Below are 72,089 nucleotides of genomic sequence, written 5' to 3' on the forward strand. Positions count from 1 at the left end.
ATTTATAGTTGTGTAGGAGTGGGATTATGCTACACTTAATTAGAGTAAGTGATTAGACCTAATTAAGTGTCCTTTGACCACTCATTGAATATTGGACATAAAAGGGACTATTTATTCACCAAAAATATCATTTTAGACCGTGAAGGCTCCAAAGGGGTGCATAATGTAGGTGGGCCCCACCATGAGGCCCTACGGGTGGCTCCTGCGGGGTATCTCAACTTGTCTGTCTTGGCATTTAGAAAGCATCTTTAGGTTGGTCCCATCACATGCAAGTGACCTTGAACACTCATTGCTCTTCTAGAAGATGAGTAGGGGAAAAATAAGATCTCACTCTCTTGATTTACTTGATTTACAGTTCCCTTTTGCTGCGAATCTGACAGATTTACACTATTTTGACCATAACTTTTTACCTGTAGCTCGGAATGACATGCTTCAAAAGGAAAAATTGACCTTCTCAACATGTTTGATATGAATTTGGACTATTCTTCACGCCCATGCACCAAGGAATTCGGTTTGGAAGGTCCACACTAGGCTAGGGAACCTTTTGCTTCAAAGTCTTCTTGTATGGGCCCTTTGCTTGTATGCATCCAAGGGGAATCATGCTTTTTCAAAAGGCTATGATGCTTAAACAAATAGAGGAGGGCCCAATATTATTTTCTTGTGAAAAGAATATACAATTGGAGTCTTTTTTAAAGGAGAGAAACTATATGTATATTCTTAAGAGATATTGGGCCACCTATGTAGGGGGCATAGAAGACTTGTAGAGAGAGACCATAATCTTTGGTAAAGACAAGTGGAGAGTTGATTTCCATGGGAATTTATCTATAAGGGGTGGAAGATGGATATATTATTTTTCTACTACTAATTCACAAGAGGTAAGAAAGTTTGGGGGTATATAGTTGGTTATTGTATGCTTATTCTATTTACAAAGAAAAAAAGAAAAGGGTGGTAATATAAATATATGACTGAGGTGACATTTTTGAGAAGAGTATAATGTATGTGTCGCCACAAAGGTTAAACGAAGAGGGGGAATTTACTCTAGATAAATTAATACCGTAGAAAAATATATACACATATGAGGAAGAGGACGTTGAGTAGGCTGACAAATGTTGCAAAAAGATGGTTACCATTTTATGCCACTCACCATTTCATAAAGAGACCCTTCACATGAGTTTTGAGACTTTGACCACACAATTATCAAGTATTCTATGTATCAATCGCTTGTTATATGTCAATGCAAACCGTTCTGAGTACCAACTATTATTACCAAGACCAGAAAGTAACACTGTCAGATTATTCACCCCAAAATATCACTCTCATTCATTAAGTTATGTCAAACAGTTTTCTCGATGTTTAAAAACCTATCAAATACACTGAAAAAACCATATGCCATAGGTTATCTGCAACGCATAGTATAATGTCCCGAACATTTGAGAAACAGTTTTACTAGGTCTCACAAACCACAATATTCCAGAAGTATTTTTTAGATCAGTAACAATCTCAATATTTTTTTGAAAAAAATACACTATATCTAAGTTCCCTTTATGAGACCTTAATCACTGATTAACAAGTGATCCCAATGAAAATTTAACATAACATTTTTAAGTAGGTGAAAAACTGTTTCCTGATATGTATTCTTCTGCATGGTGTGTCGAATACGCATGCCAGTGAGTTGCACAATGTACCTTGTCAGATAGTTGAGTATCTGAGTAGCGTTTGGACCTAGCCCCCATGACCAAGAAAGCAATGTTGTTCTGCTTCTAGTAAATTACGTGTTAAGAGAAAACCATCATTTTTTGTATTATTAACAATCTCCACCAAATCCCCATGTCACTAAACCAACAGGGTTCATTGTACTCTCGAACTTGCAGTGAGCATAATGTGCACAATCGATTTGACTTTTCTCCATTGCCCTAACACCCTATCTCGCATCGAAGGAAATGGGAGCTAAGCCGAATGCTACGATAGTGCATATCATCGACAAGAGGATAGGCTCAAGCATGTAAGTGTGAGTACGGTTTCCTCTTTCAGCGAAGAACATGGTTTTGTAGTGAGGCGGTCCGGGGCGGGCAACAAGAGAGGCGACCTCTAAACACCCCTCAAGGCTCCCGTGCTGCTCAATTGGGGCTGGGGCAACCACAAGCACAACACAACAACAAACCCACAGCCAAACCCAAACAAGATAGGGGCACCACCTAGTTATGGTATGCGAACTAGGACGCAAGAGAGATTTTGGCACAACCAAGAAGATGCACCACACAACACACACAAACAACCTCACACCAAGACACACACAAACTGGACCAGAGAGAGCTAGAGCAAAGGGAAGAGAGAGAGAAAAGGATCTTGGGTAATACCTTATTTGTGACTTGCAAATGAAGATGGTTCGTTATGATGCTATCGTAGAACTTGTATAAAACTCACTCAATGCTTAGTGATTGCTAAACATTGCCAAAACACACACACTGTTTTAGGGTGTGGGAGACCTCTCACCACAATACCCTCTTACAATGGACAAAAAATGGCAATGAAAAAACACACTAAAACACTTTCTAAATCAAGATCAACCGATAAAAACTCAAAATACACAAGTCACCTTGAATTCACCGAACCGTATTGCACAAATGGAAGGATGAAGATTTGAACGTCGAATCACGCCTTTGATGCACCAAACCTCAATTTATTGATGATGAAGGAGCATATACAATAGTGGTTTTGAGATTTGTGGAACTCACGCTCTCTCACTTACAATGTGTAGCTTGAAGGCTTCTCTCACACCAAGAGTGAAGCTCACAAGTGGTTGCTACACCTAAGTCTCTCCTCACGCATAGAGTGTTGGGGTGCTATGTGAGATATTGGAGGTTGTTTTACAAGAAGGAGAGGGGCCTATTTATAGGTTGGAGACCCCTCATAAAGATTATTGGAAATCCTAATTTACAAGCTAACAAATCAGGATTATTATTTTTTTTGAATATCAAAACATTGCGGGCCTTCTTTGTCTGCTTGAGTCATGGGTGTGGGCTCAAAAGAGAGCATTATTGATGGTAGATAAGGTGAAAGTAAGTAAGGAGAGGGAGAGAGAGAGAGTGAGAGAGAGAGAGAGAGAGTTACTATACACATGTCTTGAGGTGAGGTGTCTTTTATGGTTAGGTCAATGGCTATTTTGTGTTAGTATGTTAGTGGTTAGTGTTAGTAATCACTAGAAAGTTAATGTTACATTTACAATGGGTAGAATGAGGTGGATGGTTGAAGTAAGATGGTTGAATGAAGCGAGAAAATCCTTGTGATGGTGAAGCTTGAAGAAGTTTTGGACTTACTTGTGTAGGTTCTCAAAATGACTATCGACCTTCTTCTTCGTCTTCCCTTCTTTACGCCACCGCCGCCAAGGTTGATTATCGCGATGAAAATGGTAATTCCGTTGATGATATCTCTTGATTTGCAGAGGTTAATCATGGTACACATGCTGAATTTATGTATATATATAAGGGGTAAGATGGAATTGTACTTTGGAAGTAATAGAGAGAGGCATAGAGATGGTGTATGTACATGGAGAGCTCATATGAGAGCTATGGGAGTAAGTGGGGAGGTTAATGGTGAAGAAGGTGAGAGAAACCATTGAAGGTGCAGGTTTGAGTGAGGAATTGAGAGAAATGTGTGTGTGTGTGTGTGTAGAAGTGTGGAAAGAGGTGAGAGAAGACTATGGGCTACTTGTGAAAAAAGTGGGCAGACTGGTGTCCACTCAAAAAATCATAGCTCACCGTTGGTAGCTCCAAAAATCATGAAAAAATTTGAGGTGATTATTCAAAGCGTGGGCTACATTTTCTCTTTTGACCACTGCTCCAAATTCGGAGTGGAGATAGGTGCCAAAATTCTCACCAAAAAGCCTGTTTTTATGCTTGCAAAAGTCTTTTAGTGGACCCCTCCTTTGTTGAATTTGTACAATGCATCCAAGAGTGAGCCCCTCCTTTGTCATATCATAATACAAAGCATCCAAGTTGCCCTTGACACATGCATGGAGGAGGATTATTGGTGAATAAAGAAATATATACATGGTGGGACTAGTGTATGGACTATTCATGGACTTTAGCTCAATGAGCACATGGTGTTAGAAAAATGACTAAAAATAATAATAAAAATATGGAGGAGTTATGGATATGGAAAGATATTGGAATCATATGATATGGTCCCTCTTTGAATTATTTTGGGTGAAAGAGGAAAAGGTATGCAAGTAAATAATATAATAAACTTGACCAATGAGTAGAAATCAATTTTTTGTTTTCACGAGGTGAGGGTGAAAATGTGGGAGTGATTTGTATAAAGGAAAAATATAAGGTTAGAGTATGTACATATTGGCAAAAAATATACTTATGGTGTAAGAGGATGAAAGAAGGTGTACATATGTTTAATAAAACACACACCTAAGTAGAAATATTTAAATAAAATACCAAAATAATTATAAAAAATCCCTATATTTAGGCCATATTTACAATGAAATATTTACACACAAAGAGGCCATAATATACTTTTATTTTATTTTTATTTTTTTATTTTTTGGCTCACCTAGCCCAGTGACTAGCTAGCTGAGGGTTTTTAAGAAGATATGGGAAAAGTCCCGTGACTCACGCACGCCTATATACAGTGAAATGGTAGGGATAGCCACAGTGTTTGGGTGATTTTGGTAGGGTGAGGTAACTCACTGTGGCAATTACAAAGAGCCGAAAAACGGCTATCAGTAGCCCTCCCCCCTGGATGATGGTATATTCATGTACCATCATAGAGCATCTTTTCCAAAGAGAGTGCTTTAGAGTCCTTGACGAGATCTTCATTGTTTGGCCCCTCAGAATTTTGGCTGGAGTTACACTCATGCTTCATGTAACAATACTTACATGAGACAGCGGCCTTTGGACAGATCTTTGGTAGATCCTTTGGTAGAAGGCGACTCAAATAGGGCTTCAAGCGATACCCGTTTACCTTCCTGGAGTGCTCTTTAACATTCAAGTCCATAAGCTGATAGTAACTAGAATTGAAAGCCTTCTTGACTATGTATGGCCCTTGCCATCTAGTTTCTAACTTGGCATCAAAACGATTGTCAAGTCGATTGTCATACCTTAGCACAAGCTCTCCTTCCTTGATGCCTTTGTCCTTCAGTTTCTTGTCGTGCGTTTCTTTCGCTTGTGTGGCTTTCCTCTTGTAGCACTCGTATGCTGCTTCTCTTTTCCACTCAAGCTCCACTAACGTAAGAAGTCGATCCATTTATACCTCTTGATCATCTTGTGCTCCTTTGCCATGAAGTCGCATTGTTGGAATGTTGAGCTCGATAGGCTGCAAAGCCTCTTGACCATAGACCAAGTGAAATGGTGTGAACTCCGTGGCTTCCCTATATGTGGTTCGATATGCCCACAAGGCACCATCCAAGAAGTCATCCCATAATTTTGTCTTGTTTTGCACCATCTTTCTAATGATTCCTGCAATGACACCATTAGCATTCTCCACCAAACCATTTGACTGTGGGTAGTATGGTGTGCTATGACGATGTAGAATGTGAAGCTCTTCACAAACTTCTGTGAGCAAGCCCTTCCTAAACCCTGGACCATTATCAGAAACAATCTCCAAAGGTGTGCCAAATCTGCAACAAATGTGAGTGTACACAAACTTGCTAACTGTCCTCTCATTCACTCTTGCCACACTTTGAGCTTCCACCCACCTAGTCATATAGTCTACGGCCACTAGAATGTAGAGTTTACCATTTTTTGTCCTAGGCAGAGGACCCATAGCATCAATGCCCCACTTTTCAAAGGGTCCATTTGCAAGCACTATTTGCCTCGGGCCATGCACCAACCTTCTATTTCCATTTATCTGACAATTGTGACAGCTTTTACACCAATGTTGAACATCCACATGCAAGCTTGGCCAAACATACCCCGCAAGCAAAATCTTCTTCACAGTTGATTCTTGGGAAAAATGACCACCACATGCCTCTTCATGCAAACCTTTTAGAATGGCTGGAATTTCCTCAATAGTTGGTACTCTTCTGCATACTTGATCCTTCCCTTTTTGATAGAGGGAGCCTTCTAGGAAGAGATATACGCTTGCCTTCTTCATGAGTCTCCTCTTCTGAGCTTTTGTGAAGTCTGGTGGAAACTCACCCTCCAAAATGTAGCCAATGATGGGAGCCAATGACTCCAATCCTTGGTACCTCGGTTGCTTGACAGCTGCTGCCACCATGATGACCTGCACTTCTCTCTCAACACATGTAACTGCTTGTTGTGCAAGTAAATCGGCATCTTCATTTTGTTTCCTCGGAATATGATATAGTTGCACTTCTTCAAACTGATTAAACATCTTACGAATGGCATGAACTTTTGTCCTTAAGCTTTCATTCTTGCATGCCCAAATGCCTAAAATCTGTTTAACAATGAGAAGTGCATCTCCCTTTACCATGAGAGGTTTTATCCCTTGGCCAATGCACATCTTCAAACCATGAAGTAGTGTGTCGTATTCTGCTTCATTGTTGCTAGTTGAACCTGGTAGATTGACCTTCTCTTTCATGACCACCTCTCCACTTGGGTTGAGCAACACTAGCCCTCCCCCTGCTTTCCCTGTGGCTCGTCGAAAAGCTCCATCAAAGAACAAGGTAAAAGCATTGGGAATACTTTTTGGTGGTGGCAATGGTAGGGTCTTTACTTGAGGCACCTTAATTTCCTTCTCATGTACCCTATAAGTGAGAATCCATGCCAATTGTGCACGCACACTATCTTCTACCTTGAAAGAGTATTGGAACTCTTGCAACTCCATAATCCACTTTGAGATCCTAGTACTAAGATTCATTTGAGAAGACACCCAAGGGAACAAATTTTCTGCAGTGAGAATTACAAAAGGTTTTGGTAGTAAGTAGGATCTAAACTTTCTCACCGCAAACATGAGAGAAAGCATCATGAGTTCTGCTTCTGTGTAGTCTCTCTCCAAAGCATTCATGACCCTACTAGCAAAGTAGATGGGTCGCATCCTTGTACTGTGGGGATCTTGTTGTAGCAACACAGCACCAATTGTTTCCCTTCCAACACTAGAGCTAACAAAGAATGTGTACTCCCAACAAGGAGGCATGAGTGTTGGTAGCTCTGACAAAATGACTTTAATGTTACAAAAATACTCTTCAAGCTCATCAGACCATGCAAATTCTACTTGTTGTGTCAACTTTTGCAAAGGATGAAGCAACTCCGAGGCTAAGTGAATGAAGCGTGACATATACTTCACCTTTTGAATGAATGAGATGACCTCCTTAAGACTCTTGGGTGATGGTAGCTCAATAAGAGCCTTTGCCTTCGAAGGATCCACTTCAATGCCTTTGTAAGAAACTTTATGACCAATCAAGATTACTTCATCCTCACCTATATGGCACTTGTCGGGGTTGAGTTGACCTCCCATGTCGTAGAGCTTCTTTAAACCTTCTTCTACCCTTTGTAGATGCAATGATTTTGAGCTATAAATACAGAAATCATCAATGAACACCCTAATTGACTTTCCAAAGAATGCTTGAAACACCATGTTCATGAAACGTTGGAATGTTGCAGGAGCATTTGTCAAACCAAATGGCATGACTCTAAAAGCATAACAACCCCAAGGAGTGATAAAGGTTGTTTTCAATTGATCTTCCAATGCGATACCTATTTGAAAGTAGCCTGAGTAGCCATCACACACAGTGTACTTCTCATGACCAGCTACCTCATTTAGTATCTCATCTTGAAATGGGAGGGGAAAGTGATCTCTTTTTGTTGCCTCATTGAGTGGACGGTAATCCACACACACCCTCCACATTCCGTTTTTCTTAGGAGTGACAACAACGGGAGAGACCCACTCTGAATTCTCCACTGGATAAATGAAACCTGCTGCTAGAAGCTTTCTTACCTCCTTGAGTAGAGCCTTCTCCTTAATGACTCCTAGCCTTCGTAGCTTTTGAGCCTTAGGTGTGGCCTCTGGCTTCAACTCAATCTTGTGTTGAACAACATCTACTCCACGCACATCGGTGTAGTCTTTAGCAAAAAGCCTCGGAAATTTCCTTAGCACACATTTGAACTCCTCTCTTTCATCCTTTGTAAGTGTTGTAGACTACATACCTTCTAACATTCCTTCATCTTCCACCTTTTGGTTCTCTTGGGAACCTACCTCTTCCAAACCTCGAGAAGAGGTCTCCTGGTTGTTTGGCTTAAACCTTACCCCCATGACTTCAATGGAGGACTCCTCTTCAGTAATGCGGCCGCTACTTTCTTCTTCTGAAGTGCTATCGGTCCAACCTTCTTCCGTCTCACTTTGAGATGATTCTTCATGGAGCTCCTCTTGGCGTTGCTCCTTCATGTCAAAGACAACCTTCTTGTGATTGTCATTCCTGCAAATTAGCTTTCCACTCTCCCAATCCTGCAAAGCTCGCATTTTCATTAGCCATGGTCTTCCTAGGATAAATGGATAACCACTTCCCTTGGTCGACATAACATAAAAATCCACCGCTTTCTTAATGCCAAAGGCCTCTACAAAGACATTTTTACAAATGCCTACACACCTAGCCTTGCTATTGTTTGCCATTTTCACTTTGATTTCAGGTGTCTCATGGATGTGCATGCATAGTCTTTGCATGAGTCCCTCTGTCATGATGCAAATTTGTGCACCCCCATCCACTAGACCTTTCCTAACCAATCTCCCTTTGATGTAACAGTCTAGCACCGGTGTAATGTCCTCATTCATTTCAGCTTGTGCAATTTTTACAACAGGCACACTCTCTTTTACCTTTCTCCTAGTGCTAACTGCCCTTGTTAAATCCCTCCTAACTTGTGGACATAATGCAAGAAATTGAGGCCATGAAATATCAGGACCCTTACCTCGCATGTCTTCCAACAAGTTGTATGGAGCCATACCATGTCCAAGAGGGAAGTCTTGGAGATTGATACGACGTCGAGTCCTCTTAGCTTCCTTGGTCTCCTTTGCCTTCTTGCCTTGTCCATGGTCACTCTGTGATGGGACACCCTCTTTCTCTTTACCTTTTCCTCGGCCACGCTTAATGCCATTGGCTTCCATGTCAACCTCATTTGAATTTGTCACCTCTACCACATGCACATTTGGATCTGGCAAAGGTGGAACTCCTTCTACCCCTTGTGGAGGTGGTCTTGGTCCATTTGGCCTTTGTAGAAGCCTTGGTTGTTGACTAGCTCCTTCTCCTGCATTCATCACTGGGTAATTCAAGTTAGGCCTCCCTGGCTCCCCACGCGGCCAAGGACAATTATACATCCCATGTCCAGACTCTCCGCAATTCCAACATTGCAAGACTCTCCTAGGTCGTGGATCTCGCTCTTCAGACTTCTTTGCTTGTCCCTTTGGACCTACAGCTTGTGCAAGGTAAATTGACAGGCTGCTTAAAGATTCGTTTAACTTCTCAATTACTTCCGCCGTTACCTCAGGAATCTCCCTCGATGTTGATGCTTGTGACTTACCTTTGGGTCTAAGACCTTCTATTGGAACCTCTCCCCTTAAGCACTTGAGTTTCCTATACTTCTCAGCAGCCCTAGTTTCAGCTGCATCAAAAGTAGCAGGTGCACCCGCCTCAACTTTTACCTTAAGGTCAGGAAAGAGTCCGGCTATGAACCTCTCCTTCTTTAAAAATTCTGCACCATCACCAGGGTTAGTAACATTTCGTATCCATAGAGCCCAAAGACGTAGAAACTCTTGCTTGTACAAGTAGTAGTCATCTAAGTCTTTTTGCTTATGAGAAACAATGTCTTGCCATAGTTTTTGAGTGTTTTGGGGATCAAAGAAGTATCTCTTAAAACGATTCAAAACTTCTGTGTAATTCCCCTTAACTTCCTCAGGCAAAGAGTCAAACCAAGTACTAGCATCTTTCCTAAGGACCACCTCAAACATTTCTACACGTTCTTGATCAGTTACTATCCTCTTGATACGGCAAGACATCTTGAAATTCGCTAGAAATAATTCTGCATCCTCTCCAGGCTCTCCAAAGAAAAGAGGATATCCAGACATTTGGCGTTGGCTCTCCATTGAATTAATTTCAAAGTGACGCGTTTTTGTTTTTTCTTTCTTTAAAAGATTTACACAATAATATTTTCTAAATTGCAATCTATTCTACAACAAAATAAAAATATTCACATCAAATGACCTATGATAATCAATAAGAGGTAGAATGACAGGGTTTGGTGATGCGAGAATTTCTCCTACTCTTTGGGCACCAAACATGAATACCATACGTTGTTGAAAATGGATTTTTCTACTAATTGCAATGTTTATTCTAATGTGTGGAGTGAAATGAAAGGGGAAAACCTCTATTCTTGGGCCATTATCCATTGTCTATGCATGACCTTATGCTTATAACAAAACAAAAATATAGACGTCCAAACTAAGGTCGTACCTAATTAGAGGCAAAATAAAAGGATTTACTGATGCGTTTATCTCTGCCAACCTAAGAGGACCTAAAATTCTACGAATTACACATTGAAATTGCAACTTAGTACTAACAATTATGTGTACCTTTTGCCTTGCAATGGGAATGAAGGGATCATACAAATTCTCGTGATTCATGCAAGCTACTTGATTATGCTAAAGGTTGAGCCTACACAAAACATACACAAGCCGTTCCTCCGTGGGGGCACCAAAATTGAGGCGGTCCGGGGCGGGCAACAAGAGAGGCGACCTCTAAACACCCCTCAAGGCTCCCGTGCTGCTCAATTGGGGCTGGGGCAACCACAAGCACAACACAACAACAAACCCACAGCCAAACCCAAACAAGATAGGGGCACCACCTAGTTATGGTATGCGAACTAGGACGCAAGAGAGATTTTGGCACAACCAAGAAGATGCACCACACAACACACACAAACAACCTCACACCAAGACACACACAAACTGGACCAGAGAGAGCTAGAGCAAAGGGAAGAGAGAGAGAAAAGGATCTTGGGTAATACCTTATTTGTGACTTGCAAATGAAGATGGTTCGTTATGATGCTATCGTAGAACTTGTATAAAACTCACTCAATGCTTAGTGATTGCTAAACATTGCCAAAACACACACACTGTCTTAGGGTGTGGGAGACCTCTCACCACAATACCCTCTTACAATGGACAAAAAATGGCAATGAAAAAACACACTAAAACACTTTCTAAATCAAGATCAACCGATAAAAACTCAAAATACACAAGTCACCTTGAATTCACCGAACCGTATTGCACAAATGGAAGGATGAAGATTTGAACGTCGAATCACGCCTTTGATGCACCAAACCTCAATTTATTGATGATGAAGGAGCATATACAATAGTGGTTTTGAGATTTGTGGAACTCACGCTCTCTCACTTACAATGTGTAGCTTGAAGGCTTCTCTCACACCAAGAGTGAAGCTCACAAGTGGTTGCTACACCTAAGTCTCTCCTCACGCATAGAGTGTTGGGGTGCTATGTGAGATATTGGAGGTTGTTTTACAAGAAGGAGAGGGGCCTATTTATAGGTTGGAGACCCCTCATAAAGATTATTGGAAATCCTAATTTACAAGCTAACAAATCAGGATTATTATTTTTTTTGAATATCAAAACATTGCGGGCCTTCTTTGTCTGCTTGAGTCATGGGTGTGGGCTCAAAAGAGAGCATTATTGATGGTAGATAAGGTGAAAGTAAGTAAGGAGAGGGAGAGAGAGAGAGTGAGAGAGAGAGAGAGAGAGTTACTATACACATGTCTTGAGGTGAGGTGTCTTTTATGGTTAGGTCAATGGCTATTTTGTGTTAGTATGTTAGTGGTTAGTGTTAGTAATCACTAGAAAGTTAATGTTACATTTACAATGGGTAGAATGAGGTGGATGGTTGAAGTAAGATGGTTGAATGAAGCGAGAAAATCCTTGTGATGGTGAAGCTTGAAGAAGTTTTGGACTTACTTGTGTAGGTTCTCAAAATGACTATCGACCTTCTTCTTCGTCTTCCCTTCTTTACGCCACCGCCGCCAAGGTTGATTATCGCGATGAAAATGGTAATTCCGTTGATGATATCTCTTGATTTGCAGAGGTTAATCATGGTACACATGCTGAATTTATGTATATATATAAGGGGTAAGATGGAATTGTACTTTGGAAGTAATAGAGAGAGGCATAGAGATGGTGTATGTACATGGAGAGCTCATATGAGAGCTATGGGAGTAAGTGGGGAGGTTAATGGTGAAGAAGGTGAGAGAAACCATTGAAGGTGCAGGTTTGAGTGAGGAATTGAGAGAAATGTGTGTGTGTGTGTGTGTAGAAGTGTGGAAAGAGGTGAGAGAAGACTATGGGCTACTTGTGAAAAAAGTGGGCAGACTGGTGTCCACTCAAAAAATCATAGCTCACCGTTGGTAGCTCCAAAAATCATGAAAAAATTTGAGGTGATTATTCAAAGCGTGGGCTACATTTTCTCTTTTGACCACTGCTCCAAATTCGGAGTGGAGATAGGTGCCAAAATTCTCACCAAAAAGCCTGTTTTTATGCTTGCAAAAGTCTTTTAGTGGACCCCTCCTTTGTTGAATTTGTACAATGCATCCAAGAGTGAGCCCCTCCTTTGTCATATCATAATACAAAGCATCCAAGTTGCCCTTGACACATGCATGGAGGAGGATTATTGGTGAATAAAGAAATATATACATGGTGGGACTAGTGTATGGACTATTCATGGACTTTAGCTCAATGAGCACATGGTGTTAGAAAAATGACTAAAAATAATAATAAAAATATGGAGGAGTTATGGATATGGAAAGATATTGGAATCATATGATATGGTCCCTCTTTGAATTATTTTGGGTGAAAGAGGAAAAGGTATGCAAGTAAATAATATAATAAACTTGACCAATGAGTAGAAATCAATTTTTTGTTTTCACGAGGTGAGGGTGAAAATGTGGGAGTGATTTGTATAAAGGAAAAATATAAGGTTAGAGTATGTACATATTGGAAAAAAATATACTTATGGTGTAAGAGGATGAAAGAAGGTGTACATATGTTTAATAAAACACACACCTAAGTAGAAATATTTAAATAAAATACCAAAATAATTATAAAAAATCCCTATATTTAGGCCATATTTACAATGAAATATTTACACACAAAGAGGCCATAATATACTTTTATTTTATTTTTATTTTTTTATTTTTTGGCTCACCTAGCCCAGTGACTAGCTAGCTAAGGGTTTTTAAGAAGATATGGGAAAAGTCCCGTGACTCACGCACGCCTATATACAGTGAAATGGTAGGGATAGCCACAGTGTTTGGGTGATTTTGGTAGGGTGAGGTAACTCACTGTGGCAATTACAAAGAGCCGAAAAACGGCTATCAGTAGTTGGGGGCAATATGTGTGGTGTAATGTAGGAAGCGTGACCCACCGGATTTCTCCCAAGCCGTAATACATTGGCGTTGTAGAAAAGATTCATTCACTTGGGAGACAATTGAAGCATCATGTAGCAAGTGTAATGCATCCCATCTTCCAAACCACTTCTTTATGTTTTGCATCCATCCCGTGCTCAAGATCTTTTACATGCTCTCTGATCTCGGAAACCACAGCTAGTTCAAAACTTTGCATCATCTCTGCTTCAGGCACTCAATAAAGCTCCATCTCCTTTACATATCCACAAAGATAATTTGTTACATCTTTATCTTTAGATTGGTCCATTTTCTTCACCACAGATTGAAGTGCTTTGGTTGAGGAAAGCTTCCTCTTTTCCGCAGCTTGTTGCTGCTGCATAAATACTGCAAAAGCTTGAAACATTTGCATTGTCACTGGATCAAATCGAACCCCTTGTTTCTCTTCTTGCTCCATAGATTTAAATATTTGATTTGATACCTTCAATGAAGATTTTGAACCCTCACCCTAGCCTACTTCGTGTCAGGTTTACCAAAAATGTGTCAAGAAGTGCGTAGTGCAACTAGGAAAGCGTCGGGCCTCTGACTGTGAGGATTCATAGAAAAATCAAGGAAGGCGTAGATAATTCAAAGTTAAAAACACACTAAAAGAGAACAAAACTCCATCCATGAAAGCTCCACTTTTAAAATGAATTTGTGTGTGTGAAGATTAGGTGTAGCCTCGCTCCTAATTGCACAGATGCAGTGCTCATTCGACATGTTAAAAACCCTTAATATACGCTTCGATTCTTCGTCTTGTGACCATTTCATGGAAGCTTCATTAATTCATTTGAGAAGCCCAACTAGTTATTTGAGGAGGGGAAACCCTAATTGGTGGCCTCACAGCCTCAACCATATATGTAGTGGAAGCAGCACGGGACTGCACTAGCACCCTGTAGAGGAATGGTTGTATCTCCTTGCTCATGTGCCCGAATGGGCTCATTCTTGGCTCTAAAATTTTTTATACAACTTGAGAAAAGATGGCACCATCGTTGATATGGCATTTTGAGCTATTTTGACATATTTTTTACCATTTTATGACCATTTTTAGCCATTTTCAGCCCAAAAATTCCCTTTTTGTCTGTAAAAAGCCCAAACAAACTAGAAAAAATCCCTAAATTTGTGGGAAAAAAATACATTGGGATCAAATTTCATGTTGAGCCGCATTTTTTCACTTGGTAAGTACTTTGGACATGTCTCTTATGCCCGCATACGAAAACTGCTATTTTTTGCCGAGATTGCCCACATTGAACTTTTTAGGCAGAACGAGCATTCCACTTTGATATAATTGACATTTGTAAATTTCTATATTTATGTGAAAAATCATTCCATAGTGCCACGTCTAGTGTCTCGCCCGCCCGGCAAGGTATGTAGACGACTGTAACCGTGGCATTTATTTTTGCATATATCACACTATGTACATTATAGCATTCGGTCCCACATAACAAAATCATTGAGAGTGAGGGAAAAGCCCCCTAACTCACACACGTCTATGTACAGTGAAATGGTAGGGATAGCCATAGCGTTTGGGTGAATTTGGTAGGGTGGAGTAACTTAGTATGGCAATTATGGAGAGCCGAAAAACGGCTATCAATACTAGGACATGGCCTCTACTTTCATCAGTAAAGGAAAAACTCTAAGTCGTGAAGCGTCGTCATCTTTGTTGGAGACGACACAAGCAATGTCGAAATCATCCAAAAAGTCGGTGGTGAGATCTTCTCCATTCTTTCCACTGAACGTGGGGAAAGAAACACTTGCCATGGTAGTGACTCAGGAAATTACAAACATTTTTTTATCTTCTTTATATAGATTAATACATTAACAACAGTGGCGGCTCATAGCGGCTTTTTACAAGGTTGGGTGGATAGGTTAAAACAGGATAAAGATAGAAACATTAAAGGAATGATGGTAATCCAATATGGGGATAATGATAGGGTCTGGGGAATTGAGGATTTCTCCTAGTACCGCCACACCGAATAGGTATACGATCTTCTATTGATAAAAGACTTTCCTATCTACATAGATATTCACATGCATATGCTGCAGGAATCTAAATGGGAATGCCGTCGGCCCATTTTCCATCATGCATAGAGGGTAGAATACTTATTTATACTCTTATCGTGCTAGTGTTGATGAGTCGGTACATCCACAAGAGGTCATCGCCTTTCAGGGGCTCTACCTTTCCTTTGTTGCTCAGCACGTACGGGGTGATGGCGACACGTTTGACCACTCCCAGCCTCTTGGCTAGTAGCAATTGTAGGTAATTTCCGTAGTCGGCATGTTGCATGAATTCTACTCCATTCAGTTGCAACTTGTCCCTAGCCCACTGGGTTTCACCTGTGGTACAGAGCTTCTTCAAGATAAGTTGTACAGGGAGAGGAGAAAGATCCTCTACCCATCTTCCAAAACAGTGGGAGCACTAGCCGAACCACTCTTCCCTAGGGCATGGGAATCTTCTTACCACTTCTTCTTCACGATTGTCGAAGTGGATTGGTAGCACTCGCATGCGTCGTGCAAATCGGTAGGCGACCTTCCACCGCTTAGCTTCGGATGACTTCCTCTTTGGCAAGCTAGGTACAACCCGGCTTTCTGAGCTTGAAGCACTTGCTTGGCCAGATGCTTCCCCCTTCGGGGTCATGTGTTTCTAGACTGGCTTAACTTCTCCTTACCTTTGGCTCGAGCAGCCCCTTTAGGCCACTTTGGAGTAAAGGTTATAACTTTAATTGCAGTTTCTTTAGGGAAAAGAGGCCTCACCGTTTTCTTTCCTTCTTTGATGTGAATGACTTCTTCACGATGAATGTCAATGTAGACGATTTCAGCCCTTTTGCTGCCTTTGTTGCTGGCACTCATTGACATTGTGTCTTGGTTGACAACAATGATGGCACTTCACTGACCTCCCACCTGATGCTCTCAATTTGTGGTTAGAACGAGCAACACGAGATGGAGAATTTACCTCTTGAATGCTAATGACACTGCAGCCTAACAGTAGTACTTCAATGAAGGAGGCTAGCGCCTTCTTCGTCTCCTCTTCTTCCGTAGATATTTTTTACCTACAGTAAATATTTTTTACCTACAGTAAATATTTTTCACCTACATGGTAAATACAAATCACTTTTTACCTACAGTAACTTTTTTTACCCATGGTAAATATTTTTTACTGCACCATAAGTATTTGGTAGGTAACAGTTCACTGTTACTAGAAGCAGTGATTGGGCATCAACAATGCAGTTACACGAGGAGAAAAGGGGAAAATATTATGGTAAAGGTGAGTCAACAGGGATAAAGACTTTTGAGTTGAAAAGAGACATGCTGATTTTTTCAAAGAACACATGTCAAAAGAAGCCATGGTTGAGGATTTTTTGAGAATTTGATATTCAAGAGGATCCAGCAGGTCCCCCCCTGACATGTGCAGAACCTCCAGTTTCAACAGCCACCTTACCTACTCTTAAATGCTAGTCAAGGCCTTATCCCCATGTGTCACAATCAGAAAAATCAGCATTTACCCTCCCCTCTCACATCACTCTAGAGAATATCTTGATGGTGACATATCAGGTGACCTCAATCTGTTGACCACCCTAAGCAAAAAGTAACCCCAATCAGCGGATTTAAGCATGTTTATCCCTAATCTTAAACCCTCTAAGAAACCTATATAAGGAGGCCTTCTCTCACTCAAAACCAACACTTCACCCCCTTCACCAAGCAATGAAGCTATGACGACATTGCTCACAACGAGGAGCTATGGATGGAGCTCTACTCTCTCTCCCTCTAGTATGCTACATTACTAGCCCTAAAACCTAAATAAGGAGTCTTCTCTCATGCTCCATGGCCACCATCCTCGCCATCATTATCTAAGGTATTGATGTGTTGCTAGTAGGATCATACCTACTTGCTGGGTTGATTGTCTTTTTGACAAGGGATTATGCCATCCTTGGCTTGCTTCTCTATATCCTTGTTATGTATGATCAGATGCCGTTGTATTGTTAAGCTGATGTCTTGTGTATATATATGCTACATAAGGTCCCTAAGCTTAGTTTCTATGTGTTTTGCCATATGTTTTGATGCCATCATAATGCCAGAAGTCTCACTTGCCTATGTGCACTATGTGTGAGGTCCCTAAACCTCTTAATTTAGGGTGGTGCCCCCTTTGTTTTGTTCTTTTCTTGTTTGCATGAGGCGTGGTTTGTGGAGTGTGCACGAGTACAGAGGCCACCCGATTGCACTGCTCTTTTTCCCGCTATCATTTTAATGCCCCCACTGAGGAGGGCTACACAGACCTTCAGTCCACAAGCAATGAAGATGTGCAATCTACAACATGGACGAATGGCGTGAGGAGTTTGCAAGTTGGAGAACAGAAGAGGAGGAGGCTTTAGAGGCCTTAAAAGCTTTCATCGAGGTCTTGTTACCAGGTTGCAGTGTCATTGAAATTCAAGAAGTTCTTCTACATGCTTTGTTCGTGATCGTCGCCAACGAAGGAGAGTGAGAAGAAGAGCTTGATATACCTCTCCTCTCAACCTATGAGTGCTCCAGAAACCTCCAACGCACACGAGCTTGAAATATTCTACATCAACATACACGAAGGTACTGTGACACACATTAAGGGAAGAGAAAGCATCACCAGACCTCTCTTTCCTGAGGAGCCGACTAAGAGGAGGAAGATCACCTCTACACCTAAGTGGCCCAAGGCCGCAGCGCGTGCTCAAGCGTAAGGTAACATTTGGCTTAATCTCATTAATAAGGGATTACATGACCACTACATGCAAGAAAAAGTCTAGTGAGCAACCAACTTCAACCTCCAACTTGCAACCACGACTCTCACCCCTAAATCCTCCTGAAGCAAAGAGGCGAAGACTTGCCTACAAGATTGCCGCCCGTCCGCGAGTGCTCTCAGTGCACTTTGTGAATCCAGACACCACCAATCCCAAGCCAACCTCCTCTCCACGTGAAGATCACTTTGGATATTGTCCAAAGTGCTTTGGAGACCGGGTGAAAAGCCTCCCTGCCCTACCTTTGCTGCTAATTTTCAAGAAGTTATCTCAATCTAAGGAAAATATCTTAGTTGATGATGTGCTACACATTAATGGTGTCACTTTCATTCGTCATGCTGATTATGGTAATAGCATCCAATTGTTGCTTGCTAAAAGGCTCAGCATTGTACAAAGTGTTGCCATCACGCCTTACGTCTTCACAGATGCATTAGGAAGAGTCGAAGTGATCCGAGGTGCTGACCTTCTGTGGCTGATCAGGCTCATTGGTCCCAAGGTGGTGCAACTAAGCTAGGCTCTTGTGTGTAAGTATGGATGCCAATAATGAGAATGATGATCCCCGCATGTTTCCTTTCCATTTTGTGCGTCATATCCGTGTGAATATTTGTATTGATAGAAAAATCTTTTATCAGCAAAGAATAGCCCTGTTGTTTGGAGCCGAGAGACTTGGGGAAATCTTGCGCTCTCCTCATCCTGTCATTCTACCCTTACTAGACTATTACCATTCCTTTGATGTGTCGATCTTCATCCTATTTTGAGCTAAGTTGTGCTAAAGCTCCAAATTGTAATTACCATACTCTATTTTAAAATAAATTGGAGCTGTTTGTGTAATTGTTTACTCTCTCACTTATGGACTTCCCTAATTTTTATGGTAAGCCTGGGGAGGTTGCTCCAGACTTTTTGGATGATTTGGAAGTGGCCTTTCTGGTATCGGGAAGGGATGACGAAGCTACTAAGTTAAGGGCCTTTCCTTTGGTCTTGAGGGAAGGTGCAAAATTATGGTATCAAACTTTGGCACCTGAAGAAAGAAGAGATTGGGAGTCCTTAAAGATGGCCTTCATCGAAGAATTTCGCCGCCATTAGCCTCCAGAGGAGATATGGAGACAGCTCTTAGACAATGACTATAGAAGCTATGAAGGAAAGTTTTCCAACCTGTGGGAGAAATGGTGTGCATCACTAGGTGAAGGAGAAAGGGTGCCAGAATGCCTAAAGAAGGAATGTTTCCTGGCAGGGCTTTACCCCATCCTTCGAGAAAAGGTAAAAGGTAAATTCCCAGATACCTTTGATAAAGCTATGAATTATGCAAGGGAGAAGGATAGGAAGTTAAAATTCCAAGCTCAACTACAAGGGAGAATGGAGCCTCCACCGCTAGCTCAACCTACGGCAAGGGTAGTAGCAGGGACAGGAGCAACAGACCAAGATTCCTCTCAACAAGAATTACTTCAACAAATCACCAATCAACTAGAGAGCCTGTCCATCAATCTAGTTCAAGGTGTAAGGGCTCCCCAGCCAGGAAATGAACGAAATAGACAAGAAGGACAAAGGCAAGCACGTGAGTACATTTTCTACAACTGTGGAGAGGTAGGTCACGGCATGTATTATTGCCCCCATCCACGACGCTATCAAGGAAATGGTAATCAAGACCTCCTCGCCAGCAAGTCACTCCTCCTCGAGCTAGGCCACTAAATGGACAAAATGCACACGTGGCTCCACCAATCCAAATATTGAGACCCCCTCCTCCACCACCACAAGCACCAGCAGAGATCCCTCCACTACCATCGGGAGGGGAGGACAGGGCTGTCTCTGTCATAAGTCTTGACAATGGTAAGGATAATGGGAAAGAAAAAATGGAGGAAGCTGTTGCCATGCCAATAAAGAGAGTTAGGAGACAAAGAACTGATGAAATGGAAGCTTCAAAGCCGGATAAAGGGAATGAGGGTTCCTCCCAAGTGATAGGAGACAAGAAAAGGAAGAGTAGGTCAAGGAGGCACATAGGAGTAGAAGACTTTCCACTTGGGGTAGGATCCATACCTTACGACCTGGTAGCAGATGTGAGTAAGCAAGGACCAAAGATTTCATGGCAGCAACTCCTCCACCTTTCCCCAAAGATGCGTAGAACCTGGTCTAAGATGGTCAGCACCAGGAGGGCTAAGGCAAAGTCAGTTGGGTCTATTAGTGCAAGAGGCATGAAGGATATCGTGCCAGTCATTCATGCAGAGATTAAGAGTCAGCGAGTCTCCAATGTGTACGTAGATGGTGGAGCCGAGATTTGTGTTATGACAAAGAAATTAATGCACAGGTTGGGTTTGGAAGTAAACGAGCAAACTTCCTTACAAGCTAAGATGGCAAATAATGTAAGGGTGGCTTGTGTGGGAAAGGTTAATGGAGTGAAGGTTTCAGCTTTTGGTGTGGCAATCTCAATTGATGCTTATGTGATCCCAACTAAGGGGGAGGGCTATCCGCTAATCCTTGGAAGACCTTGGCTTATGGCTATGAAATCTAGGCAAGATTGGGAGACAGGTTCCCTTGAGTTGCGACCAAATCATAAGGTAGGTGGCAAGCAACAAAAAATTGTGTATGACATGAAGCAGGGTAGACAACAAGACCTAGAGATGGAGACTTCTATGGATGAATGGAGCACAAGCAGTTGCTCTTCATCTGAGGATGAGTCATATGAGGAGGATGCTAGCTCTTTGGAAGTCATGGGTATAATACTGCGAAACCCAGAAGGAGAAGGTGGTCAAGACTCTCTAGGAAGAAGCCACAGGCTAAGAGGAGATGCTAGCTAAGGACCTACTAGAAGAAGAGAGAGAACCCTATTTGCAGGTACTAAAGAATCATGCTGGCCTCTTTATAACTGATTACGATCACATTAAAGGAGTGACGGTAACCCAACACCATATCCAATTAAAGGAAGGTGCCGTCAACCTTGTTGGTGATGAGGTATTTGCACAGGTTGAAGCTCTAGTAGGTCATGTTTCTGAGTATAAAGAGATGGTTGTGGAGACGTTTACAGAGGGTTTGGATACAGGTTTGAAAAGTGATCAGGTTTGCTTGGCTATGCAACAAGTGGAGGCAAATGGCAGGGTCTTGCTATGTTATGTGATGCGATGGATACATGTGTTATTGGAGGTTGCTTTACATATATTTTTGTGTCAATGGCGAGGTTTTTTTGAAGTGGACTATACCATCGAGGGTTCTGTAGCAGACGGTAGGATAGCTGCTTATGATTCAGGTTTCTCAAGTGATGGCAAGTATGCCTATAGTGGACACGAAGGATTATGGATGCAGGGTGACAAAGCTCCGTGCTATAAAGAGCTGGAAGGGTGGCCTGTCTATTGGCCTACAAGTGCAAAGGAAGGCTTGGATATACATGTTTTACAGGTTGATGGCAATGAGCAATGCTTTACTTTTGATCCAGGTGGATTCTACACCATGCGTGGGGGAGCTTTGAGCTTTCCATTTGACCCTGGAGGGTGATACAGTAGCAGATTCTTTTTTCTCTATCTCTATCCTATCTATATAGCCACTATACTATCATTTTTCTTATGCAGCCTATAGCTCTATGTTATATAATTCTCTCTATACAGTCCTCTTTTACCTAAATAATACTATGGTTGAGCATGAATGCTCAACGAGGGGTTGGGCAAAAAAAGAAAAGAACAAAAAAGGAAAAAAAGAGAAGAAAAAAAGAAAAAAAGAGAATGCTACCAGTGAAAGCGGATATTGACAATGGATGGGGTATGGCTTTCAAGGGTCTAGGAGACGAGTTGTTAGTCATGGATGGATACAATTATTCATCAGAAAGGACTAAACAGGGTGCATCAGCCAAGAAAGCAGTAACATGGCAAATTCAATTGGTACCAGGTGGGTAAGTATTCAAGAGAACCCTATTGTAGCACAACCTACAGCTAGAGGCATCAAATACCTCTAGCTTAAGGGGGAGGGCTATATGATGCATGGTTTTTAGGACCCCTTCTGAAGATGCAATAAAGGCACAGTCAGTTGTTGGGGAGATGAGGATACTCTAGTCCAAGGGATCTCGAAAGAGAAGAAAAATCTACTTCACAAGCACCAAAGAGTAAAAAGTGCCATGGACAGAAGATACGTGGGAACGAGCTCTTATGCATGCCTACAACCTATATCTTACAGAATAGCCCATTCTAGGTGTGAATTTCTAGTGAAATTTACACGAGGATGTTCGTGTGGACTCACAGAACAGCATACTCCGTTTTCACTTTTTTACCGACAGTAAATATTTTTTACCACAGTAAATATTTTTTACCTACAGTAAATATTTTTCACCTACATGGTAAATACAAATCACTTTTTACCTATGGTAACTTTTTTTACCCATGGTAAATATTTTTTACTGCACCATAAGTATTTGGTAGGTAACAGTTCACTGTTACTAGAAGCAGTGATTGGGCATCAACAATGCAGTTACACGAGGAGAAAAGGGGAAAATATTATGGTAAAGGTGAGTCAACAGGGATAAAGACTTTTGAGTTGAAAAGAGACATGCTGATTTTTTCAAAGAACACATGTCAAAAGAAGCCATGGTTGAGGATTTTTTGAGAATTTGATATTCAAGAGGACCCAGCAGGTCCCCCCCTGACATGTGCAGAACCTCCAGTTTCAACAGCCACCTTACCTACTCTTAAATGCTGGTCAAGGCCTTATCCCCATGTGTCACAATCAGAAAAATCAGCATTTACCCTCCCCTCTCACATCACTCTAGAGAATATCTTGATGGTGACATATTAGGTGACCTCAATCTGTTGACCACCCTAAGCAAAAAGTAACCCCAATCAGTGGATTTAAGCATGTTTATCCCTAATCTTAAACCCTCTCAGAAACCTATATAAGGAGGCCTTCTCTCACTCAAAACCAACACTTCACCCCCTTCACCAAGCAATGAAGCTATGACGACATTGCTCACAACGAGGAGCTATGGATGGAGCTCTACTCTCTCTCCCTCTAGTATGCTACATTACTAGCCCTAAAACCTAAATAAGGAGTCTTCTCTCATGCTCCATGGCCACCATCCTCGCCATCATTCTCTAAGGTATTGATGTGTTGCTAGTAGGATCATACCTACTTGCTGGGTTGATTGTTTTTTTGACAAGGGATTATGCCATCCTTGGCTTGCTTCTCTATATCCTTGTTATGTATGATCAGATGCCGTTGTATTGTTAAGCTGATGTCTTGTGTATATATATGCTACATAAGGTCCCTAAGCTTTGTTTCTATGTGTTTTGCCATATGTTTTGATGCCATCATAATGCCAGAAGTCTCACTTGCCTATGTGCACTATGTGTGAGGTCCCTAAACCTCTTAATTTAGGGTGGTGCCCCCTTTGTTTTGTTCTTTGCTTGTTTGCATGAGGCATGGTTTGTGGAGTGTGCACGAGTACAGAGGCCACCCGATTGCACTGCTCTTTTTCCCGCTATCAGCACCCAAATAACTTTTCCATACGAGACCCAATCATTATAGTCCGGTAGTTGTTTACATTCTTTATATCCCCTCCTTTATGCAAAGGCTTAACCCAATTCGTACTCCAATCGTAAGGCATACCATATTGAAGTGCAAGGTTGAACATATCACACATCCACTCATGGGTAAAATCTCCCGTCCATTTGATCATCTCCGGCTTGATACCTTGAAGATCTCCCACTTTGCGAGTGGCCAACTTTTCAACCCCACCGTATACATCCTCAATAGTAAAAAAAGAGGGCATACATCGGAGTCAACCATAAAATGGTATTTTTTCAGCATTTGCTTGCTCATATAATTGCCTACAATGTGTGTACATATCCACAAGACTCAAGTTACCAAAATTCTCAGCCCGCTTGCCCCTCAAGTTTCTCCAAAATCCTCCACATGCATGTGCCTTTTCTTGGACTTGAAAAAGTTGTTACTTTACTTCCCATCTTCTTCTCTTCTTTTGAATCAATGCCTTGTATGTATGCAAATGACTTTGATAGTTTTCTTTGTCCATAGTGCATCAAACTTTATCAAAGCCTTTCGAGAATCTTGACATTCTTTTCCAAACCACCTTTCGCGTGATCTATCTTTGTTGATACCATGGAGATGCTTTATAGAAAAGAATTCTTCGGCACAAGAACAAATAACTTTCTTGAAAGCTTCCCATTTAGTTTCCATGGTGCATCATACTGTAGCTTCTTCATCCATAATTTTTGCTCAACCATTTCAATATACATTGGTGCTTGTTTGAAATTCATACATAGTGATAATTTCTCTTTCCTTTGGCCGTGATTATCATGCTTAGCTGCTCCTCCACATGAAAGGTCAATAGATAAGGTGCGATGCTCGGATTTCGGGGTCCATTGGCCAAACATAAAACTCTTTATGCGATACATGATAGCTTCGGAGAGTAGCATATAGTCAATCACACTGTCCCCATTACACTACCTGAGGTTGTGTGCACTTGTGACGCTGTTAGCGACGAAAATACATTGGGTTTTTATACTCCCCCCAGCGTCGCTTAGATCGTCGCTAACAGCATCGATATGGGAACGTCGCTATGAGCGTCCCTATAACCGTTGCTATAGACGTCTCTAGCGACGATCATAGAGACGTTTATAGGCCACCTGTAGCGACGTTGTAGAGCTTTATATAGCAACGCTCATAGAGACGCCCGAGAGAAAACCTAAATGAATCCAAGATAAGCCCAGATTCACCTTTGACAAAAAGTGCAACCTTAGATATAAACCCAAAGTAGTCAGCCACAAGAAAATATAACCATTAACTCCATCATCCATACTATTGTTTGCAGAATAAAGATACAAAACTGACAAAAGTAAGCTGATGAAAGTAAATCAATGACAATTGTACACATCATAGGCAAAATCACTTGATTGTTAATCTTTGCAAATGTAATAGTTACAACACCATTGTCATTATTGAAAAAATATACATGGTTTTCCAATAGTTACAAAAAGACGTATAAACGTCATCTCATGATACATATGCTATGACAAAAGGAAACTAATGCTATCTAGCTACGGCTAGACTGATGTCATCTAATCAGACGTCTCATCGCGTCCAAGCAACGTATCTGTCGGATTCTGCAACAAAAAAACAATAAGATAGCTTTCTGTAAGTATAAACATATAATTTTCAAAACAATACAACAAATAGAAAAGAGTAAACCCTAATACTAACCATGCCGCCGCAAGAACTCAGAATTTCCATCAGGGTGTTTAAGCCCTTTTTGCCTGCGTACTCGTGCTCGTATGGTGTGGGGTCACGTCCTGTCATCGAACACTGTCAAAACATAAAAAGAATCCATTATGTTATAATTTAAAAACCCCTAAACCCTAAACTATCAAACTTAAAGAGCAATACGAAAACACTTACAAAATCCGCCTCGAATGATGCCCACCCGCCGCTCCCCAAGTGGTGCGCGCGAGCTCCCTACCTCTAGTCATGCTTTGGCTGCCTCCTTTTGTTGCTTCTACTTTTCAAGATTCTCACGTGCTGCTTTCTTCGCATTCTTCCACTCTTCTTTGGCCAACCAATCTAATCTGTTGCACCCACGCTTAATTGCTTTTTTCACTTCAAAATGCTTGTGCTTGCAGTATTCTCGCATTCGAACCTTCATCAGGTCTTCATTGAAGCGGTCATCCCGTATTGAAATAGGAAACTCGTCATGCAGCATGTTGATGACTCTGTCTTTTAAATCACTTGCTACTTCACTCCAAGTGTTTAGTATGTAGTGTCTAAACACCTGAGAGCAAAGACCGCAAATGCGCGAGATCACCTTCTTGCCTTCATCATCCAAGATGATGTCGCCACTGAAATCGACGAAGTAAGGCAAGCCCTCTTGCCGGTGACATGTGAATCTGGGTGTCCTGACATGGGTCTCTAGCGGCGTGTCAATGGGGATACGAACATCAGCTGTCTCCACTGGAGTCTGGGCCTCGAAGCAAGGAGTGTCTACTGGAGTGACTCCTAGAGGAGTAGCTAGTGGTGTGCAGCTGCTAGGAATGGTCGTCAGCCATGCAAAACCTAGTGTAGGTGGCGATGTCATGGCTGGTGTGGGGGCGGGCAAAGAAGGGGAGGGTAAAGAGCCTCGTCGAACACGAGGCGGTGTGGAGGCATCGGCGGTGGTATCCCCACAACAATTTCTGCCGCCACCACTAGAGCGCCAGTGCCTAGACGAGTGTGAAGATCGTCTTGTCGACACTGAAGCTTTGGAGCGGGTTGAATGCTCCGGAACAGAGGGAGACGCTAAAGGAGTAGGAACAAGTGATGGTGCTCTAGAGCAATGACGCTCCACATACCACTGTCTCTGCTGGGGTGACAAGAAGAAATAAACTCATCATCATCCATACCTGCATTAAACACACAAACATTTAATCTTAATATTGAATGAATGGAGAAGAAAACATGGACAAGTAGAGAGAGAGAGAGAGAGAGGACTCATAAAGGGGGAGGGATTCCTGTGCAGAGAGATTTCGTTGAATTTCTGTGAATTTGTAAAAGCACTGCGCTTCGGGTGCGATGGAGACTGAAGCTGCATCCCAAAGATCTGCTCATAGAAGTTTCTTGCCCTACCACTAAATCTAATTGATCGGGTGAAAGAATTGCTAAGAAGCAGTATTAGTGCTTCTTAGTGTCTCGTTCACCCAATCAACTAGATCTAGCGGTGGGATGAGCAGCATCTATATTGAGCAGACCTTCACAATTGTAGCTTCAGTCTCCATCTCACTCGGAGCGTAGTGCTCGTCGTCCGTGCTTGTGAGAACATACCTAGAGCATACGTACCTGGAGTGGATGCAAAGACCATTAAATACAATGACGCAATGACGCATATAGACAAAAATGAACAAAAAGCCACGTGAATACAATATATATTATAAAACGGAGCAAAAATGTTCAAATACAATATTTATGGCTTTAAGAGATCTCTCTCTCATCCTCACAAAGCTTAATATGGCTTCCTACATCTATATAGAGCTCTTCGTTTAAACAAATGTCCTCTGTTTCATTTTGTAGATCCTCTCCATGCACTCCATAGAGAGTACAAGCTTGATGTTCCTCTGGCACCACCTCAGTGGCTTTTGATTGAGCATCTTCTCCGATCTCCTCCATTGATGCCACTGTGATTGGCACATGGTAGCCTTCATACGTCTGTGCACTACAAGGGGTTACCTCTATGAAGTACCACCAATTTGATGCAGACTTTGTAGGATGAAATATCACTTGCGAGAGCCACATAACTTACATGAGAGCTTCCAAACACATAACTTCTAAAATTGGATGTTAACTATTTACGTACTTACTTGTTCACAATGCTCGGGTAGTACGAAAGTGTCTCTTAGGTCAGTCCATTTCTTAGTTGAATCCAAGTCAAGAAAACTAGTCTCTTCTCTATGCACAGTAATGTTGCTGGCAATATGTGCTCTTTGAGCAATCTACACAACGAAAAAAATGCGGTACAATTGTGTAAAAATCTATCAGATCATTATACATATAGAGTTTTTTATTAAAGTAAACACATTGTAATAGATCACCTGAAAAGCGCTGTGACGCTAGTGTCACTCCATCCAAACTTTTTCTACATGTTTAGAAGAACCAGGAGCGCCTTTTATCTAGACACACGTGCTCCATCATACAATGGTGTATCGGCTTCACTTTTCATATCATCATAGATAAGCCTTTCTGAATCCATGATCGTCTCGATCATTTCATCGATCTCGGGCTCAAACAGTGCCTCGTTGGGAATGTGGTCTACATGATCATCCCCCGAGTTGTCAGAGGCTACATCTTGTGGCCTCACATATGTCGCTTGACCAAAGTGCCTGCGAACACGTCTATTGGGTTGCAAGATTGCTGCCTCTTGGCCAATGTCAGAGTCCGACGAGTTATAATTGGCAACAACTCGATCTATAATAGATGGATCGAACTCTCCAAATTCGCGAACGTGCTGCAAAGAAATGTGTCTTGTCCGTCGTACAACATGCTTCCATTGATTACAAGGACATAAGATCCTCGTTGAGAGATAGTGTTTCGGTTCCACATCCTCGTCACTACTCATAATGAGGGTGAAAACCTTATAACTTGGATATAAATTTAATCTTCTATTGGTATCCTCTCTCTCTCTCTCTCTCTCTCTCTCTCTCTCTCTCTCTCTCTCTCTCTCTCTCTCTCTCTCTCTCTCTCTCTCTCTCTCTCTCTCTCTCGCTCTCTCTTTGTTCACACTGTAAACTACCTCACATTCTCTAGTCATGTCCAATCCCCGCACACCTCGGTCTAGAGGTGCACAGAGATCAGAACTACCCGGTTATAATCTCGTCTTTATTGGTCAATGACTATATTTGTGGATACAAGAAATCTACACCCACGTCTACATGATAGTGCATAGTGGACAAAACCCCGTTGCCTCTTCCCTAGCTGTAGCATTTCACAGCATCTTCACATCTTTTCACAGTAGATCTTTGTTCGAGGGATTACTTACCACATTACATGTTGGCCTCCAATTTCAGCATCATGCAGTTGAAAGCTTTCCAGGTTAACGTCGCATCCGTAGAGAGGAAGAGAGGGATCACCGTTCGTCTAACTCTAATTTTTTTACCGTAATCTCAAAGGTAAACTCTAATATAAAAACTCAATCCGAAATCTAATCTTAAATCTAACCTAATTGAATATGTGGTGATTCGCGGCTAATTGAATATGGTTAGTGTGTGAGTTAATAAATGTCAGATTCTGATGAGAATATACATATTGTTGTGTAACTAGTGTTTGCTCTTTGGGCAAAGCGCACCTTCATTGACATGCACTAAAATCTAACCTAAATCTAAAAAACGCTAGTCCATCGAACATAAACCTAAATTTAATCTAATCTAACGTAAATAAACCTAAATCTAATCTACGTAAATCAAATCAAAATAAACCTAAATCTAATCTAATTTAACTTAAATAAACCTAAGTCTAATCTAACCTAAATCTAAATCTAACCTAAATCTAAATCTAACATAATCTTAAACTCAACATAAACATAAATCTAAATATAATCTAACCTAATTTAATTTAAATTTTAACTTAATCTCTTTTTCTCTTTGTTTTCTCCCCTTACCTCTCTCTTTCACCTTCTCCCCCTCTCTCTCTCTCTCTTTGGTTTTTTATTCTCTCTCTCTTTCTCTTTGTTTTCTCCTCTCTCTCTCTCTCTCTCTCTCTCTCTCTCTCTCTCTCAATGTGTGTGTATGCATAATTTTTTTATGCATGTGTGTGTGTGTGTGTGTTTTGTTTATGCATGTGCTCTCTCTCTCTCTCTCTCTCTCTCTCTCTCTCTCAAACACACAATGTGTGTGTGTGTGTTAGAGAGAGAGAGAGGGAGAGAGAGAGAGAGAGAAAGAAAGAGGGAAAGGGAACATCAGAGAGAGGAGAAAGAAGGAGCATACCTGGCTCTCCTTCCTCTCCTTGTGTGTGTGTGTGTGTGTGTGTGTGTGTGTGTGTGTGTGTGTGTGTGTGTGTGTGTGTGTGTGTGTGTAGAAGAAAGAGAAAGAGAGGGAGAGTGCGGGTTACCTCTTTGTTTGCTTGAGCATCGAAAACTCAGATCAGAGATCTGAGTTTTTGGGTGCTCGTGGTTTATCTTTTATTCATGTTGGCATTGCTATGGGCGTCGCTATGTTACAAATAAACTAGCGACGCCGTGAATTTTCACTTTTAAAGGTATGATTGAATAGTGGAAGTATTTTATGGTTAGTTTCCATGTTCTTAAGACACCATTTGTATTCAAAAACAGCCAGGTAAATATTACACATAAGTGGTGAGCAAGAGAAGCCCATAGGGATGCCAGGGCATTGGTTAAAGCAGCAGCCGCCTGCAATAATAGTGCAGTTATTCAAGAGCCAGAAAATATAGGAGCAGAGTTTTGTTTCATTGAAGTGTAGAGGGTGTATGGAGTGAGATGCTTGAATCCATCTGGGTTTCTTGGATAGGGAGATAAAACGATACTTTCTCTTTTTAGCATTGGTAAAGGCTAAATTAATAACCTTAGCTAAAATTGTCTTAAGGCCAAGATCTCCACTAAGTGGAATGTTTTCACAGTATTGTGTAATATCAGCTGTAAGGATGTGGAAGATATGTTGAGGAAGGTTAAGTGTGACTTCTGTTGCATTTTTTGTTAACCAGAAGGGATTATATTGGATATTTAGGAAATCCTTGCAGATTCTCTGCTTCTCTGCACGAATGAGCTCAAATTCTGTGAGAATAATATCAAGGCAAAGAGTAATATCTTTGTTGATATCTGTGAAGATACAGTTAGAGGCATCAGATATCCATCTGCATTTATGTTTGTGGAATTTATATGTAGAAAATAGTACTGGTAACCTGGTGTTACTAATTGAGTAACCAAGATATCCTAAATATTTAGAGATCTTGTTAGAGATATCTTGCGGCGTATTGTTAGTATGACAGAATTCTTTACCTGATACTCGATCCCGAGCTGCTTTCCAAGCAAAGGTATTTTCACATAATACTAGGATAGTTGGAGCTTTTGTCAAGCCCGACCACAAGCCATTTATCTGAGATTAGTTGAAAATCAAGAGCTAGTTGAGGTGTAAGCCAAGAGCTATCAGAAGAAAGCCACTTCCTAGCAAGTAGAGAAATTTTATGAAGGAAGCCTTCCTTCCCTAATTCCTTTAAGTCCGGTAGGACTGTCATCTCCAATCGGAGAGCACTAACAAGGTCAGTGAGGCAGTTAAGTAAAGCTGATAGGGCAAGGTAAGGGTTTTTTGGATAGTTAGGTATGTGATTGAGTCCTCTAGCGAATAACTTATGTATTGTGACATTATCGATAATGTTGAGGTCCTGAGTACAGACATGGTTACCAAATCCTTCAAAATTCCTGTAGAATGAGGCAAATTGAATGCATGTATAGTAAGGGATTGTTTCTTGTCTAAGAAAGTCATTATTTAAAACTAATCCTTTTATAGGATGATGGTATTTCCATCCTATGAGAATATTGTCAACAAGTAGTTTATGATTCCCAAAAAATAAGTCAAATCACTCACACAAAAGATTTTTTGGTAAGATCCAATCGGGAAGTATATTGTAAAACAGACAGTGTATGTAGATAGCACCACAATTCAAATCTTCTCTGCTGATAACTCTTCTTCCACACGCATTTGTAGAGACCTGCAATATATTCATGGATTAGATTTCAGGGAAGTTTCTGATTGCACGGAACCTACCTCTCCCTCTTGTAAAGCTACGAGTTTTTCCTCGATTAGACGAGGAGCTAGGTGTAAAAAACGAGGTGAAAGAGTTGGGAGTAGCCGAAGAGTTAGCTTTTTTCAGGGTAGGAGAATCATCATCTTCAATACAAGGTTTAAGCAGATTAGTGATGAACTTGACCCCTTTAAGGTTAGCATAAGTGGTGAGGTATAGTCTGGGATCATCTTCTTTAAGCTCTTTCAAAATATCATGCATAAGACCATGGAAGATATTAAAGGCAGTTTATGCAATCACAATTTTCTTAGCCTGTCCACCTAGCCATGAGCAGAGGAGGGATAGATGAAAGTCGATCGGTTTCTCTGGGAATACCATATCTAGATGGTTGAGGATAAACCATATTGCATGATCAAACCAAATGATGCTTGATTCACAGGTAGCTTTGGGGTCAAGAAATCTGCAAGCACATTTCACATAGGGGTGGAAGATATTCCAGATGGAGTCTGTGTAGAAATGTGGGTTACTTTTTTGCAAATTCCATGCTACCCTTAGTACGTATGTACAATCCAGCATTTGAGGGGCATTTGGAGTGGTCAATGAGATGAAGGTTAAAGGGTGCTTTAATCAGTTCTCCCTTGTCCAAGAACTGTCCACCTTTAAGAATCTTGAGTTTATAGTCTTCCACGGTTGAGGCAGGAAGGTTGGCCAAGTACACCCAGGTTTTACTAAGAATAGGAGCCAGGAAGGCTTTGTTTGGCAGAACCCACAGTTGATGGTCAACTCCGAGAGATTCAATTTCCATTTGTCTTATTTGTAAGACAGGAAAAACTTTAGAGATTTTTGGTACCATCTCAAGGAGGTTAACATCATTGAGGGAGCAGAGATTATTTTGAAATTCTTTTATTGCTTCTAGTGTTGCACTATCTCGACAGAAAATGCCACCAGTTAGAGGGATGGAGGGGGTATTTGGAGTGCAGACAAACGAGGGGTTAAGCCCATAGAGTTTTCTAAGGAAGTTTGACAGCTTAGCTCCAGATGTGCAGAACAGGGCAAGCTCTTGTTGGTATTGTGAAGCAAGGACAGGAAGTTGGGCAATATATTGGGACAACAAATTAACACCTTCTAGGGGGGTCTTTGTCCAATGTAGCCAAAATTTTTACCCAGTCATTAAATGACAACATATGCAAGACAGATAGTTTTTTATCCAAGACAAGAGATAAATCATAAATAAGTTGTGAAGCATCCAAACTGCTAATACAAGACAAGAGCTAAATCATAAATAAGTTGTGAAGCATCCAAACTGCTAATACATCTGAGGACAAGAGAGGAGGCCACAGAGAGGGGCTCCGAGGTAAGTTCCAATCCTTGAGATAAAGCAAGAGTCTGCAAAAACAGTGAGGTCAGGTTTACTTTTTCTTGCCATAGTATGTAATACATAATTTGGCTTTCCTAGCAAGGAAAGGTCTAGTTCTAGTAGCCAAGGCATTCTTTGGTGTACGGTCTTTAAGGTAAAGCTTAATCTGATCAAGAATCTTTGCATGATTCTCAGGGTTATGATTAGTACTCATGCGAGCTGTCATTCTATCACGTGAGTAGTCCTAAAACAGAGGTGACATAAAAATTAGCAAAGTGTCTATATTGTAAAGTATACTTGGTCCTGCAAACCTTCAACCGGCAAAGTCAGAGACTATGGTAGTCGTGAGAAGGGAACCAGAAAAAGAGTCTAAAAGGGGCACCTAACACCACTCTACCAATGAAGGATTTATAGACTGTGGGTCCAATTTAGAGCTCCATTCCTAAGATAATTTCCTAGGCCAGCATCTTGGTTTCCCCCAAAAAGAAGAAACATTATGTATATGATGTGTGTGTAGCTGTTTAAATCTTAACTAATAAGACATAATTGAATTTTTACATTCAAAAGACAGTTGGCCAAGGAATAATGAACTGATATGTACAAAAATAACTCAGTACCAGAATTACTTAGGTACAATGATTGTAGGAAAGAGATCCTCTTTCAGTAAAATTAGTAGTAAAAGAACTTCCCCGTTCCTCAGTGAGTGTTTCATTATAGTAAGGTTGCTTGCCAAAGAAGAGAAAACCCTCCAAGATAAGATAGAGTCCTTACCTGCATCCATCCAAACAAGACAACAATTCAGTTAGCCTTGGATGTGTTTTAGAGGTATCAATGGACCATATCAGTTGTTATCCATGTCATCTTATAGGATTTAATTACTTTAGACAAGCTAGGTTATTTATTAGAACTTTTATGTTTAACAGTCTTTTCTTATTACTTCAAAAAATGAGTGGTACATTCTACTTTATAATCTGAGTGGTGAAGTCCACCAAGAATCCAAACATTTCAAGATCCATAACTCGATAGCTATGCTTAAGCCCAAAAATATCAACCATATACTTCTTCAGAATTAGGAATCCCATGGTATCATTGGTATCCCTTTAGACAAAGAGAGGTCATGTCCAACCTTTTCTATATAAGACACCTAATCATTTAATTTCTATTTTTTTGACAACCAACGGTATCAGCTGAAAACACTAGTATAGCCAATTAGCAGAGTAGCAAGACTCCCTCTTTTTAATATGGAATCCCATTTTTCAAGCCATAGCTTGGAAGCTATGCCAAAGGCGAAAATACCAGCCATATACTTACCTTCATAATCCCAAGATATCCACAAGTCATTAGCAACCCTTAAAGAACGGTAGTGTCCGACCCTTGATTGAGTAATATACCTTACTTGTCCATCAACCAAAGGTACTAGATGTAGTAAATAACACCCCAACCAGTTGCTTTATATGAAATTTCAAGTGCCAAACTGGACTTAAGCCCAACAGCTTATCAAGCCAAGCTAACACAAATTGTTTTTAACAAATAACTTCCAACCCTGCAAATCATGCAGCATGTCATATTGCTTTAGCAAAGAGAGTAAATTAACGTCCTGCAGTGGTTAAGAACAGAGCCCAATCAAATAGTATGCGCACAAGCACCAGTATTACAACCAGTAGCGCACAACTTACAGAGCCATAAACAACCAGTAGCTACAAACCTTTAACGGCTTGAAATAGAGCCAGTACAACAACCAGTAGCAAGAAACAGTCCACGCACGTGTTCGACATCAAGTCAGCCCAATTTTATGCATAAGAGGTCTTAAGGCACATGCTAAACATGCTCCGACACAGTAGTTTAATTCAAGACCAATTAACATTGTTTATACCAACATGCTCCCAATTGAAGCCAAACATGCCAAAACCCATAAGCAGGTACCTTATGATAAAACCCATAACCAGGTACCTTTCCACAAAACGCAGGTAAGGTCCTAAAGCAGCAAAAAAGGCCAATATAGCAATTTGTATAGCTAACACCATTCCCACAGGTGTTCTCCCCATTGGTACAGTCAACAAAATAGGCCAAAAAAACAGTTTCTCTTTATGCACAGGCAGTCCCAAGGCCCACAACAATGCCAAGGTGTATCAGTTACAATTATGCGGCGGCTTTATACAGAGCCGACCCCTAAATTACCTGTAGGTACTCCCTTCAAAAATACCATTACTTTGCTTCAAATGCTAAGCCATATGGCTCAAAAATTTTGTGTCTCTATGTCTAAGACAAGTACACAGTATATAACTTAGACGACATCTTTCTTCACTTACCATGCAAGGTACTGCAACAACACTTAAACAAAAACCGAAGCTTTGTAGTAAGGTACCTATGTTACTTGAGCTACAAGCTCCATTTTAGAAAGTTCAGACAGTAGCAAAAAAATGAGCAGAAAGAAAGACCTACTCCAGGTCTAAGTGAGGGCCAGAGTATGCCCTCACCTCAGTATATATAGGATGTCATGCACGCTCCTAGAGCCAACAGGTTGAATGCAATCGGCCGCCCTCAACTGCGCGAGCCTGTAGGCGCCATTGCCTGGGGAAGGTGATAGAGAGTGGATAGGGGCCACCTATCCAATGTAATGATTTCACTTCACGCTTTGGTTAAGCGGGGGCCAAGTCCCCTTATGAGGCAGTTTCTAAGGGTATGGCAAAAAAGAGGGACCTTTATTATGCAACCATGGGAGGGGGGGGGGGGGGGGGGGGGGGGGGGGGGGGGGTGGTGTGGTGTGTGTGTGTGTGTGTAGAAGAAAGAGAAAGAGAGGGAGACTGCGGGTTACCTCTTTGTTTGCTTGAGCGCCGAAAACTCAAATCAGAGATCTAATTTTTTGGGCGCTCTCAGTTTATCTTTTACCCATGTTGGCATCACTATAGACGTCGCTATGTTACAAATAAACTAGCGACACCCATAGCGACGCCGTGAATTTTCACTTTTAAGCGTCGCACATGTAAATCCATTGGTTTCACTCCACAAAGATACACCATTGGCAATGAGCATACCCGTGCTATTACACATGTGTAAAAGTAACTTTCCATAGTGATTCGGCTCTTTCTCATCCGCTAAAGAATAATCATACAAGTGAACTTCCTCCAACTCCCTTGAAATGTATGGCATATCAAATTGTTGAGTATCACGTTGCAATGTTTTTGTGCGAGCATTAATATCCCCAAATACAATAACATCACCTTCACCTTTGCAATAAGCAATATCCTCTTCTAAATCAAAAAATGGATGATCTCTATCCATGCAAGCATAAAAGAGAGAATCATGATGAGGAATGTAGCAACCGGCTACAAAAATGGGTGCTCTTTTTGGTGTCATAATTTTCAGCCATACATAACTTTTGTACTTGTCATCTTTCACAATTGATACAAAATCTTTCAATCCTTTCTTAACCATGCATGCTACTCCTCCTTGTCCTCTTCGTTGCTTAAGATTCTTTGACCACATCAATGAATGTACATTGTAATTCTCCAAGCCATTAATCCTTTGTGTATCATGCTCCCAAGTTTCAACAAAAAGTACAACATCGACTTTTCTTGTTAGTTCATCAATGTCAACCCCCGCATTCCATGGGTATCCATTACAATTCCAAAAGCATATTTTCAATTGTAACTCAGTCTCATAGGTCACGCATCCCTATTTGCTCGAGGGATTTGCCTCCTCCTTGGGTAAATTTTCTTCATGAGAGATCTCCTTGTTTTTCTTATTTTTTCCTCATGCCTTGCAACACATATTTTGTTGCTTAATAGTGCGATCTTCACATACAAAACATTTTGTATCCCTCAAATAGATCCAACTAAAATTATCAAGGATAATCTTTCGCTTGGTCTCATCTGGCATGGTGCATACAATTGGCTGTTCTTCCAAGCGAGGAGCTCCTTGATTCCCCACTCTATGTGCTCCATAGACCATAACTCCGGACATACCAAAGTGGGTTTTGAAGAAATCTTTGATAACAATGGCAAGAGAAGGAGGTGTCTCTAGCTTCTCTTTGGAAATTCTACGAATAACAATGTTCTTGGAACGTCGCTCTCGTTCCTCCAACTCCTCCGCATCCACATTCTCAACATTATTTGTTTGAACCATATCTTGCATGAGTGAGGAATTAGAAACCACATTGCTACCACATACATCAACCCAAGACTTGTTTGTGCATACATTTTTCATGTCACATACATTTTGGCTCATGGTGTCAAATTTCTCCTCTTTCAATACATGGTCATGCTCTACTTTGCTCAATCCGCTCCTTCAAAGCATTCAAGTCCACAAGAGAGCGTTTACATTCCTTCACTTCCTCTTCAAGTTGAATCAAACATGTTGTTGCATCTCAAGTGTCCTCTTGAGATTCTCATTCTCAACCACAAGTACCTTCAGTGTGCCATTCTCCATTGCAAGTGCTCGTAAGTCTTTGCCTTGTTTGTTTACGGTCTCTTGCAATGATACCAAGTATGCCATGATCATGGTTTCCGATGTCATTGGTTGGGTGGTTGTGTTGCTATCTCCACACTTAGGATGTTTTGGATCATTTTCCACAATGGGTTGTGGACCTTGTTGAAGAAGAAGAACCCTTGTGAGTGCCTAAAGATATTGTATGTAAAATAAGAGATAAGAGTAAAATTTCCTAAACCTCTTCACTTTGGAAATGTTGTTACAAAAATGACTTCCATAACTCTAAAAACTTATGTCATTCCATCAATGTGTAGAGGGATTTGTGCTCTTCGATTGAGGCTATAGATCACCCAAATCAGATTTCGGATGAAGAAGTTATGATCAAAAGAGTAAACTGATGTATACTAGGTCAATAAACGGCTGTGTTTTTTGGTGGAGAGAGAGAGAGAGAGAGAGAGAGAGAGAGAGAGAGAGAGAGAGAGATAGAGAGAGAAAGGGAATTTGCTGGGTTGGAAAAAACACTCATGATGTTAAATTGCAGACTCAAAATTAGCAAGTGAGTAGGTAGCCTTATTATGTACCAAGGCAGTTGTAAATACACCCAGCAAACAGACTACTGGTTTGTTGTAAAGAGGAGTATATGGGATCTTTTTAATGCTAAAACTCGACTAGTTCCTAGATTCGTATCTTACTCTAAGTGTGGATTTAGCAATAGTTGACGTGTGTAGTAGGAAGGCTAATGGGGCTCATCAAAAAATTGATAGAGCATCAATCGCTCCACAAGAGCTCATATATCGATATCAGTATAAGCTTTGAGCTCAATCTCCCACAAAGGGCTGTGACTATAGTATTTGACTGTAAGAGAAGAGACTGCGAGACTTTTTGAGATGTAGAGATACAGAGAGACAGAGAGAGAGAGAGAGAGAGAGAGAGAGAGAGAGAGAGAGAGAGAGAGAGAGAGAGAGACGAGACAAGAGACACACCATGTACGCTCCCAACTACTGATTCATATTGAGGACAAGATATAAATATATAGGTGAGACCAAGTTGAGTAGAGTGAGCCATATATAGCTCCAACACCCCCACTCAAACAAAGGTCTCTAGCTTTGGATGAAAAAAACCCTTGGGGAGTTCAAGGGAAAAACCCAAGCCCCTATACAATGTGAAAATATGAACTAGCGATGATGATGTAAAAGTGAATTGTGTATCTATGTACAAATATACAAGTGACTCAAAGATCACAATGTGTAAATGTGGAGTGTACGTAGTGCATAGTACCTATAGGATTACAATGTCATATGTACAAAGCTACACAATAGCAGAGAAGCTAATCTACAAAGAGTGAGGCCGAAGCAACTCCAAGCTCGCAACGCAAGAGGATGAAATGTGACTCATTGAGACCTTTGGTAAGAATGTTTGCAATCATCTGGTCACTTAGGCAGTGCTCAACCATAATGGTTCCTTTGCATACTTCATACCTGACATAATGATAATGGATAGCAATGTGCTTTGACTTATTATGTTGAACATAGTCTTTTGCAAGACTAATAGCACTTTGGTTGTCACACCGCAAGGGTGTGCTAGAAAGAGGAGAGTGACCAATATCAACCAGCATTTGTGGAAGCCAGATTAGCTCACGAGCTGCAAGTGACTCCACGACATATTCTGACTCGATTGTAGAAACTACAACACAGCGTTGTTTCTTGGTGGTCCAAGAAACATGACAACCATTTATAAAGACTTAATTTCCACTAGTAGATCGCATAGATAAATGTGAGCTTGCCCAATCTGCATCTTTGTAACCCAAAAGAGAAAGAGATTGCATGGAATCCGATGTGAGTTGTCGACGATAGACCAAACCAAAATCTGTAGTGCCTTTCAACTATTTCAATACACGCTTTACTGCAGACCAATGCTTAAGAGAAGGAGGTGCAAGATGTTGTCCAAGATAATTAGCAACAAACAGAATATTAGGACGAGTATTCATGCCAACAAAATGAAGATATCCAATCAAGTTACATAAGGTTGATTTGTGACAAGTTGACCACCATTGTCAGAAGTGTTCTTTGTAGAGCTCACAAGACAAGGTGTGTTGGCTGAATGTGCGGATTCCATACCAAATTTTTGAATAGTATCTGCAATAAGCTTTGACTGTCGAAGGAATAAAATATCTTTTGTACGGTTTTGTTAAATCTGAATGCCAAGACACGAGTGAATCTCTCCAAGATCCACCATATCAAATGCAGAAGAGAATAACTTTTTTACTTGCTGAAGAAATCTCAAATCATTGGAAACAAGGATGGTATCATCCACATAAAGAGCAAGAATCACAAAGCTGCTACCTTGGTGTTTTATGTATAAGTTGGGGTCTGAAGAGCAAGAGATGAATCCTTTAAAGGTGAGAAAAAGATCAAATTTTGTATACCAGGCTCGCGAAGATTTTTTGATACCATATAGTGCCTTATGAAGTTGAGCAACAAGGTCTTCTTTACCTGGAATAACAAACCCTTTTCGTTGTTCCATAGAAATTTCCTCTTTCAAATTACCATTAAGAAAAGCAGTTTGCACATCCATTTGATGAGCTTCTAAATCAAATTGAATAGGAAATGCCAATAAAACTCGAACACTTATAATGCGAACAACTGGTGAAAAGGTCTCTTGATAATCAACACCAACTACTTGTTAGGAAATAAGACGTAGCTAAATAGATAATTGAGTAGATTACTTAATGGAGAGAGACAGATTTATATACACGAGATTATAGTGTATATACACGAGATTTATATACACGAGATTATAGTGTAGAGAGAGAGAGAGAGAGTACACACGATATACGTGGTTCACCCAATGTGGGCTACGTCCACGAGAAAGCAGCCACTCAATGGCTTTAGTACTTCAAAACAAGAATTAGTTTACAAAGGGATTATACCCTTAATGGAGCTCCCGCCTTGCTTCACTCTCACCACCTCACACTCACCTTGTTGCATCAACTTCACACTATGAAATGTGTGTAGAAATGGCCTCCTTTTATAGGCCAAAAGGGCTGTCCTCTCTTATGAGAGACAACCATGTGTAGCTGGCCTTGTGCGAATAAGTCCAAATTGGACCCTCCAATCCGCCCATGTGTGGCCGCCCTTGAGAAGACAAGTCCGCTTTTGAATTCGGCCATCGGCCATCGACTTCCGACCACCGGCCACCGGCCATTGACTTCCGACCACCGGCCATCGGCCATTGACTACCGGCCACCGGCCAACCGACCGGTTGTTTTCGGACCACTTTCCGGCCGCCGTCCGGCCATAATATTCCGGCGAAAAAGAATATTCCGACGAAAAAAAAGTCTCGGGGGCCTTTAAAGTTGCCCCTGATTTTTGTCCGTGAAAATTTTGGTTTTCGGTGAGTGATTTTCCTTCACGCACGATGGCTTCTCCTCATAATGGGGGCCTTACAAATGTGCGCTTTTACCACAGAAAATTACAAGGGTAAATCAGGCTCCATACTTAACAATCTCCCACTTGGAGACTGATCTCCAAACCAAACTTGTGACTGCTTTCCATTCTAGCTTCTTATCCTTGAATGCCGATTGAAGATGAGCAAAAGCTCAACTTCTCCTTGTTGACCACCTTTGTAAACATGTCTGCAGGATTTTCACTTGTATGCACCTTTCCTAGCTTTAGGTGTCCCTCTTCCAAAAGAGTGCGTATGAAGTGATATCTCACCTCAATGTGCTTTGTCCTTGAATGAAAGGCTGAGTTCTTTGCAAGATGGATAGCGCTTTGGCTATCACTTGTACAAGACACAGTTGTCTTGTTTGAATCCAAGCTCTTCTAAGAATCTGTGAAGCCACAGAATTTCTTTGCTTGCATCCGTCATTACTACATACTCTGCTTCCGTGGTAGAAAGTGAAACCACTTTCTGCAGCTTTGAAGCCCAGCTTATTGCTGTGCCTCCAACCGTGAACACATAGCCAGTAGTGCTCCTTCGAGTATCTTTGTCACCTGCCATATCTGCATCAGCATACCCTTCTAGAAAAATATCAGTTCCTCCAAAATACAAAGCATTTGTTGTTGTCCATTTTAGATACCTAAGTATCCACTTCACAGCTTGCCAATGCTCTTTACATGGGTTGTCCATGAACCTACTCACAACCCCCACTGCATGTGCAATGTCTGGCCTTGTCCAGACCATAGCATACATTAGAGAACCTACCGCTGCAGCATATGGAACTTTAGACATATAGGCTATCTCCTCTTGTGTCTTTCGACACATATCCTTCGTTAGTTTAAAATGACCAGCCAAAGGTGTAGAAACTGGTTTTGCATTTTGCATTGCAAACCTTTCTAGTACCTTCTTGATGTAATCTTCTTGAGATAGCTTTATTGTCTTCTTCGTTCTGTCCCTTGATATTTTCATACCAAGTATCCTCTTTGCAGCACCTAAATCTTTCATTGAAAAAGATTTGGACAGCTCCTCTTTTAGGTCTTTGATGTCCTGCATGTTAGCACTTGCAATCAACATGTCATCAACATACAACATTAGGATGATGAATTTCCCATCTCCCAAATTCTCCGTGTAGACACAGTGATCCGAGTTGCATCTTGTGAATCCGTGATCCAACATCCATCGATCAAACTTCAAGTACCATTGTCTTGATGCTTGCTTTAAACCATACAAGCTCTTCCTTAATCTGCAAATCATTTTCTCCTTACCTTTTACTTCATACCCCTTTGCTTGAAGCATGTAGATTTCCTCCTCTAAGTCACCCTGAGGGAATGCCGTATTTACATCCATTTGCTCGAGATTTAGATCATGAGCAGCCACAAGGCTTAAGAAAAGCCTAATTGAGTTCATTTTTACAACAGGAGAAAATATTTCATTGAAGTCAATACCTTTCTTTTGAGAAAAACCTTTTACCACAAGCCTAGACTTGTACATTTTCTTCCCACCTTCTTCTTCCTTTAGCTTGTACACCCATTTGTTTTGAAGTGCCCGCTTACCTTTAGGCAACTCAACCAACTCCCATGTTTGGTTGCGATGTAGTGAGTCCATCTCCACTTGCATGCTCTTCGTCCATTCTTCTTTGGATTCATGTTGCATAGCTTCTTCATATGATTCCGGCTCTCCAGAATCTGAGATCAAGAGATGGTTGAAGGAAGGAACAAACCTTTCTGGAGGTCTACTTGCTCTTGAAGATCTTCGGAGAATAGGTTGAGGCTCCTCATTTGGTTGACGTTGTTGCACATTGTCACCGTTTGCAGTCCTTGAGTCTTCACAGTCCTCAAGCTCCATGTACTCATCACCTGTTTCTTTTGTTTGTTTTCTTTCCAAGTAATCTTTGTACATATTTTGTTCGTTAAAAATTACATCCCTACTTCTTAACATTTTACCATCTTCAGGATTCCATATGCGATACCCAAAGTCTTCTTCTCCATAGCCAATGAAGAAACACTTTTTGGACTTTGCATCTAACTTTGATCTTAGGCTTCTATCTATGTGCATGAAAGCCTCACACCCAAACACTTTGAGAAATGCATAATTCACCGGTTTACCTGTCCATGCCTCTTCTAGAACTCCCCCATCCAATGCCGTTGAGGGTGACCGATTGATTAAGTACACAGACGTACTTACAGCTTCCGCCCAAAGCTCAAGCGATACGTAGGCCTGCATGTAGCCGCATGCTGCGTGCTCGTTCCATGATTGTCCTGTTCATCCTTTCCAAAATCCCATTTTGTTGAGGTGTCCTTGGGGTTGTCCTTTGCCTCCGAATGCCATTGCTAGCACAAAAGCTTTCAAAAGCTTGGCTGCAATATTCACCTTCATTGTCGGATCTGATGCATTTAACCTTGGTACCTGTTTCATTCTCCACAAAGGCTTTCCACCTTTGAAATATGGAAAATACATCGGATTTATTCTTCATGAAATAAACCCATGTTTTTCTAGTCGCATCGTCTATGAATGTTACATAGTACAATGAGCCACCAAGTGATGGTGTACTTGCAGGACCCCAAACATCAGAATTAACCAACTCAAGTTTTTTATTTTTTCTTTCATTTCCCAATTTTTGAAATTTTACCCTCTTTTGTTTACCATAAACACAATCTTCACAGAACTCTAAGTCCACTTCTTTCAAACCTGGTAGAAGATTCTTTGTTTGAAGGATTTGCATTCCTTTGGCACTCATATGCCCAAGTCGGTAGTGCCACACCGCACTGTCAACTTCTGTAGTTGTTGTACAAGCTGAAGGTTGTGTGCTAACAGTACACAAGTAAAGTGTACCGACTTTTTCTCCCTTGGCAACCACCAAAGATCCCTTTGAGATCTTCCACCGTTTGTTTCCGAATGCAATGTTGTGACCTTCATCGTCCAATTGTCCTGTAGAGATCAAATTTTTGCGAAGAGAAGGAACATGCTTAACATCTTTAAGCTTCCATTCATTTCTGTTAGCAGTTTTGACAGAGACTGTACCTTTGCCGACAATCTCACAAGCTTCATCATCTCCCAAGTATACATACCCAAAATTACCTTTGGTGTAGTCTTGGAAATGTTGCTTGTGTGGTGTTGCATGAAATGAATCCCCGGAATCTACTATCCAGGAATTAGACACATTGTCTAATGAGAGAATTAGAGAATCTTGCTCTACTTTACCTGCCACATTGGCCTCCAATGTTGGCTTGTTGTCTTGAGACTTAGTCTCCTTCTTCTTCTTGGACCAGCAATCCTTCTTGAAGTGGCCCTTCTTGCCGCAGTTCCAACATTCAAGAACTGACTTTGTGCGTGACTTACTCCGCCTTGAGCGATCATGACCCTTTTGGTTTTTGAACCTCTCCTTAAGCCTTCCTTTTGTTTCCACTGATAGTGCAGCACTTGATGATTCTCCTATGCTTCTCCTTCGCATTTCCTCGCTTAGGAGAACACCCACAACATCATCAAACTTAAGAGTATTTGTGCCATTGATAGAATTACTTATAGCCATCACAAGGTTGTCCCAACTATCCGGTAGAGATGATAGTATAAGGAGAGCTCGCACTTCGTCATCGAAATTGATTTTCACTGATTGAAGTTGACTTATGTTTGTGTTAAAGTCATTTAGGTGTTCTGCAACTGAACCATTCTCTGCCATCTTTAGATTGAACAAGCGCTTCATAAGAAATACCTTATTGGATGTTGATGGTTTCTCGTAGAAGTCGTCAAGTGACTTCATCAAGTCCTCCGTGGTCTTCATCTCCAAAACATTGAAGGCCACCGTTGACGCCAAGCTTAACCGGATTGTTCCCAGTGCCTTTCGATCAAGGACAATCCATGCTTCATCTGCCATTGTTGCGGGCTTCTTCGCAAGACCGCCTAGTTTCAAATAGAGGTCCTTCTGGTAGAGATAGTCTTCAATCTGCATCTTCCAATGTTGGTAGTTTTTGCCGTTGAACTTCTCAATCTTGAGCTTCCCTTCCTCCACCATAACTCCCACTCAATTCAAGGAATTCTTTCCTTGAGATAATTTAGCTACGAGCAAACCTTGCTCTGATACCAGTTGTTAGGAAATAAGACGTAGCTAAATAGATAATTGAGTAGATTACTTAATGGAGAGAGACAGATTTATATACACGAGATTATAGAGTAGAGAGAGAGAGAGTACACACGATATACGTGGTTCACCCAATGTGGGCTACGTCCACGGGAAAGCAGCCACTCAATGGCTTTAGTACTTCAGAACAAGAAGTAGTTTACAAAGGGATTATACCCTTAATGGAGCTCCCGCCTTGCTTCACTCTCACCACCTCACACTCACCTTGTTGCATCAACTTCACACTATGAAATGTGTGTAGAAATGGCCTCCTTTTATAGGCCAAAAGAGTTGCCCTCTCTTATGAGAGACAGCCATGTGTAGCCGCCCTTGTGCGAACAAGTCCAAATCGGACCCTCCAATCCGCCCATGTGTGGCCGTCCTTGAGAAGACAAGTCCGCTTTTGAATTCGGCCACCGGCCATTGACTTCCGACCACCGGCCAACCAACCGGTTGTTTTCCGACCACTTTCCGGCCGCCGTCCGGCCATAATATTCCGGCGGAAAAGAATATTTCGGCGGAAAAAAAGTCTCGGGGGCCTCCGCCCCCGAGGCCTTTAAAGTTGCCCGTGATTCTTGTTCGTGAAAATTTTGGCTTCCGGTGAGTGATTTTCCTTCACGCACGATGGCTTCTCCTCATAATGGGGGCCTTACAAATGTGCGCTTTTACCACAGAAAATTACAAGGGTAAATCAGGCTCCATACTTAACACTACTTGGGAGTAACCTTTTGCAACTAGATGTACCTTGAACTTGTCAAAAGATCCATCTGCTTTTGCTATTGTCTTATACACCCACTTACACTTAATAGACTGATATGCCATGCATATTTCTTGTAGCACCCGGATCGACAATAAAAAGTGATCCATCACGTACATGAAGTATTCTGTTTGGAGCAATTGAACATAGGACGCAGCTTGTTTCTGGTACAATATTGTTTCGATATTCAGCAGCATATGCTCTATTATGATGTGTGTCGAATCGACTCTTATAGCACATATGAGTGGGATGATCAGATCGTCCACAATATTCACAAGAAGAAGAAGAAGAGTCTGTAGATAAACGTGGTTGTTTCGTGGTAATATTGTGTTCTTAATCATATTGACGTACCCAACAATCATCTTCAATATGGCCATTTTTGTAAGAACGTTGCTTATTGGGAAATTTTAGGCGAAAGAAAACATTGCCACGATGGCCACCTCTGCGGTTTTCTCGTTGAAATAGACGCCTTCGAGCATAAAAAGCACGTTCTATCTGTCGTAACTCGGTCTCCTCTTGTGAAATCATAGTCATATCATGACCAGCATTACGACGTTCTTGACCTTGAGGGTATTCAATTAAAGACATGTAGGCTTGTTCGAAATCCAGACCATCTTTATTGGAGAGAATAGTAACAATGTTATCATAAGAGAAGTCCTTCATTGTATCAAGAAGAAGTGTAATCAGTTGTTTTTGTGGAACAAGATTACCTACAGCAGCAAGCTGATTAATAATAGATTTGAAAGATTCATATGTCCCGTCATGGCAGTACCAACTTCATATTGTAACTTGTTAAGCAACCCTCTCAAATAAAGTATTTCTGTAACAGGCCATTTCTTCTAAAAGTTTTCAATAAGGTACTTCCATACTTCGTGGGAAGTAGGCAGTTCATACATATTAAGCAAAAGGGAATCAGTAAGAGCAAAAAGAATATACCGACGAGCTGCTTTATCACGTCATTGCCAATCCGAATAGGCAACATTCCAATCTTCAAATATAGGTCCTTCAGTTATAAGCACGTTATCATGATCCGTATCAAAAACAGGATGAGGCAGACAAACACGATTTACAAGGACAACATCAGAGAGTTCATCACCTTCAAGAATTAACAGCATCTTTGCTTTCCAGCCTGGAAATCCTTGGCCTTGGAAAGGAGGAACAGAACGCTGGCCAGAAGGAAAGCCGTTTACGAGAATAGTCATAGCCATATCTTGTTGTGAGAAGACGTATAAGATAAGATCGCAGAATCTGCACACCATATATGGTGAAGGCCGCAATTGAGAACGAGAGAAATATGTCCACTGTGTTCTGTCAACGATAAACGCAAGAAGGATGCTCAATGAACGTCCAAAGATGTGAGAGACGTCACCTAAAAAAGCAGGAAAAAGGAGACGTTAATAATAAAAGAGTCCTCAAAATAGAGTGTCGTGAGACGCAAGATTGACGATCACAGATATGAATAGCAAAAAGCTTAAAAAAATTGCTCGAAAAAGTTGACGCCAAAATAAGAAAAATGATTGCGGACGCTTCACGAAGACGCACGAGGACGAACGCTACATCAAGCTCAATTGCAGTAAAAACAGCATAAATTTCTACTGCGAACTTCGATTGATGCAAACCTAGAACTCAAATAAGATCTCGAACAAGTTTTGGATGAAAAGTGCCGATTTCCTGTTTCTCCAAATTTTGAGCAGAAGACCCCCAAAAATTGAGATGAAGTTCAGGGTGTCAAAAAACAAATCAACGATTCATTAGATTAATTAGCAATAAACACCACACAAAACACTAATCATATTCTTCTTAACACAAATAAACCACAGTCAACAAGAATCAATGCTCAAAAATAAAATTTGTAGTCATTTTTCATCTTACATGTGAATCGCATACACATACTGTTTTGTCAACATGAATTGAGTTGGCGCGTGATCGTTACCGCTCTGATACCATGTTCAAATGTAGAGAGAAAGAGAGAGAGACAAGACAAGAGACTCACCATGTACACTCCCAAAGACTGATTCATATTGAGGACACGATACAAATATATAGGTGAGACCAAGTTGAGTAGAGTGAGCCATATATAGCTCCAACAAGACTACGAAAGAGTCTGCAACCATTCTATATCCAAGGGGGCTTCTTGAGCATATATATTGTGGGAATTAAACACCCTAGGTGGGAAAGTAGATGGAGACACCCAGATGGGGAGATTTGTGACGCCTGTTATATAGTGGGTTTGTTACACCACTAAGTCCATATAGTAGGTGTTGTGAGAATGTGCAATGGTCTGTGATTTCTCTATCCCCAATTATAGGGTTTCTTGAGCATGTAAAATGAAGGCAATAATCATCCAAGGTGCATGCAATGGAGGAGAAGCGTCATCTTGCAATAGCAAGAGATTGTGAAAACACCTAGGGAGTATCCTAGTATACACCCGATCATCCAAGAGCGAGAGCAAGAGAGAGATTACCAAAGAGGGAAGAAGTCAGTCAAGGGTTATTCAAGGAATTGTCAACTAGATAAGTGTGTGTGTGTGTGTGTGTGTGTGTTTTAGAGAGAGAGAGAGAGAGAGAGAGAGACAGATAGATAGATTCCATTATCATCCACGGAGGTCAGATATGACCCATGGGACCAAAAACAAACACTACAACAATTACGTCTAAGCGGATGGCGATACATATCAGTTAAGGGTTGAGGGTCCATTGAGAGGGTAAGAAGGAAAAAGGAAAAGGGGAAAACAAAACCTAGGGTGGCAGGTCAATTGTGGGAAGAGTTGGTTTGGGATTTCAAAACACTTGGATGATGGCTTTTCCACCTCTGTAGACTGCCCATTTACCTTGTTTGCAAGCTTTGTGTACCTTCTTGAGCTCGCTTGCCTTAGCTTTCAGTTGATTTGTGGTCAATTCTTCAGCGATCCAAAATGGTTTTCCCTTGAGGAGGTGGGATTGGTATAGTAGCTTCAACCATTCTTCTTTGTCCCTGAAGGTGAGGATGCAATGCTCGAGTTGCACTTGTCTATGTGTGTCGTTGATCCAAGAAATGGTATCAGGCTTGATGTGGACAGTTTGAATAATTTCATTGAGCTTGACGACTGCTTCTTCAAGAGTACTAGCACACCATGGTGAGTGAAATCCTCCAAGCCGGACCTTAAGGCTAAGGGATTCTTATAGTCGGCATTCTTGTAGAGCTGCTTGTATCTTTGTGTCAATCTTCCTGTGATTTGCTTCATTGACTTCCTTCACTGCCTTGACGATTTCAGTAAGGGATGCTTCAACACATTGGGCTTTTGTGAGTAAAGCTAGGCTCTCTTCTTCCTTTGTCTCCTCTAGTAGCCTAAACAGGAGAGCTTGAGTTTCTTGTTCTCTCCGATGAGTTCTTGGACTTGTGCCTCGAGGGCGGCAATCATTGCTTCTTGGCATCCAGCGGGATCATTCTTTGGTGTAGCCGCCACCGTGAGGAAGCTTCTGCATGTGTGCGGTTGGTCAAGGAAGACATTGGTCTTCCTCTTTTCTAGAATGGCAGAGAATGGACGGCTGGCCGTCAATGTTGGGAAAACTATGTGGAACTGGGTCTTTGAACTTTGAAGGTTGAAAGCACCATTAAAGGTTTAAAAAACCTCCATGGATTTCAGGGTTCCTTATCACTATGTCCTACTCCCAAGGGGGACTTGATGTTCTTAATTGAGTGTCCATATGCATGCATGAAGGCACCTTTGATTAAATACATGCTCCCCAAAGATACCATATGGGCCAAAATTGTTTGGACAATGATGCAGTGGTGTATTTTCATGGGCAATGGCAATTGCCAACATGGGATAGAATATTTTATGTTGCACGTATTAAACTTTCCTCCACCATTGCTCAATTTTTGGTTGTCTCGAGGAGGGAAAGAGAACATATTTTGGAGCTATGTATTAAAAAAGGTGTCTGCCCTTCTAAAGGGGAGAAAAGCCCTAGTGCTATATGGAGGGGGGGTCCGCTCGATAGATTAGGTTGTGGACTCTACCAGCAACTTTGCTACTTTTATGGTGGCGAGAAGGAAATTCATATTAGGGAACAGACTCAGAATTCCATGGAATCTACCTTGTGCACAAATACATAGGATGTCTATTCTTCCCTCTTCCTCTCAACACAGATCTTGCTGATCGATTCAGAGATTGGAACTTTATGGACTCATCAGCCAACTGGTGGACAAGCAAGACTAATAAATTTTATGCACTTATTCTTCCAGAACCGAATCTTGCTATGAGATACAACAAAGCTCAAGGCATTACTAAATGTGACACCTGCTGGCAACAGAGACTAGCTGCTATACAGAAACTCCCTTGTTCCTTCAAACATTAGGTCTTTATGTGGAGAGTACTTACAGAGCACTCCCTGTTGGACAACTGTTGCTTAAGAACAATATGTCCACGGAGTTTTGTCCCAGGTGTAATAAGCCCGAAACATTTAAACATATCGTATGGAATTGCAAGTAAGGATCAGTGGAAGTACTTATGCAGTTTGTGGATGCATCCTTGGTAGATAAAGCTCACTAAATTCACAATGTTGTTTGGAATTGTAAAAAACGATCGATGAGGCTATTAGTTTGCACTTCCCTCAGAGTTTGGACGATTTCCTTTATCTGGAAAACAAGAAATGTTGTTGTGTTTGATAATCAGGTTGCTTACAAATGCTCTTTCACATGAGAGATCATTTAAACTGGGATCCACAGAGGACCTTATAGCTGTTGGCCATTACCATAATCCTTTATATAAAAGGATTATCCAGAACATGTAATACTCTACAAAATGTAATATAACGGCCATGATAAAACATCTCTTCAAAAAGAAGAGAGAGAGAGAGAGAGAGAGAGAGAGAGAGAGAGAGACATGAGTCAAAGAATAATACGATAAACTATTTCAGTTGTTATTTTATTCTTCCATCCCATCTGGATAATTTTCCACCCGGGCTGCTCGTCACTAGCTAGTGTAGCAGATGCGCCACGAGAGGCTGTAGGTTGGCCCGGACGATGCCCTGCGCGGCCATGATAAAACATCTCTTCAAAAGAAAAGAGAGAGAGAGAGAGACAGAGAGAGACATGAATTTTCCTAATTAGAGTTGCCTGGGCTGCTGGTCACTAGCTAGTGTAGCAGATGCGCCACGAGAGGCTGTAGGTTGGCCCGGACGATACCCTGCGCGGCAAGCCCAGCCACTTGCTTGGCTCCCTCCACCTGCAAGTGGGTGGTGTCGTTGCTGCCGCGGGGGTAGTTGGGGAACTTTCCGGGTGGCAGGCACATGAAGAGCTCGCTCTTAGTGGTCTTCTCTCCCAGCTTGGTGAAGAGGGCGACTCGCCTTCTCAACAGGAGTAGCATCATCTCCCAAATTTTGTGTATGCTAGTATTGCTCTTCATTTTCGGTTCCATCAGATGATCATTATTTCATGGATGTGTGCCATGATGTCATCATTTTGTTCCATGATGCGCAACTTACACATGTTGTTAGAGACTGCATACAAGAGTTTGAGGCCCCACAATGTTCTTTGGGCTCTCTTTGTGCACATGTACATAGGGTATAAATGTGTGATAAAAAGGAGAATCTTATTTGCATTTGTGACATTGCATTGTGTGGTATTCAATACATTTAGTCTGTTTCAATAGTGTCTAAAGAGCACCATTGAGAATAGTCTCCACATGCATTGTGCTTGTGTATTTCTAGATATGGTTTCTATATTGTGCCTGTGATGCTGTCAAATAAGTGTAAACATCAAAATGCATCAAATTTTGGGCAAGTAGAATCCAAATGGAACCTACATCTTGACCCATATATTCTAGCAATATGATATCGCATGAGAGTGTTTTGTCAAATCTTGTGAAGTAAGGAGGGATGTAGCTCCTTCTAACAAACTTTGTAGCTAAAACAAAAGTGCTTCTTCAGTACCTTCGACAACTCCTATCCAGCTAAGCTCAATCCCCTCATTTACTTGGATAGCATATGTGATGCTTCTAAGACTCATTTAATCTCTAAAATCTGAGAAAATAGCAAAAGGTATTGATCTTCTCGAGGGATTCACTCTCTATAGAAAAGGATATGCCACCTACGAAGGGCGATTCTTGAAAAACCCCTATTCACGACTCATGTGAAGTAAAAATGATCCCCCATTCAACACTTATATAATGACATATAGTTACTAAAGTTATTATGCCCCTAACTTATATATAAGCTTTGGTATTGTTTCTCACCCTCAAGTTTAAGAAAACCAAACTTGACTCAATACAAGTTAGTACACTTCTAAAGTCAATATCTTAATCATATTGGCTTGTATTCTCTTTATAGGGGCATGCAATGGGGTAACCACATGTAATTCACTAGCAATTTGTTGGATTGTTTTCTATTAATTAAAAAGCTCTAATATGTATGTCTATGTGTATGGTATCAATCTCTTCCACTACCCCCAAAGACCCCTGATTTCCCCTTGAAGTATATATTAGAACCCCCTCCGTTGTGTTTTAGCAATGAAGGATAAATTATTAAGGGCCACCCCTAACTTATACACTTATCTAGCCTCCCAACAAACCCCCTTCCCTTGCACTTAGGTGGTACGATAAGTATCTCATGGTGAATCCCCCAAGCTAATTTTGTGTTAAGGTGGAGAAGGAAGACAATTCATGGAGTGTTACCCCGGGGTAATCACTAGTAATAGTAAGGGGACATCACTTGTGTGCATGAATGGTCCCTTTTTTTCCATATAAAGGGAACCATTATCTATAAAAATGCACCTTTCCTCCCTTGTATAAGCCCCCTCTCTTTCACTCACATGTTCCTTTATACAAACCCTTAGTTAACCCATCAAGATTGCTTCATCCTAGGATCACATGGCAATATCTACCTTGCATTGCTCATAAGGCTTGATTAAGCTGGTGGTGGACATATCCTCACTTTTTGTTGCAACTCTCACTGAATGTTCCCTGCAAAAAGTGTCATTCAAAACCATAGATGTTATTCCTTTGTCTCATAAAAAACTCATAATTCACCAGCTTTGAGCTAATACTTTGAGCTAAGTGTAACTTCCACTCTAAATGTCAAACATTTCATTGTATGATTAGAGACCAAAAATCCTCTTTAGAGACTGCATAATCAATGAGATCCAAATGTTTGTGTTCAACCAATTTCGGTAGACTATTATGTTTGTTACGCTAATGCTTAATGAGAAATAGAACCATTAGCCATACAATCCAATGAAAGCAAGGCTAATAAAGCAATCTAACCCAATTTGGATAGAGTCTTGGTCGTATACCAGGCAATTTTACAAAAAACGAGTACATGCCATTTCATAAAGAGACCCTTCACATGAGTTTTGAGACTTTGACCACACAATTATCAAGTATTCCATGTATCAATCGCTTGTTATATGTCAATACAAACTGTTCCGAGTACCATTTATTATAACCAAGACCAGAAAGTAACACTGTCAGATTATTCACCCCAAAATACCACTCTCATTCATTAAGTTATGTCAAACAGTTTTCTCGATGTTTAAAACCCTGTCAAATACACTGAAACAACCATATGCCATTTGTACTCTGCCCACATGTCATAGGTTATCTGCAACACACAGTATAATGTCCCAAAAATTTGAGAAACACTTTTACTAGGTCTCACCAACCACAATACTCCAGAAGTATTTTTCAGATAAGTAACAATCTCAAACTTTTTTAAAAAAATACACTAAATCTAAGTTCCCTTTATGCCACCTTAATCACTCATTAACAAGTGATCCCAATGAAAATTTAACATAGCATTTTTAAGTAAGTGGAAAACAGCTCCCTGATATGTTTTCTTCTGCATGGTGTGTCGAATACGCATGCCAGCGAGTTGTACAATGTATATTGTCAGCTAGTTGAGTATCCAGGTAGCGTTTGGACCTAGCCCCCATGACCAAGAAAGAAATGTTGTTCTGCTTCTAGTAAATTACGAGTGTCAAGAGAAACCCATCATTTTTTGTATTATTAACAATCTCCACCAAATCCCCATGTCACTAAACCAACAGGGTTCATTGTACTCTCGAACTTGCAGTGAGCATAATGTGCACAGTCGATTTGACTCTTCTCTATTGCCCTAACACCCTATCTCGCATCGAAGGAAATGGGAGCTAAGCCGAATGCTACGATAGTGCCTATCATCGACAAGGGGATAGGCTCAAGCATGTAAGTGTGAGTACGGTTTCTTCTCTCAGCGAAGAGCATGGTTTTGTAGTTGGGGGCAATATGTGTGGTGTAATGTAGGAAGCGCGACCCACCGGATTTCTCCCTGCAAGCCGTAATACATTGGCGTTGTAGAAAAGCTTCATTCACTTGGGATTCAATTCAAACATCATGTAGCAAGTGTAATGCATCCCATCTCCCAAACCAATTCTTTATGTCTTGCATCCATCCCATGCTCAAGATCTTTTACATGCTCTCTGATCTCGGAAACCACAGCTAGTTCAAAACTTTGCACCATCTCTGCTTCAAGCACTCAATGAAGCTCCATCTCCTTTACATATCCACAAAGATAATTTGTTACATCTTTACCTTTAAATTGTTCCAATTTCTTCACCACAGATTGAAGTGCTTTGGTTGAGAAAATCTCCCTCCTTTCTGCGGCTTGTTGCTGCTGCATAAATACTACAAAAGCTTGAAACATTTGCATTGTCACTAGATCAAATCGAGCCCCCTAGTGATCTTCTTGCTCCATATATTTAAATATTTGATTTGATAACTTCAATGAAGATTTTGAACCCTCACCCTAGCCTACTTCGTGTCGGGTTCACAAAAAATGTGCGCATTGCAACTAGGAAAGCGTCGGGCCTCTGACTGTGAGGATTCATAGCAAAATCAAGCAAGGCGTAGATAATTCAAAGTTAAAAACACACTAAAAGAGAAAAAAACTCCATCCATGAAAGCTCCACTTTGAAAATGAACTTGTGTGTGTGAAGATTAGGTGTAGCCTCGCTCCCAATTGCACAGATGCAATGCTCATTCGACCTGTTAAAAACCCTTAATATACGCTTCGATTCTTCGTCTTGTGACCATTTGATGGAAGATTCAGTACTTCATTTGAGAATACCAATTAGCTATTTGAGGAGGAGAAACCCTAATTGGAGGCCTCACAGCCTCAACCATATAGTGGAAGCAGCATGGGACTGCACTAGCACCCTGTAGAGGAATGGTTGTATGTCCTTGCTCATGTGCCCAAATGAGCTCATTCTTGGCTCTACAATTTTCTATACAACTTGATAAAAGATGGCACCATCGTTGATGTGGCAGTTTGAGCTATTTTGAGCTATTTTTAGGCTATTTTTTTACCATTTTATGACCATTTTTAGCCCAAAAATCCTTTTTGTCCGTAAAAAGCCCAAACAAGCTAGGAAAAACCCAGAAATTTGTGGAAAAAATCCCATTGGGATCAAATTTTATGTTGAACCTCATTTTTCCACTTGGTAAGCACTTTGGACATGCCTTTATGCTTGCATACGAAAAATGCTATTTTTGGCCGAGATTGCCCACATTGAACTTTCTAGGCAAAATGAGCATGCCACTTTGATACACTTGACATTTGTACATTTATAAAGAAAAATAGGCATATATTTATGTGAGAAATCATTCCATAGTGCCACGTCTAGTGCCTCCCCCGCCCGGCAAGGTATGTACACGACTGCAACCGTGGCATTTATTTTCGCATATATCACACTATGTACATTATAGCATTCGGTCCCACATAACAATAGCATTGAGAGTGAGGTAGATATTCTAGTTTCCACATTATGCACGTGCCACAGCATGACAATGCATTTTGAAACATGCTCTTGTATGTTTACTTTTCATGGTAGACCAGCAGAAATACATTTCCACTCCTCGAAGAGTAGATTATGGAATCCCTTTTTGCCCTGCATAAGGAGAAGCATGGGATTCGTACATGACTTTCTTATTGTATGGGTGAGTCACACATAGCCTATTGCCATTTGGAAGATAACCATCTTTTAAGGTGAGTTGTTCTTTTTTCTTCCCAAATGCAAAGGCTGTAATTACCTACTTAGAGTCTCAGTCAGTAGCATACTCATCTAGCATAAAAGATAGAGCATTGTCAGTTGCTATAGACACCACCTTTACCCTTGTGAAAGTGCATCGACCACTTGATTGTGCTTGCCAACAATGTGAGCAATATGAAATTTAAATTGCGAAAGAAAATTTGCCCACCTTATTTGTTTGTCGAAAAGCTTGGTTTGCATCATGAAGTCTTGAGGCTTTGTGATCCATTCATAGGATGAATGGAGTCCCCAAGAGATAGTGCTTCCATGTGTCTAGGGAATGTAGAACAGCTAAAATCTCTTTTTAGTATATGCCGAAGATCCGATTATTGGCATTGAGCCTTTGTCTCTCATATGCTATGGCATGCCCTTCTTGAAGCAAAAATGCTCCAAGGTAATCACCACAAGCATCACATTGGACCTCAAATGGCTTTGAGAGATCTGGAAGCATGAGGAGTGGTTGAGAGGTAAGCTTCTCTTTGAGCTTGTCAAAAGCATTTTTCTCCTTAGTAGTCCATGAATACTTAACGTTCTTCTCTGTTAAGTCATTAATGGTCCTGCTATTTGAGAAAATTTTGCTATGAAGCATCTATATTATGCACACATATCAATAAAGCTTCTTAGCTCATGTAGATTCCTTGGATTAGGCCATGCTTTTATTACCTCCAACTTTGATGGATCCATACAGATACCATCTTGAGAGATAATGTGACCTGAATATTGAATCTCTTGTAGAAAAAACTCACTTTTCTTTTGATTGATAAAAAGCTATTCTCTCTCACAACTTGAAAGATTACCTGGAGATGTCACTTGTACTCCTCACAAGAATTTGAGTGGCATGAAGATTTTTGTCCATCGTGATTTTAAATGCAGCTGGAGCATTTGTCAAGCCAAAACCATAACTTATCACATAGATCTTCTACCCACGGCACGAGAAATATGTTTTTCTATAGTGATCCTATTTAGTGCTCTATAGTTGACACACATGTGATATGTGCCATCTTTCTTTTGTTGCGTTGCATTTATACGCCCGTATAACAAAAATTATACGTATAAAACATCAATATACGCTATATTTTTGAATAATTACCGAATAACCGTATAAAACCATTTTCGATCGAGATATTTTTCGATCGAAAAATATCTCGATCGAAAAACTGTATATATATACAATCATCGCCGTATTCGATCGAAAAGCATTGTGGACTTTTTTGGAGTTTGGAGAGCTGGGAGCTTCTGAGAGTTTGGTGGATAGCGACAGCGTCTTCGGTTTACAACGGTTTTCAGGTATATTTTTTAAATTTTCAGTAAATACTAACTTTTTCTTTGTGTTGTGCCAGACTTGTGTGGTGCAGCAGTTTTGGCTCTCACCACAAAGTTGGCTTGTAGGTCGTAGGCCACTTCATGGTGTGTATCCATATGGCTCACTTCAGAGGTGTGTAGAATATAGTTTCCTTTTCCGTGGTGTGTAGTTATATAACTCACTCCAGGGAAAGATTAGGGTAAATTTAGATTCTCACTAGTATGGTGTAGTAGTATATCTCTCACCATAGAGATGAGTTAGGATTAGCGGTTGACTCGTGGAGTGTAGTAGGCATGATGCTTCACCTCTCACTTCAGAGTGGCCTATAAAATTTACAATCTTAAAGTAAACCATTATTGATTATTCTACATAGAAGCACAAAGATTAACGTTCGTCATTTTAACAGTGTAGAGATGCATACTTTATGCCCTCTTCATCTTAATGCGACTTTTGTTATTTTTGTGCTTCTATTCTGTAGAGTAACATCATTGTTCATCAGCAGATGACTTGGTGTTACTCTGAACGTAGATATATACAATAATTGATTTACATTTGAGATTGTTGAGTTGTTTGCTGATGGTTGTGTTGTGCGTTCCACACACTCCATTAGAAAGAGCTTATAAAATTTACAATTTTAGATTAAGTTTTCTATCATATGTGTTACATAGAAACACAATCGTTACCACTCATTATATTAAGAGTGAAGAGATGCATATTTTCATGCCCTCTTCATCTTAATGTGACATATTGGTTACTTGTGTGTTTCATATTCCAAAAGAACATCATTTTTCATCATTAAATGACTTGGTGTTGTTTTGGACGTAAACACATACGATAGGTAACTTACATCTGCAATTGTTAATTTATCCGGTGATAGTTGTGTTGTGAGTTCCACACACTTTAACAGGGATTAGATTGATAAAAACTATCGATCTATTTTACAACAGCATCTAGGACTTGTGCTGAGAATATCTCACACTAGCTAAGCTGTTCACATGTACGATTTTCCAACCCGTTAGATGTAATTTCTTTCATCATCTCACACTTCTGCACATAGCAGGGTCGAGTTCTTGTGCTGAGAGCATCTCACACTCCTCCTGGCCTGTTTCTCTCTCTCTCTCTCTCTCTCTCTCTCTCTCTCTCTCTCTCTCTCTCTCTCTCTCTCTCTCTCTCTCTCTCTCTCTCTCTCTCTCTAATTTAATTTTCATGGTCGATTCGCACAATGTTTTTTGTAATCATAAGATTTTCTCTTTAATTTGCAATAATTTAATATTGTTTAATAAATGGGTATCATCATTTAATATATATAAGGTTAAGACTCATTATATAATAACTATGTTACTATGGTGTACAATCTTTTCATAAGATTCTTAATTTATAATTTTGTCATACAGATATGGCAGACACGAAGCTAGCGAAACATCAACGAAAGTTCGTCTCCGAAGTGATTGTGAGACACTTCCACTACACGTCAGAGGCAGAGATTAGGCGTTGTTTAAACCCTGTCGCTCCGGAGCATTTTTATCAGCTTACAGAGACTCTAACCAGGTTTGTGATTGAGCAGCTCCAGGCAGAGTTTGCACCAGCTATTTTTGACATAGCCCTCCTGACATCAACTGCTTTAGTAGACATGGTCAAACAAACCATTGGACAGATCATGAAAACCTTTCAAGAACTTAAATATCCTGCAATTACTTCCTTGCCAAACATAGCTGAGCGCATACATCTTGTGCAACAGCTTTACATGGAGTTCAAGAGCAAGGAAAAGTTAGAAAGAGCAACAAAGCGTGCAAGAGTGGAAGCCACCTCTTCTGAAGCTACTGTTGAACCAGAAATCATTCTTAGAACAGAGCCTGCAACATCATCCATTGCTACATTAGACCTCTTTAAGCTACCACCTATTTTACACCTTTTACCCGACACAGCCATCTTCAATATCAAAGCTCCACACCTGGGAGAGGGAAGATGGGCACATGTGAAGCGTGTGGACGTCACACATCCCGCTGTCAAAGATCAAGTGTATGCTACAAAAGTGTTCAAAGTACACTTACATGGGCCCACCATGGAGCAACAGGTCAAAGACGAAGCAACAATTTTGGATATTTCACATCAAGGTATTATCTACCCTCTTGCCATGGTGCGCCACGTGGAGTGACCAATGCTCATTTCACGATTTTGGAATGGCAGCCATGTGGAGCAATGGATTAAAGAATGCACTACAGACGGCAGCCAGCCTATCATTCGCGATTACGTACTCACTGCAGGAACAGTAGAGCTATTCTAGGAGAATATTTTGCAGATCATCAATGCTCTCCTTCAAACTCTGAAGTATATACATACGCATACCTACCTCCACAATGATCTACACTCTTGGAATATGATGCTGCATTTTGGGGAAAAGGTGTTTACGCCGGCATTGTGGATTGGGGTTCATGCACCAAAACAAATACAACAACCGGTTTTCCTCCTCTACGCAATATGCAAATAAAAACTAGAAAACAATATGAGAGAGATTATCCATGGGCATCCCCCGAATGTATATCTATTAATCCTCCCTCCTGGACCTTTATTCCATGTATCATACATGTAGACGCATTTTGAAGTGCTTACCTGAGGCCCAAGAACAAAGCAAGAGACATTTTTTGAGTAATGTGCTTGCTCATCTTGAAGCCGGCAAGCGCCAAAACCCCAAAACCCGGCCTAATTCTTTTGATCTCTCCTTATGTTTAAATGGTGCCTATAGAGTGGGTTACAACATTGTAATGACATCAGCTGATGATAAATGAAAACATAGTCTCATGATTTCATCATTGTTTTACTTTTGGTGTCTGATTTAATTGTATGTTTAATTGAACAAAATATCTATGTTTGTCATTCGATATACTATCCAATGTCAAATTAATTGAATGGGTATTTAAAAGTAATGACATGTTCACCTGATATGCAGATATGGAAGAAGAACTCAACCACGCTGAAGCTCAGGCAATTTTTAAAGAAGAACAAGTTAGATGTGGACAAGCAGATCTTTCTACTATTGCCAACATTGAAGAAGATGAATCTGAGCTGCAGGGCGAACCACTAACCCTTATAGAGTGTAAAAAGCTTTGCCCTAATCACTTTGTACTCCATCAACTATTTCAAATAAGTGGCAATGCAAAAGATACAGCTCTGTTAAAGCTCTCTGATTTGCAACATAAAGGACTGGCACATGTATTGCTGTAAAGGTTTATACGACAAGAGAGATGCCTACCAAACAACAAGCAAGTAGCAATTTACTTTATCCAGCAATGCTATGTTCGATATGTTTTGCTGAAGAGAGTGGATTGGTCAGATCGTCCAGGCACCGCTGGCATTGGACATGGACGCATTGCAAAAAAGGTGGCAGCACGCAATGCAAATAATCCACTGCCTCCTCGCAAGCGTCCTATTGTTTTACTTCCTGAAGAGTCAGAAACACTGAGTGAATTAGCCAGCCAAGGACAAGACCTTGCCAGCCAAGGAGAAACACCGGACATGCTTCGTGGCCGTATTCTTGAGCTTGAAATAGAGTTAAGTGATGCACAAGCAAAGCTTCAACGATATGAATCATTGTATGGACCTTTGCCAGATGATACTACCACTTCACATAAAGATGTTGCTCAACCATCACCTGAGCTAGGAATTACAGATTTTACTATAGACGAACTTATAGCAAATCTATCAAACTCATAAGTCACTCAGAAGCTTTTTGTAATCTCAAAATTATATCAAACTCTTTTCGATTGAGTAATTTCCCAGAACCTTGGTGTAATTTCAAACCTACATCGACTTTATGTAATTTTTATTCGACAAGATATTATCGGCAGTTTATATTTGAGTGTGAGTGAATATGTGCATCGAAGAGAGAGAGAGAGAGAGAGAGAGAGAGAGAGAGAGAGAGAGAGAGAGAGAGAGAGAGAGAGAGAGAGAGAGAGAGAGAGAGAGAGAGAGAAGAGAGAGAGAGAGGTTTTGATGTGAACGACAACGAGATAACACTTTCTTTCATCATATACAAAAACTTGTTGAGTAAGTATTACAATGGTACTCTCAAAAATCATCTCCATCTTCAAAAACTGCAACCATATCATCTACTTCGTCCATATCTGAGCATTCTGAAACTATCTCCCATTCCATATCATCATCATCATCAACTTCTACAGAAATAGCTTCATGCGTTTGGAAGACTCCAGATTGCTTTTGAGCAGCTCTAGTTGCAATGTTTTGAGGCTTATAAATAAGTCTCATATTGCAAAAAACATACACCAAATCAGCAGCCTGTTTAGTATGAAGTCTGTTTCGCTTTTTAGTGTGCACAAAGTCGAATGCTGACCAGTTTCTCTCACAACTTCCACTTGATGCAGCTACTGATAAAATTCTAACTGCAATGTGTTGCAACTCCACTTTCTCTCCACCATACTTCTTCCACAATAAAGGTGCACTTGTTTTGCCAATGGCATCTATATGCCACGGATCCTGAAACATACCAGTTCTGTTGGCATAATCTACTCGCTGATGAAAAGTTGTTTTTCCATCTTCGTACCCTAAGAGTTGGGAGCACACTATTTTGAAGTCGGACATAACTTCTTTGTTGGCAGATTGCTGATGCATTTGAAACTTAGGATCCAATACAAAAGCCGCACCATGCAATGGCGTATGCAACTGCACCCAACGCTTGTTAACAATTATAATCATGGTAGCTTTATCCTTTGCACCAAAACTGACATTTTCTCTTAGCTTGCATATAGCCTCTGACATATACCAGTAGACCCGACCAAAAATAAAAGAATCTGTGTCAACTGCTCTCAAAAGATCTACAAATGGCTTTGACACAGTTACTATTCTTTCTACATTACGCCAAAAGACTGGCGAGTTTACTATTTGCGTACATCGACCAGCTGCTTCCTGATAACTTGGATACTTTCTGATCCATCCATCCCATCTTCTGTCTGCTAAGGTTTCCATCAATGCAGGCTTCAACTCTTGCAAAGCAGCAAGAACATAGTATGCCGTAGCAAACCTTGTCGCACAAAATATTTGCAAAGCTTTATTTGGTGACTTGGTTCGAAAAAGAGCATACGAAAATTGTTGCTCTCTAATGAATTTCACCACATGATTTGCATCCAATAAATTTTGCTTCACACATGCCATTTTACCAATATCTTTTAAAAGCAAATTTAAAGTGTGAGTTGCACATGGTACCCAAGAAATCTCTGGATACTTGACTTGAATAGCTCTTCCTGGTCCTTTGTAGTTGGCCGCATTATCTGTGACAATAGCAGTCACATTATTTGGTCCACCTGCCTTTGCAATTGCACGCCCATACACCCCTGCTAGGTAGGTGATAGTCTTCTCTTTCAATGAGCTGTCAATTGCTTCCACGAACATAGCCCCTCTAGGGTTAATAAGCATTACATTGATTAAAGGTTTTTTCTGACAGTTAGTCCATCCATACAATGCTATGGTGCATCCATATGCTGGAACAAACTCTAGAACTATGTGTTTGAGAATGGCTTCAGTATTGTCTTTGACTTTATCAAGATATTCAGTTCTCATCTTGTTATAGCCAGGAAGCACAAATCCTTTTTTGGTTGTACTCATCAAAGCATCTTGAAATATTGTCTTTGACTTTATCAAATATTCAGTTCGCATCTTGTTATAGTCAGGAAGCACAAATCCTTTTTTGGTTGTACTCATCAAAGCATCTTGAAATATTGGATTGCGCATAGCATTGAACGATATGCCACATGCAACAAATGCTTGTGTCCATTTTAAATGCAACTCAAGCAACCATTGTTTACCTAATGCTTCAGGCATTGGATGACGCTCTGTCGGATTTGCTTGTGCTAGGAACTCCTCCTGATGTAGAAGCATGTCCATGAAGAGGGTTCAATTGAGAACTTTGATCGTTTACTTGAGTGGTACACACCTCTTCTGTTGCCTCATTGAATACAGATGGTTCAATATTCGCATGAATATCTTTAGAAACATCACCTTTATGTTTAGCTGCAAGAATCAACTTTACTTTGCAAGAATACATGGCAAATTTTTCATGAATATCTTTTGGTGGTGCCCCGCACTTTTCAACGTTGCTAAGGACTTTAAATAAATGCTCTTTAATTCTGGTTGCATTACCACTGAACTCGTGGCCACAGGATTTACATTTAAGTCGAGATGTATTTCTCCCATCTTTCAACTCATGCACATAACTCCACTCTTGTCCTTTCACCATGATGCACAAAAGTAATTTGCTAGTAAAAACAAAGTCAAGGATCATTTTCATAATCAAAACCAATTAAAACATTAAATTAGTTTAACTAACAATGATTGAATGAAATTAAAATAATTAAAAACAATGATTGAATAAAAATACAATAATAAAAAACAATACCATTGGATTACATATAAATCGCATCGATTTATCTAAAGTGCAAGCTTGTAGCTTTAACACATTACAATAATCAATAATTACGATTAAAACAAGTATTAAAATGATTATCATTATAAATTGCTATACATATAAGAGCTATAAGTGACATTTTTAAATGTCAAAAGGATAATCACTTACAATACTTGATAATTATCGTATCTATGTAAAGTGCGAACAAAAAGTTCTTACACTTTACCATAGATTTTTAAGCGATTATCTATCTACAATGCGACCATGTGTATGCTCTCACACAGTACGGTAGATTATGCAGTCCAAATAAAGATAAGAGAATATCAATATTTTTGGACCTGTTTTTCCTAAATTTTTACTCTAGTGAGAGCATAGCAGTGTGAATAGCTCTACACAAAACGTAAAAATATAATTTTGTTTCATTATATTCATTTTGAAGTGAGAGAAAATCTCTACACATCAAAATCGAACTTTAAATTACATAAAATTAATTTTTATGTAATTATATTTTTAAACTAATTATCTCATGTGAGAGTTCACTCTACACACAACGATAATATCTTACTTTTTTTTATTAGTCACTTTCAAGTGTCAATTAATTGAACACATTGACAAGTGATTCTTATAATTACAGTTTGTATCAGGTGAGAGATTAAACTCTTCACAAAATACAAACTTTCAACTATTTACTAAGTTTTTCAAAATAAATTCATATATTTGAATCACAAAACTTAAAATTTTATTGAATTTTAATTTTTATAATATGTTTTATTTTTTTACAAATTGCTTTTTTTTATCGTTTGGTGAGAGTACTCACATGGAAAACACTAACTGTGAAAGCTGGTGTAAGGGCTGTCGCGTGCTGCCATATATAATAACATATTTGATCGTTATAATTTTTGATCGAAAATAATTTCGATCGAAAAATTACGAAGTTACAACGGTTAGCCGTTTATGCTGATGTGGCACCGTATAATACGGCCATATAATTTAGATAAACGAATAATACACCCATTATTCGCGTATTATACGTCTCCCGAATAACGAATAATGCAACTCGGTTCTTTTGTAATAAAAGTATTGGTGAATAGAATGGAGAGGAGCTAGGACTCACAATCCCTTTTTCCACCAATTCATGCACTTGCCTCATGCTCTCCGCTTGTTGAGCTTGTAAAACTCAATAAGGAGGTCTATTAGGCGCTGAGCTTTCTAGTAGAAGCTCTATTGCATGGTCATCACCCCCTCATTTTGGAGGTATCTCATTAGGAATTTCATCAATGAAAACATCTTGGAATCCATTTAGGAAATTAGAAATCTCCATTCCTCTTTATTCCCTTTGTTGCTACTTGTGAAAACATTATAATCATTTATATATTCTCTAACAAAAATCATATACGCAAAAATAGAGCTTTTCATTGACTTATCAAAAGCAAGCGTATTTACTAGGGATATGGTGTTCCCTGACTTATTAGCATCTATGTACATGCAATGGTTATGACAAGATCACAGGCATCACAGTGGTGTAGCACCGCATAAGACTCCAAGGAAGGAAGTCAACCTGTGGTGCAAAAGCTCAGAAGGCTTGGGGTAGTTCAGCAAGAGGCATTGCTCAAAGAGGTAAGGAATTTGCTACAAGCAGGTTTCATTTATCCTGTCGAAGACTTACAGTGGGTCCCTCCAGTGGTGGTCAAGCCAAAGAAGAACGGTACATGGAGAGTTTGTGTAGACTACAAACCTCTCAATGCTGCAACAAAGAGGGATCATTTTCCCCTCCCATTCCAAGACAAGATTCTCAACGAGGTAGTAGGTCGTGAGTGCTACACAATATGTGATGGCTACTCAGGCTACTTCCAGATTAGCATTGCAGCAAAAGACCAAAAAAATACAACCTTCATAACACCATGGGGATGTTTTGCTTACAGAGTGATGCCTTTTGGCCTCACCAACACTCCGGCCGCATTCCAATGCTATGTAACTTTTGTCTTCCAGCCATACTTTGGTAAGTCAATACGGGTTTTCATAAATGATTTTTGTATCTACAGCTCTTGCTCCCTCCATTTGAGCAAGGTCTATGATAGCCTAGCTACGCTGCAAGCCTTGGGTGGCCATTTTAGCGTAGATAAGTGTCACATTGGTGAAAGCAAGGTCACTCTTCTTGGCCATGTAATTTCAGCCAAAGGAATTGAGGCTGACCCAAGTAAGGTTCAAGCTTTAGTATTGATAGCCGTTTTTCGACTCTTTGTAATTGCCACAGTGAGTTACCTCACCCTACCAAAATCACCCAAACACTGTGGCTATCCCTACCATTTCACTGTATATAGGTGCGTGTGAGTTAGGGGACTTTTTCCTTATCTCCTTACTGAAATAAAAAACCCTCAATTAGCTAGTCATGGGGCTAGTTGAGCCAAAAAAATAAAAAATATAAGTATATTATGACCCATGTATATGTAAATATTTTTTTGTATATAGGGCCTAAATAAAAGATTTTTTCATAATTATTTTGTTATTTATTTAAATATTTCTACCTAGGTGTGTGTTATTTATGCTATGTACATTGCCTCACCATTACCATAATTTTTCTTACCATTTTTCATACTCTTTATTCCATATAGAAATATTTTCATGTAAGCTTCTCTTATATTTGGTGTAACTCCACCCCAACAAAAATCCAAAAAAACTAGTTTTATTTATGTGTATATTTTTTCACTATTGTGATTTTTCCCTTCCTACATCTATTTTGTTTTTTTTTCTAAAAAATTAGAACACCAAAAATATTTATCTTTTTATGCTAGCCTCATAATGAGAGAGATTTCTTTTGACCCCTTTATATTTTTTCCACTTATATTATTTATATTTGACATGTACATATTTTTTAGACCTCTCAATATTTGACTTTCTTAGTTGTACTATTCACTTATATCACAATCTCAACAATATCTTCAATTATAGACCTACCAAATAAGGTCAAGGGTAGGTGGCATGCATACATGCACTATGGAGGGCTCACTCTTGGAGGTATTCAAAAGAATCATCCAAAGAAGGACCCCACAAGGACTTTGTGCAGTGGAAAAAAACGGTCAGTTTTGCTGAATTTTTAAAGTTCTCTTGCTCTCCGAATTTGAAAAGGTGATACAAACAAAAGTTGTAGCTCGTGGGCTGAACTTTTGCCTCAAATTTTTTCATATTTTTTTGAGCTACGAGCTGTGAGCTATGATTTTATTAGTGGACCCCAGTTTTTCCATGCTATGCAGCCACACTCTCTCTTCCACTTTATCATTTTCCTCTTTCACACACACTTCTCCACTCATCATCCCCACCTCTCTCACCACTCCTCTCTGCACCCTACTCACCTTCTCCTCAACCTTGAAGAATAAGAGAAACCATGGTGAACTCATACCTCCCACACACAATTCCATTCCAAAATTGACCACCTAATCTCATTTTTCCTCCTCCAATTTACCCATATCTATAAAAAAACCACAAAATTCAGTCTCTTCTCTTAAAAGACAGCATCATGGTGGTTGATTACTCAGCTTCAATTACCTTGTCTCTCAAGGAAGGTCAAGAGTGGAGAAAAAATGTACCGTCAAAGCTAGTGGACCGTCAACAAGCGTCAAAATTGGCCCTACTCAAGACACTTGGAGCATCAACCTTGTAAGGAATCCACCTTTTCTTACCTCTTAAGAGTTTTTCTTCCTTATTTGTATCCTACATGGATACTCCCATTGTAAATATCCAATTCCATTTGTAAATTAATACTAACTCTACTAACACTAACCCACTGTGAAAAGTCCTATCACCTCCATTTCTCTCCTCTCTCTTTCCCCACCAACTTCTTGATAATTCCAAGCAAAAGAAATTAGATAAATTGCTGAAAATCTAACCCAACCATGGTTAGAGGAGTAACCCTAGCCTTCAAAATTGCTATAAAAGGAGGGTGTAGCTAGCACAAAAGGGGGAGCCATAAGCAAGAGCACTATGCTATAGCTTGAGAAGCCAAGCTCAACCTCTCTAGAAGGAGCTCTTGAGTGGAAGCTCATTGTCTTATGCATGTGCATGTGTTGTAATAGGGGATTAGCAAGGGAACTCTATGCCATTGTAAGAGAGAGAGTGTTCATTCAATTGAGAGTAGGAAATCTATCATTTCTCCTACTAGTGTAAGCCTAACATTTGCTGAATCAAGGAGGGTGGATTTGGACTAAGCTTGGATACTTTGTCTCCCTTCCAACGTGAAGTAATGGACAACAATGATGCGTAAGTGTCTTGGTGTTTTTTGTTAAGTTCTTGATAGCTTGTCTCTGGTGTTGTCATCAATCTAGCCATAAATCCCACATACTGTAAGAGGGCGATAGGGTGGAGAGGACTCCCCTGGCCTTAAGACGGTGATTGGGGTGGTTTTTTCTTGTGATGCGCTGTGGTGAAATTTACGCAAGCTATATTGAACAAATAATAATCTCACTTTGATTTGTCATGACAGATTTGTAAGAAGGTATTAATGCAACAAGCACCCTCTCCCCCTTTTTCTCTCTTTCTTACATATATATATTTATGTTTGCTTGATCATTAACGATACACTTCAAAGCAGCCCGAGCACCATCTCTCTCTCATCTCTCTCTCTCTCTCTCTCTCTCTCTCTCTCTCTCTCTCTCTCGTGTTTTAGTGTGTGAGAGTGTTCCATTGGTGTTAGGGTTAGTGTAAATTCCTTGCTTGTTTGTGGGTTGCTCTAACGATTCTCCTCTTTTGCGTCCTAGTTCGCTCTTAAACTAGGTGGTGCCCCTTGTGTAGTTGGGATTTGGCTAGGGGTTTGTTGTTTTGGGTTGTGTTGTGTTGTGCCCCAGCCCCATTGAGCAGCACGGGAGCCTTGAAGGGTGTCTAGAGGTTGCTCTTCTTGTTGCCCGCCCCGGACCGCCTCAGTATCTTTGTCGCGTCACCCACAACAACTACAAAATTGGTCTCTTTCCTTCAGAAGGTAAGGTATTTGAGCAGGTTCATTCACTTGCTCTCTCAACTAGTTCTCCCTTTACAACAAGTCACCCATAGAGAAAGTCACACAGGAGGCAAAGGAGTGATACCAATGGTAGAATTTCCTAAGCTAGAAGGAGCTTAGTCTCTTTTATTTGATGGCGCTTACAAAAGGATAGTGGACCAAGCTGCAGCTGGCATCATCTTTTTCAATGAGCAAATGGAAAAGTCTTCTCTATTAGGTAGCTACTACACTCCCACTTCAACTATGAAGCAGAGTACACAGCCCTAATTCTTGGATTAGAACAATGTGTTTTGCAAGGGGTTCAACGCCTTAATGTGTTTGGTGATGCCATGCTCTTGATAAAGAAGATAAATGGCACTTGGATTTGTAAAAATCAGGTTTTGCTTGGCCAATTATGCCAAGTTAATGATCTTTTAAGATATTTTGAAGCAGTGCAATTATTTCATGTCCCTAGGATAGAAAATCATGAAGCAGATGCTCTAGCCAAGGAAAGAATAGAAGATGTTCCCATATGAGCAATCAAACTAAAGCTACCCCTCTTTCAGGGTAGCGATGCTATGCCTGATATTAGCAGCTTCTTAGATATAGAATAATGTCCTAGAGGGTATACCAAGGGCCAAAAACAATGGCTTGTTGAAAAGGCAACAAGATACCGTCTTATAAATAGCACCTTGTATTGCAAGAGCAAAGACAAGATTCTCAGGCGAGTGTCAATCTCCAATGAAATCACGGAGGTGATCTCAAAGTGCCATGATGGTGTTTGCGGCAGCCACTTTGCTCTAGATATTACTAGTAGGAAGACTCTACAGGCAAAGAATTCTCTTTGCCTAGTCTGAACAGGATATGCATCATTGGTCTAAAACATGCAGAGCTTGTCAAGTATCAAGTGATCGAACACTAACCTATGAGCCACAAACTCCTATCATCTCATATGGCCCATTTGAGAAGTGCAGAATAGATGCAATTGGTCCTTTACCAAGGGCCAGTTGGATAAACTGTACATTCTAGTTGGTGTAGACTACATAACCCGATGGGCGGAAGCAGTAGCCACCACGCGCATTATAACCTAGGAAGTGGATAATTTCATATTTGAGCACATCTATTGCCGCTTTGGCACACCTCTAGGGATAATATCTGATAGATGGCCAGGTTTTAGAGGCGACTTGGTGGGAGAACTAATGAAAAAGATAGGCATCACACACCAATACTCCACTCCATACTATTCACAGTGCAATGGTCTACTGGAAAAGGTAAACAACATCATCTGTAAAATCATCACAAAGCAGGTGAATAACCACACAAGTGATTGGGATAAGCATCTCATGGCTACTATTTTGGCCTATCGCACGACATTCCTAACATCACTAGGTTTCACCCCTTTCCATCTAGTATATGGAAAAGTGGCCATTCTACCCATCGAGGTACAGATAACCAGCCTGCGAGTCACGGCTAGCCAGTGAGGCGGTCCGGGGCGGGCAACAAGAAGAGCGGCCTCTAACCATCCTTCGAGGCTCCCGTGCTGCTCAATTGGGGCTGGGGCAAGCACAATCAGAGATAACAACAACCCACAGCCAGAAACCAAACAAGAAAAGGGGCACCACCTAGTTGTAGATGCGAACTAGGATGCACGTGATATCTCCTTGTACTCAAACGCACAAAGAGAGGGGAATGCAAGATAGCCACACACACCAGACACAAACATTCACCACGCCAGAGAGAGGTAAAGAGCACAAATCAACTTGAGCAACTCAGTCTTAGCCTTAAAGACTAGATGCACACAAAGCTTGATGAGAAATAGAGAGACAACACAAAACTTGACCTTGTTGCCAATACACAAATTGTCTTAGGGTCACGGGATCCCTCTTACCGAGCACCCTCTTACAATTGACCTTTTAGGAAAACAATTCAACAAGCCCTCAAACCACCAAGCATGAAATGGCACAACAAACTTCAAGGACAATATACCTTCAACCACCTGATGAGCCAACTTATCAAGTCAATTTGGAGAGAAGAGTCGTAGTTGCAGCATACAATTGCACCCAAAACTATAAATCTTATTTATGCACAAGAGTAGGATATAAGTGTGGTGAAGAGTATGGCATACACTCCACTCCTCTAGATGGCATAACTAACTTCAAGCTTCTCCATGCACCTATGTGTAATGATGGAATAGAGCACTCACGATGCACACACTCTACACAACTAGGCTTGAAGAGTGGTGTGTTATGTGTTGAGAATGGTGTGGTGTAGTGTGATCATGTGATGATTTACAAGGGAGAGAAGGGCTCTATTTATAGGTTTTAGAAGCCCCGATTAGGATTAGGCCTAATCAAGTTTATTTGAAGGAATAAAAGATTATGCATATTTTTATTTTTTTTAATGAGGGTGGGTCTCTCTTGTCCTTTGAGTCACATGGATGTGGGCTCAAGGGAAGAGAATTATTGAGGATGAAAGGAGAGAGGATTGAGTGAATAATTGGGGAGTGCCTACTCTAGTAGAGGGTGCATTTTACAATAAGGTTAGTGGTTAGTAGTTAGTAATTATCACTAAAAAATATTTACAAAATCATTCACCAAATGGTGAGATATATGATGAGAAAAGTTAGAGAAGGGATGAGCTTGTAAAGAGAGGTTGAAGCTTTGGAGAAGTTGACATTCACCTCTTTACAGCACCGGAAGAAGAAGCAATCAGCATGGCGAAGTAGCGCGTGTCGATGAAGCAATGTTATCTTCAAACCTTGGAAAATTCATGATAAAAGCCTTCATTTGCAGAGGTTATCCTTGGATTTTTGCTGATTTTTTGAAGTTCTTTACAAAGCTGAAGAGAGTATGGTAATATGGACATATATGTAGAGAGAAAGGGGGACACATAGGGTGTAGAAATGGAGGATGAAGGCTATGGAGATGTGAGAGATGTGGCAATGGTCAAGAGGGTGAATTAGGACATGGGAGTTGCAGGTTTGGGAGTGGGAAGGAGAGGGAGGAGTGTGTGTGAAAGAGGAAAATGATAAAGTGGAAGAGGGAGTGTGGCTGCATAGCATGGGCAAACCGGGGTCCACCAATAAAATCATAACTCACAGCTCGTAGCTCAAAAAAATATGAAAAAATTTTAGGTGAAAGTTCAGCTTACGAGCTACAACTTTTGTTTGTATCATCTTTTCAAATTCGGGGAGCATGTGATCTTTAAAAATTTAGCAAAACCGACTGTTTTTTCCACTTCACAAGGTCCTTGTGAGGTCCTTCTTTGGATGATTCTTTTGAATACCTCCAAGAGTGAGCTCTCCATGGTGCATGCATGCATGCCACATACCCTTGACCTTATTTGGTAGGTCTATAATTGAAGATATTGTTGAGATCATGATATAAGTGAATAGTACAACTAAGAAAATCAAATATTGAGGGGTCTAAAAAAATATGTACATGTCAAATATAAATAATATAGGTGGAAAAAATATAAAGGGGTCAAAATAAATATCTCTCATTATAAGTCTACCATAAAAAGATGATTATTTTTGGTGTTCTAATTTATGAGAGTAAAAGAGAATAAATGTAGGAAGGAAAAATCACAATAGTGAAAAAATATACACATAAATAAAACTAGTTTTTTTTTTTTTTGTTGGGATGGAGTTACACCAAAAATAAGAGAATCTTGCATGAAATTATTTTTATATGGAATAAAGAGTATGCAAAATGGTAAGAAAAAATATGGTAATGGTGAGTCAATGTACATAGCATAAATAACACACCATAGGTAGAAATATTTAAATAAATACCAAAATAATTATGAAAAATCCTTTTATTTAGGCCCTATATACAATGAAATATTTACACACAAATGTGCCATATTATACTTATATTTTTTATATTTTTTTGGCTCAACTAGCT

The sequence above is a fragment of the Adiantum capillus-veneris genome, chromosome 13 (assembly GCF_014529385.1).
Source record: "Adiantum capillus-veneris isolate H3 chromosome 13, ASM1452938v2, whole genome shotgun sequence".
Taxonomy (NCBI): Eukaryota; Viridiplantae; Streptophyta; class Polypodiopsida; order Polypodiales; family Pteridaceae; genus Adiantum; species Adiantum capillus-veneris.